Below are 72,089 nucleotides of genomic sequence, written 5' to 3'. Positions count from 1 at the left end.
CACTGGTATTCACTTCGGCACGTTGTCCTCAGGACTGTGGTCTTCACGATTCCTTCCCAGGGATGTTGGAGTCTCTTAATCCTGTCAATGTATCTGACCGTCTATGTGCTACTCAGTCGGTACCTCAGGAGTATGCCAGATACCTCAAGGTGTTCTCCAAGCCAGAGGACATTCCTTTACCGCCTCATCGACACTTTCACTGCTCCATCGATATCCTGCCTGATGCTGTCATCCCCCACGGCAAGATCTATTCATTAACCCAACTCGAAAAGGGAGTCCTACAGGATTACATCAAGGATTGCCTCAACAAGGGCTACATCGTGCCGTCCAAGTCTCCCGCAGGATTCCCGCTTTTCTTTGTCAAGAAGAAAGAGGGTACTTTGCGCCCTTGTATCGACTATCGCCAATTAAACGAGATCACAAGGAAAGACATATACCCACTGCCACTCATCCGGGACATCATCGAATCGCTGAAATCCGCGCAGGTCTTCACCAAGTTGGATCTTAGAGGGGCCTATCACCTGGTGCGGATTAAGAAGGGGAATGAGTGGAAGGCGGCCTTCAAGACACCTTTTGGTCACTACGAGTACAGAGTAATGCCGTTTGGGCTCAGCAATGCCCCGGCCATCTTCCAGCGGTTCATGGATGATATCTTTTCGGACCATATTGGTATATCAGTATGGGTATACCTTGATGACATCCTGGTTTTTTCTGACACTCGCACTGCGCACGTTGCGCACGTTCAGGAAGTACTCCATAGGTTAACTGCCAATCACCTGTATGCCAAGGCTGAGAAGTGTCAATTCCATCTGGAGAGTATGGAATTTCTGGGCTATGTAGTCAGCAGCACAGGAGTGCGGATGGACCCTGCGAAACTGCAAGCCATACAGGAATGGAAACAGCCACACAGGGTTAAGTCTTTACAAAGGTTCCTGGGCTTCGCCTATTTTTATCGACGCTTCATACCACGTTTTTCTCACCTTGCCAACATGTTAACCCGCCTGACCAGCACCAAAGTACCATTTCTCTGGGACTCACAGGCTGAGGTGGCATTTCGGGAATTGAAGAAATCCTTCATGTCGGCTCCTGTTTTGATACATTCGGATGATGAAAGGCCGTTTTTTGTAGTTGAAACCGACGCCTCGGACTACGCAATTGGTGCGGTCTTACTACAGCAAGATCCAGTTACGAAAACAGAACACCCGGTGGCCTACTATTCTCGGAAATTGTCTGTGAGTGAAAGAAACTACGCTGTGATTGAAAAGGAATTACTGGCTATAAAAGCGGCATTCGAGGAATGGCGTCATCACTTGCTGGGTGGGAGGTATCCGGTGGAAGTTCGCACGGATCACTGTAATCTTCAATTTTTACGGTTTTTGCAATGCAGAACATCCCGGCATGCTCGTTGGGCCTTCTTCTTTTCGCAGTTTGATTTCACAGTCACGTACATCCCTAGTTCCCAGAATGTGAAGGCCGATGCCCTTTCTCGGTCCCTGGAAAACAACGTTGAAGGGGCCCAGGACCCAGAACCTCTGATTACTTCGAAGCATTTCCTGTCGATGGTGACTCCCCAGCTTCAACAGTTGTTAGAAGCCACACTGACGGATCCCTCCAGGTCACAGATACTGCAACGCTTTGACATCAAAGAACGTGACGGCTTGTTGTTCTTCGGGGATCGTCTGTACGTTCCCACCTTAGAGCTACAGAGGATCGTTCTGCAAAATTGTCACGATTCCGTAGTTTGTGGTCACCGAGGAGTTCGCACAACTCAAGAACTGGTCTCACGGCAATTCTGGTGGCCTGGATGGGCCACGCTGGTGAAGCTCTACGTGGATTCCTGTCCAGTATGTGCCCAGACCAAGATTCCTCACAAGAAACCCATTGGTCTCCTGAAACCCACGCCAAGCCCCCATACCCTTGGCATACCATTGCTACGGACTTCATTGTTGGCTTGCCGCTTTCTGGTGGTTACACGTGTATCATGGTGGTAGTGGACTGCTTCACCAAAATGGCTCACTTCTTGCCCTTTCCTAAACTGCCCACCGCTTCCCAGATGGCACAACGTTTCCTTCACGAGGTGTATCGTCTCCATGGTCTTCCTGAGAAGATTCTGTCGGATCGTGGGTCTCAATTCATCTCTTCATTTTGGGACCAACTGTGTCAGCATTTGGACATTCAGCGTGCTCTGAGTTCTGGTTATCATCCCCAGACCAATGGCCAGACAGAGCGTACCAACCAAACTCTTGAGCAGTATCTACGTTGTTACGGCAATGCCACTGAAGACAACTGGTCAGAGTGGTTGGACACCGCAGAGGTGGCTTACAACAATGCTGTTCATTCCGCTACCGGATTCAGCCCCTTTTTCTGTTCTGCCGGACTACATCCCAAGCTACTACCTGCTCGTCCTACTTCTACCAGTGCTGTACCATCCTCAGATGCCTTGGTGACTCAGATACGCGATCAACATCGCCTGGTGGCCGGTACCTTAGCAGTGGCACTAGCACGTATGAAGGAACAGGCTGACAAGAAACGGAGTTCTGAGCCTGACCTTCAAGTTGGTGACAAGATATGGCTGTCCTCTAGGAATCTGCCGGTACGCAATTTACCTGTGAAACTGGCTCCCCGCTTTTTTGGTCCCTTCCGCACCATTGGACGGGTTTCCTCTGTTGCCTTTCGGTTGTCCCTGCCTCGTTCTTGGAGGATCCATCCCGTTTTTCACGTCTCTCTTTTGAAGCCCTATGTACCTGATGTTCTGGGGCGTTCCAGCTCCCGTCCTGCCCCGGTCTTGGTTCAGGGGGTTCCTGAGTTTGAGGTGCAGGAGATTTGCGATTCGCGGATTAGGCGTGGTGCGCTGCAGTTCCTGGTCAGCTGGAAGGGTTATCCGGCTTGTGACCGCACATGGGAACCGCGCTCCTTCGTGCATGCACCGCGCCTGGTTCGGGACTTCTATCTCCGCTATCCCTGGAAACCTGGTGTCCCGGGGTTGTACGAGAGGGGGTATGGTGTCACGCCGCACGCTCGCTCGCGTGCGCCACTTACCTGCTATGGGGATCCGGGTCCTCGGCCTCGGCAGTCTCCTCCTTCATGGAGACTCTATCCGCGGTGGCGTCTTTCCCCACGCCGTTCCGCGGTTCGTGGGCGCAGCCATCTTGCGTGTTCTGCGCATGCGCGGATCGTCATTATTCGACGTTCGCGCATGCGCAGTAACACGAACTTGCGTCCCGGGCCTCGCTTTGGCCCCGGACCTTAAAAGGGCTTCGCATACACGGAGACAACGCATCTCAACGTGGTTGTTGTCGTGTATGCGCTGCTGGAGCCTGGTTTATTGTGCTACAGTCTCTCCAGTTACCCTTGCTAGTCTTGCCCTGCCTTGTCCTGCCCTCCTACCTTCCTCTCCTTCCTGCCCCCTGGTACTTTCAGTTCCTTGTTTCCCAGCCCTGTCCTGACCTTACCTACTTTCTGGTTTTGGGGTTTGGAGGGATCTTCTCTGGGTTGCCTGTCTAGCCTTCTCCCTTCCTTGTCTCCTGTCCCGTGGGATTCCCTGGTCAGTCCTCCCTGTCCTTGCTGCCTGACCTTTTCCCTTCCTCCGACTTGTGCCCTGCCGGTACCCGTGCCTTACTGCCTTCCTGGAAGTCCGGAAGAACAGCTCATCCATCTACTGGTGTTTTAAGGACTCATTCCCCTTCTCTGCCAGTGGAAACACTGTCCCGACGTCACGTTAATGCAGAGAAGTGCCAACGGTGGCGTTGGGAGTTGGTTCAGTGCTATCCTGCCATTTATTGTCAGGAGGGTGTTGGGTTAATTTCCCACGTTACTGCTTCATCGGCATTGTCGCTCCGACAGACTGGCTGCCTCGACTCCACGAACCCTGTGAAGAAAAGGTAACCAGCGATCCCGTGAAACCTCTTTTAACAAGGTGAAACATCAACATTAAAAGAAGATAAGAAGATTAAAAAGAACACAGACCAGTGAGTATAATGTATTATTTCATTGCAGCAGGAAATCACAAACATGAAAAGTAATCAGTTAAAATAAAAAATAAAACTGACAATTCAATACATGTCGTCCCGAGGGGCAACCCCTTCCCACGAAGTCAGTGAGGTCAGTTTGCTACCTGATACTCCCTGAGGGGGTGGTATAATGAGGAAGGATCATATGGTGAGGGACTCCCCCCTAGGAAGAAAGACAACCTTGTAAGGTGTAGCCCGTATAGGAACATCTCACTCCCACACAATCTAGCCTCTTCTTCACCTGCTAATCTGTTTTTAGAGATTCGGCCTACAGGTTGATGTACAGTAGACTACTTCAGGGTCCTGGAAAGTACTGAGACAAAGAAGAACATCAGGAACATAGTTACCTCAAGTACTGGGATGAGGTGGAACACAGAATCATTAAAGAACATTGCTAACAAGGAACTGCAGTGGTATAGACTTCTGTGGATGTGTGGTCCTGCTTACGCAATAAGGACCAAAGAAGCAATGCCTGTCAGAGAGATGCAGCAAACCAAGATGTGAGACATTGAAGCCCGGGAAGCACGAAAGAGACAGGAGAGAAAGCCAGGAACAAGCCCAGAGCAGTCTGCTCCAGGAGTCAAGAGGACCACGGGACTCCTTCACCCAGCACCATCCAAAGTGTAGCAGTAGTCAGTGACAGGAAGGCAAGAAGCAGCGTCCCTGATGTAACTCTAAGGGCCGGGCAGGAGATCCTCAAGGCAAAGTAACTGAGACACAGCGAACCCTGCGTAACACACTGGGCAGGAAAAAGACAGCAGGATGAACTGGCCATGCATCCCGGGTGCAAACAAGTTATCAGGAGCTGAATGGGGACCTTTGGGGACAAAAGGTGTGAGAGGCACAAACCATGTGCCGAGATTATGAGCAGGTCTATCTTCCTTGTCAGTACATCGCAAGCAAGGAAGACCAGGAGAAATAACATGAGGGGGAGAGAAACACAGACCAAGGACCCAACCCAAGAGAGTGATTTGAGTCATCTTCCTCATGGCAGTACTTGGCAGGAAGTGAACCAAGTAGATCAAGTCAAAGAGGTAGAGCTTAGGACTCAACCCAAAAGAGTGATACAAGTCATATTCCCAATGGCATTACTTGGCTGGGAAGTGAACCAAGTGCACCAAAGAAGAAGAGAAACAAAGGTGGTGAACCCAACCCAAGAGAGTGATATGAGTAATCTTCCTCGTGGTAGTACTTGGCAGGGAAGTGAACCAAGTGGGCCAAATCAAAGAAGAAGAGAAACGAAGGTTGAGGACCCCAACCGAAAGTGCACCACGTGTCATCTTCCACGTGGCAGTACTTGGCAGGGAAGTCGACCATGTGGGCCAAATCAAAGAAGAAGAAAGAAACCAGGGTTTCAGACCCTTACTTCACTCAGAGTTGGGTGTTGTAATTCCCACTGGTAGTAGGAGACTGTGGCATAACGAGGAGAAGGTCCAACAAGCTTGAGGAAGGGAGTGATTCCCCAGGGCTAATTTGAAACTGAGACCAAGGGGGTAATTCATGGAATTCAGCGCACAAGTGGCGCACGCGGCTGGCGCACAGTGTGCGCGTGCGAATCCCTGCGCCAGCCGTGTGCGCCGAAATACATTTCTGCGCACAGCGTATTCATGGATTCCAGCCACCAAAACCAGCCGTGGCGCACGGTGGCGCAGCGACCCTGCAGCAGCGCCAGTTACGCCCCCAAGAACGCCCCTTGCGCAGGGAAAAGCCATCAAAATCCCCAATCCAGCGCAAAGGGCTGCGCTAACCCTGTACAAGCACGGCAAGCGGGGTACGTGTATCACTGGGGTGCGCGGGAAGTTCCTCACGTTATTTCAGCTGGGTACGTGTATTTCAGGGGTGCGCGGAAAGTTCCACACGCGATTCCATCAGGGTACGTGTACATCAGGGGTGCGCGGGAAGTTGCACACGTGAATTCAGCAGGGTACGTGTATTTCAGGGGTGCGCGGGAAGTTTCACACGCGATTTCAGCTGGGTATGTGTATATCAGGGGTGCGTTGGAAGTTCCACATGCAAATGTCCCGGGTACGTGTATTTCGGGGTGCCGGAAGTTACACACGTGAATTCAGCAGGGTATGTGTATTTCAGGGGTGCGCAGAAAGTTCTACACGCGATTCCATCAGGGTACGTGTATATCAGGGGTGCGCTGGAAGTTCCACACGCGAATGTCCTGGGTACGTGTATTTCGGGGTGCGCGGAAAGTTACACACATGAATTCAGCAGGGTACGTGTATTACTGGGGTGCGTGGGAAGTTTCACACGTGATTTCAGCAGGGTACGTGTATTTCAGGGGTGCGCAGGAAGTTTCACACGCGACTTCAGCTGGGTACGTGTATATCAGGGGTGCGCTGGAAGTTCCACACGCGAATGTCCTGGGTATGTGTATTTCGGGGTGCGCGGGAAGTTACCCACGCGATTCCATCAGGGTACGTGTATATCAGGGGTGCGCTGGAAGTTCCACACGCAAATGTCCTGGGTGCGTGTATTTTGCAGTGCGGGGGAAGTTTCACACGCGATATCAGCAGGGTACATGTATTTCAGGGGTTCCGTGGAGTACTACACGTGAATTGGCCGTGTCGGTCCTCCCAGGTGTTCGCTCCACAACCTCCACGGCCCCTGCAGGCAGCCCACACCATGGGGGACTACCCTGCACCCCCACTCATGTCCCCCAGCACCCCCACCCCCCAGCACTGTGGGGCACCCTCCACCAGGCCCCCACACATGTCCCCCTGCACCCCGCCCCAGCAGTGCAGGGCACCCTCCACCAGGCCCCCAACTCACGTCCCCCTGCACCTCCACCCCCCAGCAGTGCAGGGCACCCTCCACCAGGCCCCCAACTCATGTCCCCCTGCACCCCCACCCCCCAGCACTGTGGGGCACCCTCCACCAGGCCCCCACACATGTCCCCCAGCCAACATGTCATCATTATCTTGATCCCTGGCCCTTATGGTCAGCATCCATATGCCAAACACCCACCCAAGTATTGCATCCACCCACTCAGAATTGCCAATTACATGATACAACCCCAATGGCAAGTATGCAAATGAACACATGTCCCTCACATACACACAATGGGTGTAAGTGAATGTCAAAACCCATATTATGACATGCATGAAACCAATGATATGATACTACACATTGAAGTTTAATGAAAAAAATGTATTAAAAGCAACATAAATGGCATTAAAAATAAACAAACGACAATGGGAATTAAAATCAAAAAAGCAGCATGTCTGTAAAATAATGAAAAACCACAAATCATAATCCAAAGGAAAGGTGTCCAAAGTCACAGTTCAAAAAAGTACATCCAAGGGAAAAACAAAACCAAAAACCATTGCTCCATGGGTAAATCAAAAAAAAAAACATAATCCAACAGTCAACTATATACAGATAAACAATCCAGGGTCCATGATCCCAACTGAAGAAATGAAACCTATGTAAAAATACTACGTAATAAAAAAACTATATACAAAAATGTTGGCCTTTGTCCAAAAGGTCCAAAATCAAGAAAAAAGCAAAGGAAACCTAACACTAACTACATAACTATTTACAAGGGCAGTGGGCTAGTCCAACGGCTCACTTGATGTTGTCATGGGCCAGGGCATCATCGAACTCCTGTTCAATGGCTTGGAGGCGGGCATGTTCCCTGGCCCCGAGGACTCGCAGGGATAAAGCAGTGTCCAGCTCCAACTCCCTGCGAAGACCCTCGAGGCACTCAGCCCACCTCAGCGCCCTCCGCATGGAGTTCTCCGCCCTGACCATTGTGAGCTGTTCCTCCTCTGCCCACTGCCGCTCCGCACCTATCTGCTGGCCCAACCGCTCCCACACGGAAGCCACTCCCATTCCATGGTTCTCCTGCCCTCCGGCCGATGCCTGCACCCCTGATGTTGATGGCCCCGAGCCATGATGCCTCCCACGTCGATCCTGCCGCTGCCTCTGACGCAACTGCCTGTGCCAGCACAACGGCATCCAGGCTGATGGAATCCACCGACGTCATCGTGCACGTGCCCTGCCCGATGATGCCGTCACATCCTCCATCTGCTGGGGTCCAGTTGCTGGTGTGTCTACCCCTGCTGGACCTCCGACTCCCGACTGTGGCAGGGATGGGATCCCCACCAAGCTGGCTGCATTGGTCGGGGCAGGTCCACAGGGGGCCCTGGTGGCATCTGGGCCGGAAGACGGCATGGAGAACGACTGGTGCATAGTCTCCACAGAGGAGGAGAGGGTCGCCAGATTGGCCGACACATGTAGGAAACCCCCGACCATGGCCGATCCCAACTGGGCCACGTCGGCACGGTGCTCTCCGTGATGACGTGCATGCTCCTCCCGGGAATCATGCACCTCATCACGAATTGCACCTGTGCGCAACGCAACACCAATCAGGACCTTCTCCATACGGCCAGGGGTCCCCTCGTCCGCAGGTGGAGGGGAGTCAGATGACATGGACATCCCCCCCTACCTGCGGATGGGCCTGGGATGGGGCATCCCTGCTGGTGCATGGTGGTGCAGTCACAGTGTCAGGGACAGTGACATGCACAGGCCCCTCCACGGCGACCTGTGCTGCCTCCTGCCCCTGCCCCTGGACTGCAACACTTGCACCAGCAGGGATGCCCCCACCAGGCCCCATGTGCGCCTCAATAGCGGCCTCCTCCTCCTCTGTGGAAACCACCAACCTGGATGGCTCCATACCGTCTTCCGCCATTGCAAGCCACTGTGGGGGCTCACCCAACCCTTCCGCTACAGCCATGGGGGCATCCCCGCCGCTTTGCTCCACAGCGCTGTCTCCGCCCTCTTCTTCACTTGGCGCTGTTTAGAGGGAGACATAGAACACAAGCATCAGGGTACTGTACAATGGTCCCCTAGACAGGAAGCAATAGCAGATGAGCGGCACTGTCAAAGATCACTTCCATCATGTCCCTCCACAACACATGGGTCAGTGCAGGCAAAACACATGCAGTAACAGGCATGGCGCATGCTATGGACATTAGCATACATGTCCAAGGGATTCTTGAAACATACAATGTTGTTTTGGAACTCACATGCATCATGGGCCATGCCTATCACATGCACACACTTCACCCTAGTTTCATCCATCTGGCCTCGTACACCACAGACACAGTGGATACAAGGATTACTAGGCTGCATCAGTGAACCTGAACATTGCGACAGACATGTGTCATGCATACCTGGCATTCACAAGTCACAGACACGCAGGTCAGACACACAGACATGGACAGCATACATGTACATGGCATCAGCACCCAACCCTCACCCCCACCCATGTCCAGGAACAGAGACTGGCATGCTCTCATGTGGCCATTCCGTATAGGGCACCCCATGTTGCATTTGAACACATGCACCAACCGTGTGGTTCACACATTACTGGTCTCACATGCATGACGTCCCTGCACACACACATGCATACATGGCCTATGTCACACATACAGGCAAGTATCAGACAACCAGCACACTGCGACATGCCCTGTCTCACACAGCAATGCTTGGCCACTTACCGCTCAACTCCAGACGGGTCTGCCTCTCAAGGATCTGGGCATGGAACGCTGGGCCTACGCGTTCCAGGACCCTCATCTGGATGGTACTTATGCGGCCCCGGCCCCCCTCCACGAGGCGCCGGGCCTTCAAGAGGGTCGTGGACCTGCAGTCATCCCAGCGCTTCTTGACATGTTGGTAGTCGCGGACTGCCACCCCCTCCGCGTTGATGGCAGTCACGATGTCCGTCCAGATCCGAGTCCGTCCTTCCTTGTTGGCGCGCTTACTTCGAGGAAAGGCCCTTAGCGCGTAAGCGCGTCAGCACGCATACGCGATTTCATTGGACCAAAGGCCCTTAGTGCATAAGCGCGTCAGCACGCATACGCGATTTCATTGGACCAAAGGCCCTTAGCGAGTAAGGGCGTCTGTGATGTTTCACGCACGGGCGGTTCCCTGGCAGCGCTTGTAGATCCCACGTGCCTTTACATTGCTCTGTACGTGCTTTTCGTGGGGTGCGGTGCGTGTGTTTTCCAGCCGTTGGTGTTCACACGCTATTACTTCACAGCGGGTGTTGGCTACGCGTTCTTCTACACGCAATACACGTAGCCCGCTCCCCCAGGCCCGATTGCGTGAAAAACTTCATGCGAACCCCTGAAATACACGTAGCCCGCTCCCCCAGGCCCGATTGCGTGAAAAACTTCACGCGAACCCCTGAAATACACGTAGCCCGCTCCCCCAGGCCCGATCGCGTGAAAAACTTCACGCAAACCCCTTAAATACACGTAGCCCGCTCGCACAGGCACAATAGCAGTATGGGACATTCATCATTGCTGTATATTGGCGCTTTTGTGATGCGCAGGGACGCTACCGCCTGCCTTCGTGTGGCGGACGTGTTTAGGCCTGTGCGTGTCTTTGGCCGTGCGCGGCTTTGCCCTATTCGATCCCATGAATACGTGTGGTTCGCGTGCGTGTGGGCGTTCCGTCTGCTTCCCAGCAGTACATCCCAGTTACTCCCCTATTTTCGCGCATTGTTCCCCATTCCGCGCGTTACGCCCCGTGTTCCGCCCCTTTTTTGGTGTGTGCGCCGAGGTTGTGCGCTTTCACTGTGTGCGTCGCGCACGCCGTTCGGGATGTTTCAGTGACGTGTGCGCTATGCACGGGTTTGGCGCACATCTGAGGAAAACACGCGCAGGGACTTCCATGAATCACACGCGTGCGCCTGTTTTTTCACGCTTCGCCTGCTTGCGCTACTTTTTCGGCGCACTTTGGTTCCATGAATCGACCCCCAAATGTCAGGGAGTCATTATAAAGTAACCATTATTTCGGAACTCTGTGACCTGGGGACAGGAGCCATTCAAGTAGACTGAATGCTAGGAGAAGGGAGGCATTTTCCTGGCCCAACAAAGAGATATGTTGTGGAACTTAGACAATAACCCCGGAGAAGGGAGGCATTCTACTGGGATGAGCAGACTGCTTCATTATTTATTAGTTTATAGTGTAAAGACCAGAAGTAGTGTTTTCTTGACACAGGACGGTGAACACTTTTACTTTAACAGACATCCTGACAGTCACCTCAGATCTTTAGTTGAGGCAGGGAAACACCTCTTAGAAAAGTGAAAAGGTAGGTTTTCTCTTGCTTTCCTTTTACTAATAAAAGTCTATATCCCCAAATATGCCACCTTTATTTCAGAGTCCTTAGTCAACACCCTTACAAAACAAGAACAAAAACAAAAAACATTCCTCAAAAAAAGAATACAAAAAAAGAACATACAATCACACATGTACACATTCCTACTGATGACATTACAACTCTACCGACTATTGATAATATCACAGAAGGAGTAGTCAAAAAAGTAACTTACAATTCAAACAACATTTATTGCACCGTTTGTCATCTTACCATCTGTATCCATAAATCATCTAAAGATTTTAAAAGAATGCACAGAAAATAGTAATATACTTTTTAATAATCCCAATGTTACCATTGAGGCTACCTGTACCATATTGCATAAAATAAATTCACCATGTAGCACACCTAAGGTTAACAAATTAAAATGACTAAAACACACTAAAAATAAATGAAAATATATTCCCACAGTTCAAACTTTGCCTATACAAATACTACCTTCAAAAAACAACATTGAACCACTTTGACATCTTCGATTTTTATAAATCGTCGAGTACTAAAAAGAAAACCTCTTATATAACTCACAGTAAAACAATGAATCTTCCAACATCAACTTGTATATCATCAGCAAAAAAGCACTTTAAACACATTCACTTTTAAATAGTAGTATTTTAAAAAGCAAAACTAGATTGACCCACAAAACAAAAAAAGATAATTTACCTATTACCACTACTCCTTTAGCATATACTTCAGAAATGTCAATAACTAACCAAATAGCACAACCACATGTTGGTGCACTGACAGTCGTCAAAACCTTTCAAGTGCTAGAATGAGGGGAAAAAAGCAACATCCCAAAAATATAACTAGCTCTGGAACAAGAACATTCTATTTGGCAAATTAAGATCTTGGATTTGGAACTTGCTCCATCTGCAAATCAAAATTTCAAAAAGGGTAACCCTCACATATATAATTTGGGAAATTCAACAAATGTTAGCAAATATGTGAGATAAACATGAGCAGATGCATTTTAGAAAGGTTCATAAAAATCAAATTACCGAACAAACTTCAATTTAAAGAATAAAGAGTTCAAATGTAGCTAGTACAACTAAACAAAAGAATACTAAAAGAAAAAATATTAAAACTGTAACTGTAGGAAAAGGAAGTTAGCCTGTACCTTCTTACGTTCCAAAAATATATCATGTTGAATATTGTGTCTTACTTCCAAATTGACCAAGTATTGATCCAGGTGATGCTTATTCTTTTTTAGGCTTCTTAAAATGTGGAATAACAAACACAGTAGTAGAAACAAAAGCATCTGCAAACATCAAAATATCATCAATTAGGACATGCTTTTAAAAAGTAAATATGTATTCAAACATAATATTTGTTAAAAAATAGTATACATATTAAAATAATGATTTACAATTTAAATTTGTATTCTAGTGTATATTTATGAATTTGGGCCATTGCTATTTAATAATAAATGTATTACACTAAGATATGAGCATATTAACAATAATATATTTTGTAGAAAAACATATTTGTATATTTTCAAAGCAAAACTGATTTTTTCAAAATAATTTAAATCCCACCACAAAATAACACACCACCAATGTTTTACGATTTGCAATAATCAAGGCAATAATATAGAAAATACACACAGTATATAATAACATATTTAAAAAAAAGAGTTTTTACTAATTAAAATCATTTAAAAATAACAACATAAATAAAACAAAATAAAAGTCAAGCAAATACTTTTTTTATATGAATAACATGTAAGTCTACGTTTACATACTTCCTCAATTTCTGTTGAATTTGAACAAGTATTTACAAGTGTTCTTATTATAACCTTTAATTGCTATATTTCTAAAAGCTGTAATGGATAAATAAAATGTAATTAGAAGTTTGGTATTTTGAATTGGACTCTTTTTCAAAGCTTCTTATTAAAATGATAGGTAAGGGATGGGGTGATGTGAAGGCAATCACAACAATAATAAACAATTTAAATTGTACACACTACCTTAAATAACACAATTACAACACACATTCACATTCATAATTTCAATTCAATATGCAGTATATAATACAATATAAACATATTTTACAAATAATTAGATAACCTTAAAAATCAAAGGACTTTATTTAAAAAATAAATTACAAAATAATTAAGGGTAAACCAACAAGAACTTAAAGTCTACTAACAAAAGAATCCATATTGTTAAGTTAACAGCATGAAAATATATTATTAATACATTTAAAAATATATTATATTTAAAGCAAATATCATGGTAACCTTAAAAAACCCATAAACATAAACACATGGCATATAATTATATAATACACACAATAATATGCACACAAACACATCATACATTCATAAAGTAAAAGTATTACAAACTTAATTAATGTTTCACTGTAAATACATCAAACTATAACATGTTTTATAATACAAAAATACTCCATAACTAAACAAATATATATTTAATTCATATACAACACTTCTATTTAATTACATTTCATTTTGTCATTTGTATCCGCCTTTCACCGTGGCTATAGTCCCAATTGCCTGTAGGTTGAAAGCCCTTTGAGGGACCGTAGTACGAAGTATTGGAACGTTAGGAGGAGCTAGTATGCGTGTGTGCATAATGGCCATTAAAGGGTATGAGGGTTTGGCTAAGTCCATGCAAGCCACCAATTTCTATGCGTGATCATATCGGAATACAAAACGCTCTAATTGCAAAATATAGAGGCCCACTTGTCCGCATTTTGCTATTCAAAATTCAAGCTTTTTGTTTTTTATTTGTCGCCTACTTTTTTTCCTGTATACAGGGGTCACCCCCCTCAACCTCAGAATCCCAAAATAGCGAACTAGGGGAGCGAGGGACACCCCTGCAACCCTGCTTGCTTTATTCAGTATTTCTGGGTTTGGTCTTTTCTAGCTATACCAAAAGCGGGCTAACCATCTGTTCATTCTTTTTTTTCTCTGTCTTTTGGTGCAATCCCATTTGTTGAAAGATGTACACTAGGGAAATAAGCTGGAGGATGTGTGTGAGAGGGTACTCAGTTATGGATGTAGCTACAATTCACATTTTTGTCGTGAAAGGTAGCTACATTCTTATGGCAGAAGTGTTGTGCAAACTGTCATTAGAGTTGTATGTGAAAGCAGATGCATGCAGGAGTGTGGCTGCGCCTTTGGCTAATTCCAGATGCATGGAATGTGAGAGGAAAAATGCATTGGTTATAATCAGATGAAAGCCTAGAATTGGTAAATTCATAAAAAATTCTAAAAAATCTAAGTTGATACATTATGGTGGATATATTCTACATGCCTCCAGCTATCATTAAGTGGATCCATTCAATACCCCATATAAACATGAAATCAGCATTATGCCAGCACCTACTTTCCCTGTAGGGGAACATATTGTACAATCGCCTTAAATGACGTTCACGCACTACAACTGTCTCTAACTGCACCTAGACAGTCAAATACTACTGTCCTTCATTATGGGATCTTATTACTTCATTAGGAACATTTACTCTTCGCATCAATCTCCTTCACATTAACGTCCTTCAATATCTTAACTTTATGTGCATGACTGACAACATTTGCATGGATGCAGAGGTTGAAAGGCAGAATGAAATGCATATTAATATAGCTCTCAATATTGCTACCCTGATCACTGACCATCTTGCCAATAAAGATCATCGTCCCACCAACATGCAAACACAAAGTGATAGTTTGCATTTTCTAAGTAACCTGTCAATCCTACCCCTTACTGGCTGCATCCAAAACACAAATCTCCACCAGCTATACCTTTTCTCCTGTTCCTGCAACTGCAATATCTAATCATAGAATAGCATAGTTGCTTAAGCAAGCCATCACAAACTATACAGATCAGTAATGTGCAAAGCAAGAAAAATTCACTGCATGGATAGGACCACTAAAACTCACCATATGAGTTATGTGATATGGTACTTATATAGTGCCTACTGCCATTGGTATGGCCGTGAAGCGCTGTGGGTTGAACGCCTTTCGGAAGACCATAGTCAGATGTGAGCGTTGAAGAGAGGATAGCTAAAGAGTGTGTGTGCATTTGTAGCCAGCACAAAGGTGGGTAGGGAGTGGCTAGGTCCCCAGCAGCAGCCCATTGTATTGGGTGAGAGGAAGGGTGCAGTGACAAATTGTCAGGGGAGTGGGAGAGTCTGAAGGGTTGAATTATGTAAACGGCTAGTCTGAATTTTGTTTGGGTCTAAGCTGTACTCTCTTGGAGACGGTGATGTGTGTTTTGGGGGGTTATAATTGAGCAGTGTTTATTGAGTTGTATGTAGGTAAGTGGGCTGTGACCGTGCAGTATATGTTAGGTTTCGTTGTGGTGGCGTGCTTGACATTCCATTCAGGAGAAACTGACACCTCATCATAAAGGCTCTGCTGGGATGCATTCAGAGGGGTGAACTCTTCAAATTAATGTATGAATTTAACGTCCACTCCTCTTCAGCCTAACACATAAACCCTATGCGACTCCCTCAGACTTCTCCAACAAAAGCCTTCCAAGGTGCATAACTCCATCCTTTCAAAGTGCCTATTCACCCATTCCCTCCATCAATCCACCCAGACTCAACCTTTCCCCAAATAATTGGTTCAACATTAATTTAGAAGTCTCCTACCAAACACTGTCTACTCTTACTACCCTGAAGATGGACACAAAGAATATGTTTGACATTCTAAAGGTGGCCACCCTCTCATTTAATATGTGTTCTCTCTATACTCAACCTTAGCTGGCAGTGCCATCACTTGGTAATATACCCTCAACACATCTCGGTCACTGCCCCACACCCAGGTTTGGTTGCCAATGGATGCTTAGCATGGACCAATTAAACACCACTGATCAATTCAGAATTAGTTTTCACTTTGTGGCGTGGAGTAAACAAGGAGACAAAGTCAGGAGCCATGATGTGCCTCCCATGATTGCTGCAATCTACCCTTTAACATCGTAGCAGTATACCAGGTGAGATGCCACTAATAAAAGACCTGCAGAGCTACAAGTCAGATCTCATCAATTTGAATCCTGACTACTGCTCACTTTTCTAATTTTAAAATCACTACACTTAAACCATACACCATGGGCCTCATTACGATTCCGGCGGTAACCGCTGCCGTAAAACCGCCTGGTTACCGCTGGACTCGTATTACCATTCCGCCTCCATGACTCCCGGAATTACCAGGGCATTAAGGCCATGGTGTCCCGGGAATTCCGGAGGCAGAATTCGGTAAATCCCCATTCCCATTGAGTCCTGTAGGACTCAATGGGAATGGGGAAGTGGAAACACCAGCACCATTTTGTGATGGTGCTGGTGTTTCCACATCCACCTGCAGGCGGGAGGTGTTCAAACCGCCAGGTCAGACCTGGTGGGAAGATCACCTCCCGCCTGCAGGGGTCGGGATCGGGCGGTCCGGAAATAACAGTGGCGGCGGGTTTACCGCCACTGTTAATTCCAGACCGCCCGACCCGTAATGAGGCCCAATATCTCCATGCGACACTACAGTTTCCTCAGAACAGGACCCTAATTTGACTCTACCTTGGAATAGACCGGTGTGATGGATTGCCATTTGGAGACATGTTTTTATTTTTTTATTTTATAGATTTAATAAACTGATGCGGTCAATTCCATCTCTGAAAGGGTAATATGCTAATCAGATTCCACGTTCATAAACTCCATGCCAAAAACATAGTAGGTACTTGTTCCCTGCTCTATCTGAAGCCTGATCTGCAGCACCTGTACTACCAGTGGCACAGAGCAGGTTCAGAGGTCACAGCTGCCATGTTATAGCTGCAGTGACAGCCAAAACTCTTCAACGCAAGGGATATGCACCTCTGTTCCAAACCCCTATAATTATGAGTCAACCTCCTGGTGGCAGAATAACCTTTAATATATCAAACATACCTGAGTTATGGTATGGTGGATGGTAGTCTAATAATTCATAATAAAACACTCAGTAGATAAACTTTGCATTAAAAAGTAACTTTAACATCTAAATAAAAAACACTATATATACATAAACATTTCAATGTCATAATTTCCATTTAAAAAATAACCAAATAACATTTAATAACTATACATATGTAATTCAATAACAATAAACGTAACGTACAATACAACATACTGTACATATAAACATAAACATACAGTAAACAACAACACAACAAACAATTACCATAAAATACACTTTTTTTTTTACAAACGTAGTTATATTTAAATGATAATGCTCTTACTTTACATAAACACAAATAAAAACATTTGCTTACTAATAAAAAATAATTGCTATATAATGCAAAAAGTACATAGTTACAAAAGCAGCCCAAATTGTATACATATTAAATATATAAATAATACAAATGGTTTCACATTTTTATCAAGCACAAACACATATTTATAAAACAAATTACATCACCTCCATTGTAAAAATGTGTACAACCCAAGCTAAATATTACACATCAAAAACAGTGTGAGTAAAGTGTACCATACTATTTGATTTAAATATCATAAATACTTAAGTGTATTGCTAATATTTTTTTTTATATTGTTACCATAAGTTTATGATTTCTTTTGTTTGTAGACTTTACATGGTTGTTGGTTTTCCCTTAATTGATTTTTCATTTTCAAATAATATAGTACGATAGATAGATAGATTAGATAGATAGATAGATAGATAGATAGATAGATAGATAGATAGATAGATAGATAGATATCTAGATAGATAGATAGATAGATAGATCGAGAAACAAAAGACCTATTCACATTCTGAAAATTCTATTTCTATTAACTTGTGACTCTTCATGCATCTGACTAGAATTTTCCATCAATCATTTCTGGCCTCGTCCTTCAGTATTTGTAAAGTTTGGTGCATGGTTTAAAAGTGACTAATCATGAAAGTGATGTTATTTAACTTTTGCATTAGTGTTAGTGTTCCCACAGGGAAAATGTGCATTCATAGAACAGGCACACAGCCTAAACCGCTAATTGGATTGTCTTCAAATTTGCTTTACATGTGGCCGGAAGCAATACCGATTTTTCTGTCCTGATTTGAAGGTACCAACATTTTTGTTGTATCTCTCTTGGTGCTTTGTAGCAACTGAGGCTTTTCAGAAATGAAGTCAGCGTTGTTTTTCCACTGGGTGTTCCCGTGAGTATTCCTAAGAGTACAGTAAATGAAAACATAATTAAAAGGATATTAGGAAGGGTTGAAAGGGACATATACTTTTAGGGTCAAAGTGAGGAGGGTGAAACCGTAGAAATTGGGAAATGTTAGAGTTTGCAGTAGGTTAGGGAACATTATTTCTTTTAATTTAATGTTTTGTCTGTACACAAGAAAAGTCATGTTCTTGAAAAGTTATTACACGAAAAAAAGTCACATTCTCCCTGGAAATCAATCCACTTTTTGAAGTGAGTCATTGGAATAAAAACATGGGTAACATCATTTGGAGGGGCGAGGGCAGTTTGCATTCAAGGTGGATGTGGGGAGACACAAAGAGTAGAATTTGAACACATAAAGTTTAGGGGTGGCTTGGGAGATTTCTTTTCAATTGCGCTTTCCTAGGACAGACTAGCAAGAATCATGCATGTAAGTAGTGCGCCATTCCCAACGGCTATTTCTCATGATAGAGGTATCCTGTCATTCATAGAGGAAAATCTCACAAGAATGGGCCAGACAACAAAAACCCTTTTCCAAATGTTTGCCAAGTCAAAACATGGTGCATAGCTTACAAGAACACTATAAATACTGAACATGATGATGAAAAGTACAAAATGTAGGTGATGTAAGAAATAACAGAACAACATGAGGTGAATGAGCTCAAAGCAATAAAGACATTGAAATGTAGTCAAAATAAATTAAAGTGACCTTAAGGAGATGGTTTAATAGAACAAAGCCTTTGAAATGCGGCAGGCGTTGAACGTTAAACCACCTTAACTCTGGGCGACATCACAGTTTGTCAAGTAACTTCAACTAGAGCTTTTTCACTGACGAAAATGTTCCCAAACTGTTTTAAAATTCAAAGTAAAGCCAATGCCATAGTTATAGGAAGTACAACCTGTTAAGGCGGGATCTGTAATATTATCTCGTTTTCATGGTGAGCAGTGCAATACAAACTGCTATATTGCATTATTCAAAAGCAGTATCAGCAACCATGAAAAGACAGTGGACATGCAGTAGATGGGAGATGTGCTCACAGTTGCTAGGATATATATCACAATCATCCCATGAGAGGTCATAAATTACAGTGGGTGCACTTCTTCAAGCGCCATTTCATTCCATCTGCAAGAAGACGGTCACAAACTCATTCTCTTTAAATAGTGGCTGAAAAATGTTCTGAAGTTATAGCCCGTATTTCAGCAACAGCTGAAGGAACAAACACTCTGCTCAATTCACGCTGTGCAGCTAATGGACACGTAATGGGCAGGAGAACATGCTGATGCACCGAGAACACATTATCTTTCATTTCACCGAATTTAACTCACCTAACTGTAATCTTAATTGACCTTAATTTAACCTATCAAAATGACAAAATAATAATAATACTTTAAGGGAAAAGAAAGTACTTAGATTAAAACATTATCCTGCCAGAGTTAGGACAAAGATATGCATTCAGAGGCCTCTAATAGAGTTGGGTGTATACAAATCTGTGACACATTGTGGTCAATTATAGATTGCGTATTATTTTTTTTAATTATCATTATTATTATTATTATTATAGATATGCAATACATTAAGAAAATTAGCCCATTATACTATTGATTTTAGGTATGCTTTTTGAGGGTTACTGCATGCCAGGTGATTAGCATAATTGACCTTCATAGCAATACTATTGAATTTGCTGATGGGAAAATATTCATGTTTGAATGTAGGGTTTTGAGAAACAACTGACCAACCCCCTGCTAAAGCCATCATATAGACCCCAGTAGGACAGTTTGAAAAATTGAAAAACATAGAATCCCATTCCTCAATGAGGGCTGAATATAGCAACTGACCAACTGTCAGTACCAACTGAAAGCTACACTGGAAACCTGGCTCAACTTTTCCCTGTGCTGTAATGGAGCAAAAGACAAAGGGGTTGTGGGGAACATTGCACTCATGGTCTGACACATCCATATGAATGAGTATGCAGTAGCAAAATAATTGCTACTTTTTTATGTGAGTGAATCCTGTTCATTGCACAAAAAAGTCGCGAAAAAACAGTTGAGTTGTTTGGAAGGAATGCTCTGTTGAAACAACACTATCAGGATCTACAACATTCTGTCAATGATTTGAGGCAGAGAGTGCTCTTACAAATAAACACGTACACACTACATCCAACTTTGGGCATAGATATATTTAGCTGAATATACGTCCACCTATGAGGATGGGACACTTTTCAATCTAAAGATGTACCCATCGACTATGCTGTGTAAACAGGGGGCCTCATTACGAGTTGGCTGGTAAAAACGGGTCCATTACCGGCATGCCGGTAAGAGCGGGTCCGTGCTCGTATGAACCCGCTAATAGCGGGTGATTACGAGTGCACGAGCACGCGCGAGCCCCCATGCCGGTAATGGTAATACCGGCATGCCGCTAAAGGCCCTCCGACCCCCCTATACCGGCATCGCGGGACCCACCCATAGGGATACCGCCTCATACCAACCCCTAAATACTGGCATGGTAATACCGGCATGGTAATACCGTGTTCGCAAAAAACTGACCTGGAAATTACATCATCGCACAGGAACGGGAAATGGGCCGCGGCCATCTTTAAAAACACAATCCATTGCCATACTCCCCAACCACCAGTTCTTTTGTGTTGTGCTGTGGCAGAATAGAAGCGGGATGTCCAAGGCTACCAGGAAGGCGACCCCCAGGAAGCGCAAACAGCATTTTTCAGACGCTGAGCTAAGTATGCTCGCTGACACCCTGGCCCAGCATGCGGACACCATCAGGAGCACCGACATGAAGCATGCGGCACAGACCTAAAAGAAGGAGTTGTGGCAGGAGGTTGCAAAGAGGGTGTCGGCAGTGGGAACCACCCCAAGGAGTGTGTGGGACTGTCGGAAGCGGTGGGATGACCTCCGCCTCAGGGTGAGGAAGATCCTGTCGGAGAACAGGAGGGCCGCAATGGGGACAGGTGGAGGCCCACACTCCCCAGTGAAGTTGAATGCATCGGAGGAGACAGCCAGTACCTTTATAGATCCTGAATCCATAGAGGGAATCGGAGACCAGGAGGTGGGCGCCGCATCGTCCATAGAAGAAGGTGAATGACCCATCACATCCGTGTAGGCTAAACCATGATGTGGCACAAGTGACGTGGAAGTGAGACTAGCCAAGGCAATGCATGTCCCAGGCCCACATCAACATATCCAGTCAAGAATGTGTGCCACACCCTGCTACACACACATGCTGAGTGCCAATCCCAATCCCAACACAAGTGCAATATGACCCAACCGTGCCCATGGAACTCACCACACATCCACCATACCAATGCCATGCCACCAGCCATGCATTAATTGCCCACATGCCCCCTCAGAACACCAACTGCCACACCCCTAAAATAATTTAATGCATGAATGTATGAACATATCACAGCGCAATGGATTATCGCTGCCATGTGACACCATCACTGATGACCTGCATCTCTTCTATCCCCCAGGCACCGATGAGGAAGATGGCATGCAGGACAGGGGTGCAAGTTCATCCACTGCACAGCAAGGGACCAGGGCCACCACCACCACCCAGCCAAGAAACTGCCCAGAGCAACAGGCAGTGTGCCACAGCGGGCAGTAACCCTGCAGGAAACACCTGCACCCACTGTCCAGCAGCAGCCACCCACAACAGTGGGAGGTGTTTCTATTCATGCTCCGCCAACCACTGCGGACGTTGTGGATGCAGAGGTGGAAAGGGTGACATCATGTCCGGCACACCCACCCCAAGCCCCATTACCAGCATCCCTACCCCTACAGAGGCAGAGAGCATGTACGATCCCTGACTCCACGACTTGGACCTTGATGATTCAGACATATGCCTCTTTGAGGAGTGTGCCCTGGATGTGGGCACCACACAAGTGCCATCCACCACCCTGCCTACCATCACCCTGCCTACCACCACCCCCGTCACCAGCACTCCTGCAGCCAACGACTCCTTCGAGGCTCGCCTGTCAAGGGTTGAGGCACAACAGGAGTCGATGCTTGAACTGATGCAGCAACAAATATCAGATGGAAATGACTCCATGAGGGCCATTGCCACAGCCATCACAGCCAACATTGCTGCTGTTGAGGCATCCACAAGTGCCATGAGGGAGTGTCTGGGGGCACTTACGCAGGCCCTGCTTGCAAACCTGCCTCATATGCAGCGCCCACACCTTGGGGCAGGCATGGGACTGACCATCGACACCTCCACTGCCCCAACCCCTTCTACCTCGGCCCAATCGAGCCCCGTGCAGATGACGCGGAGGAGTGCACGGCGCTTGACCATGGCACTCCAAAAAACCAAAGAAATAGAGTGGGCAGACAATGACATTTGAAAAATGTACATTGGTCAAGGGACCAGTGTTTGTTGTGCAAATGGGGACATTTGGGGGGTTTTTAGGGTGGGTGAGGGAGTTTACTTGGGTATTTTTGGGGTTTGTAGGGTAGGTGAGGGAGTTCACTGGGGGTTGTGAGGGGATTATGTTCACATTATCACGTGTCTGGAAAATACACCCGTTGTGTGCAAGAAAATCATTGGCTGGACATACTTCTTTTTGTGCATGTACATTTAATGTGTGATGGTGTACAGTGGGGCACTTCTGACAAAACAAGTGTCCATGTCCACATGCAGCCAGTGGGTCACAGGCACATTACTTTCATGGTCATGGTCCCTGCGTTTCAAAAGTATTCGTCAATTAGTGCTTGGCGTACAGCATGGCCATCCCATGCATCACGTACTGGCAGGGGGGCTCCTTCGCCTCCGTCTCCATCCCCTTCATCCTCACCCGGCCCATGCATGTCAATGTCAGGTGGCAGTGGTACATTCCTTTGGACGCACATGTTGTGCAGCATGACACAGGCCATGGTGATCTTTGCCACCTTCTCAGGCCTATGTAGGAGTGCCCCACCAGACCTGCTAGGCAGCGGAACCGCGCCTTCAACAGGCCAATGGTCTGCTCATTCACAACAGGGGTATGAGTGTGCACACGATTGTACTCCTCTTCATGGCTGTTCTGCAGGTTCCACACAGGGGTAAGTAGCCACGGCCTCAAGGGATATCCTCCATCACCTGCAAGCAGATACAAATAGGTGTGTGTCACTCTGAACTGCCACCTTCAGGGAGCACAGTCATGGCAGCAGCTATTTGGTGTGGGCATGCACATGTCCCAGTACATGTACAAAATAGTCACCTATATGCAATATATACTGTAAAGAGGTGCGGTACACTGGATGGGGTTCAATAGATGATGCAGGGTGTAATCATGCATGCTCTGGCAGATGTGCAGTGGTAGTGCAACAATGTTTAGCCTCCGATTCATGATAGTTATTCTTTACTATGCATGGTCACACTAGCCGCATTGCCACAGTTGCCCTCCTATTCAGTCATGCATTGCTTGCCATCACCATGGTGCCCTGGTTGTGCCACTTACTTGTAGTCATCCATATGCATTATTTCGGATATGTGGCCCAGTAATGTGTCATGTTCCGTTTGGCTAGTGCAGGTGAGGTGTGTTTAGATCTGCATGCATTCTCCATCACCGGCTATTGCCACCCAGGTGCACTATTCCCCCCCTTTCCCACCCTGGTGAACTATCCCCCCCTTTCCCCCCCGGGTACAGTAGGCCCCCCCTTCTGCATACGCACACATCAGTACCCCACAGCATGGCCATGGGCCTGTTGTGCAACTCACCGAGCAGCCAGGCACGTGGTCCAGCATGCGTGAGAATGGTTGTGAAATGCCATGCAGCTGGCCCACTGTGTGTTGGTAGGTGCCTGTGGCCAGGAAGTGTAGCACATACACCACCTTAAGTAGTGGGGGGGTGGCAGTGTGTATTTCTATGTGGCTGGCAATGTTGTTCTGTATCATGTCCACTATGGTGGTGATGGTGTCATGGTCCAACCGGTACAGGGTGTGGATCTGCCCAGGGGTTAGGTTGAATGGGCTGGGTCTGGTGCGAGGGATTGTTGGCTACGCTGGTGGTAATTGCTGGGCCTGTCTCACCCTCCTTCTCCTCCTGCGTCTCATCTGTGCTGCCTGTTGTTGCTGCTGTAGTTGTTGTTGTTGCAGTTGTTGCTGTAGTTGTAGCAGTATAGGCATGTCCTCCAGCGCCATGATTGCAACTGCTAGTGGTAGCATTTTGGTGTAGGAAGGGGGGTGGTGTGTAGGTGTGCTCCTTTTGTTCTGGGCCACTCAACATTGCCTACACCTATGGGGGGGGTTGTGGTGTGTGGGTGTGCTCAGTTTATACTGGCACAGCCTCCATTGACTCCACCTGTGGGGATTATGTGCACCTGTGGCAGCCGCCTTGTATCCTGCTTGCTGTTTGCGGGTGGTCCGCGATGCCTGTATGGCCGGCATCGTGCAGCCCGTGATTACCGGCTTTGTGATGCTGGTATTTGCATGTATGCATGGGTTGGAATTACCCCCAATTACCGGCATGCCGGTATTTGCTCTCTGAAGGTGCGCGTGTACACGCCTATGCCGCTATTACCGGCACCGTTGTTTAGTGTGCTGCTAATACCGGGTCTGCGGGTCAGAATGCGACGGGACGGTAAACGATGCCGGTATTACCATACCGGCATCGTTTTTGCTTTACCGGCATACCTCGTAATGAGGCCCAGGGTCATCAGTGGGAGATATCACCCACACCTGCTAAATAATGCAGATAGGTGTTATTAATAATAACTCTGTGAATGTAGGCGTCTGGTGTATCATGTAGTTTTATAATGAGGTGACATCCCACTGGGCATTGATGGCAGTATGGCATGTATTACGTCAGGGTCGTATAACCACTGCACACCATATGTGGCCTTGGCAGCATTTATACATTGTTTCTCACCAGTATATATAAGCATGAGCCCATGGTCATCTCGGGACATATGTCTGAAACTTTCTACCCCACATGGGGTATGGATCCTCCCCATTCTCATTTCGTGTGACTATATCACAGTTTTGGTGAAACAAGGGGGGTTGTCCTACCCTCTATGGATCTTAGGGGTGCGCAGGGTAGGTTCAGTGCACACTGGTTTTAGACCCTTATGGGTGGCCATGCAGTTTGGGCAACCGTTGAAATAAAACAGCATGCTTGCTGCTGTCAAACAGATATCTTTAAAACAATATTCATGTACAAAATTCCAATTCATTTATGCAAATTGCAGCTTTTTATTAATTAGCTGATGCTTATTTTCTTTGTGCAAAGCATTTTAGTACACTTTTATATATGACAATCTATAATGTCCATTATAGATAATGTCCATTATAGATTCTGCACCGCAGAAGTACCGAAAAAGTACTGTTTGCTGACTTGCTGCCATTCTGCCCACGCTGCGCTACGCGGCGGCAGCGCTTTCAGGATTTGAGAGCCGTGTGTGCTCTCGACTACTTTTGGACTCGTGGAGGACGTCTGGATCTGTTGCACTGAACGTGCCTGACTTCCTTTCCACTGAGGTGACTGCTATTTCTGGCCCGCCTTTTTCTCTCTAATCAATCGCATCGCCCAGTCACACTTGTTGTGCTGGAGTTCTTTCCGGACTTTGGCTTGGTGTGCCCAATGCTGTGTGCCCAATGCTGTGTGCCCACCATCATATAGTGTGCCCGTGGGAGTTGTAAATTACTTCAAATATAAAAAAAAAAAAAAACACACAAAGTTGTAGATTCCTCGTGAATTGTAAAGATTGAATCTACTATCACACGAATTACTCGATCTTATTTTTTTCTGCTTTTCTGTCATAGGTCACTTCCTCTGGCTGGAGCTCCTCCCTTCCTAACTGACGTGCTCCCTCTGGCCTATAACTGTCCTGCTGAACGCGCACCGCGCGCGCACCGCAGAAGTACCGAAAAAGTACTGTTTGCTGTTCGCGGTGCGCGCTCGGTGGGTAAGTTTAAAACAGCTTTTTTACTTCCCTGGCTTGTGCTTATGTCAATCTATGTCTCTCTAAGCCTATAAGTATATTTACAGCAGGGTAATGGTTAGTGGTCTTCGTAGTGGAGCTACGCTATACTCTCCCGCTCCAGCTAAACGCTCCAAGAGAAATCGCTCATTAATAACTAACGCCAAAAGGGGCATTCCCATAGTGACTACGGATATGGAAGAGCCTGATACTATGATTCAAATTAAACCCGTTACTGGGGTCACCCTACTGAATGAGATGGAATTTGGCTCCAGTACTGATTTGGTAACTTCAGAGATATGGTGCTTTGTAGCAACTGAGGCTTTTCAGAAATGAAGTCAGCGTTGTTTTTCCACTGGGTGTTCCCGTGAGTATTCCTAAGAGTACAGTAAATGAAAACATAATTAAAAGGATATTAGGAAGGGTTGAAAGGGACATATACTTTTAGGGTCAAAGTGAGGAGGGTGAAACCGTAGAAATTGGGAAATGTTAGAGTTTGCAGTAGGTTAGGGAACATTATTTCTTTTAATTTAATGTTTTGTCTGTACACAAGAAAAGTCATGTTCTTGAAAAGTTATTACACGAAAAAAAGTCACATTCTCCCTGGAAATCAATCCACTTTTTGAAGTGAGTCATTGGAATAAAAACATGGGTAACATCATTTGGAGGGGCGAGGGCAGTTTGCATTCAAGGTGGATGTGGGGAGACACAAAGAGTAGAATTTGAACACATAAAGTTTAGGGGTGGCTTGGGAGATTTCTTTTCAATTGCGCTTTCGTAGGACAGACTAGCAAGAATCATGCATGTAAGTAGTGCGCCATTCCCAACGGCTATTTCTCATGATAGAGGTATCCTGTCATTCATAGAGGAAAATCTCACAAGAATGGGCCAGACAACAAAAACCCTTTTCCAAATGTTTGCCAAGTCAAAACATGGTGCATAGCTTACAAGAACACTATAAATACTGAACATGATGATGAAAAGTACAAAATGTAGGTGATGTAAGAAATAACAGAACAACATGAGGTGAATGAGCTCAAAGCAATAAAGACATTGAAATGTAGTCAAAATAAATTAAAGTGACCTTAAGGAGATGGTTTAATAGAACAAAGCCTTTGAAATGCGGCAGGCGTTGAACGTTAAACCACCTTAACTCTGGGCGACATCACAGTTTGTCAAGTAACTTCAACTAGAGCTTTTTCACTGACGAAAATGTTCCCAAACTGTTTTAAAATTCAAAGTAAAGCCAATGCCATAGTTATAGGAAGTACAACCTGTTAAGGCGGGATCTGTAATATTATCTCGTTTTCATGGTGAGCAGTGCAATACAAACTGCTATATTGCATTATTCAAAAGCAGTATCAGCAACCATGAAAAGACAGTGGACATGCAGTAGATGGGAGATGTGCTCACAGTTGCTAGGATATATATCACAATCATCCCATGAGAGGTCATAAATTACAGTGGGTGCACTTCTTCAAGCGCCATTTCATTCCATCTGCAAGAAGACGGTCACAAACTCATTCTCTTTAAATAGTGGCTGAAAAATGTTCTGAAGTTATAGCCCGTATTTCAGCAACAGCTGAAGGAACAAACACTCTGCTCAATTCACGCTGTGCAGCTAATGGACACGTAATGGGCAGGAGAACATGCTGATGCACCGAGAACACATTATCTTTCATTTCACCGAATTTAACTCACCTAACTGTAATCTTAATTGACCTTAATTTAACCTATCAAAATGACAAAATAATAATAATACTTTAAGGGAAAAGAAAGTACTTAGATTAAAACATTATCCTGCCAGAGTTAGGACAAAGATATGCATTCAGAGGCCTCTAATAGAGTTGGGTGTATACAAATCTGTGACACATTGTGGTCAATTATAGATTGCGTATTATTTTTTTTAATTATCATTATTATTATTATTATTATAGATATGCAATACATTAAGAAAATTAGCCCATTATACTATTGATTTTAGGTATGCTTTTTGAGGGTTACTGCATGCCAGGTGATTAGCATAATTGACCTTCATAGCAATACTATTGAATTTGCTGATGGGAAAATATTCATGTTTGAATGTAGGGTTTTGAGAAACAACTGACCAACCCCCTGCTAAAGCCATCATATAGACCCCAGTAGGACAGTTTGAAAAATTTAAAAACATAGAATCCCATTCCTCAATGAGGGCTGAATATAGCAACTGACCAACTGTCAGTACCAACTGAAAGCTACACTGGAAACCTGGCTCAACTTTTCCCTGTGCTGTAATGGAGCAAAAGACAAAGGGGTTGTGGGGAACATTGCACTCATGGTCTGACACATCCATATGAATGAGTATGCAGTAGCAAAATAATTGCTACTTTTTTATGTGAGTGAATCCTGTTCATTGCACAAAAAAGTCGCGAAAAAACAGTTGAGTTGTTTGGAAGGAATGCTCTGTTGAAACAACACTATCAGGATCTACAACATTCTGTCAATGATTTGAGGCAGAGAGTGCTCTTACAAATAAACACGTACACACTACATCCAACTTTGGGCATAGATATATTTAGCTGAATATACGTCCACCTATGAGGATGGGACACTTTTCAATCTAAAGATGTACCCATCGACTATGCTGTGTAAACAGGGGGCCTCATTACGAGTTGGCTGGTAAAAACGGGTCCATTACCGGCATGCCGGTAAGAGCGGGTCCGTGCTCGTATGAACCCGCTAATAGCGGGTGATTACGAGTGCACGAGCACGCGCGAGCCCCCATGCCGGTAATGGTAATACCGGCATGCCGCTAAAGGCCCTCCGACCCCCCTATACCGGCATCGCGGGACCCACCCATAGGGATACCGCCTCATACCAACCCCTAAATACTGGCATGGTAATACCGGCATGGTAATACCGTGTTCGCAAAAAACTGACCTGGAAATTACATCATCGCACAGGAACGGGAAATGGGCCGCGGCCATCTTTAAAAACACAATCCATTGCCATACTCCCCAACCACCAGTTCTTTTGTGTTGTGCTGTGGCAGAATAGAAGCGGGATGTCCAAGGCTACCAGGAAGGCGACCCCCAGGAAGCGCAAACAGCATTTTTCAGACGCTGAGCTAAGTATGCTCGCTGACACCCTGGCCCAGCATGCGGACACCATCAGGAGCACCGACATGAAGCATGCGGCACAGACCTAAAAGAAGGAGTTGTGGCAGGAGGTTGCAAAGAGGGTGTTGGCAGTGGGAACCACCCCAAGGAGTGTGTGGGACTGTCGGAAGCGGTGGGATGACCTCCGCCTCAGGGTGAGGAAGATCCTGTCGGAGAACAGGAGGGCCGCAATGGGGACAGGTGGAGGCCCACACTCCCCAGTGAAGTTGAATGCATCGGAGGAGACAGCCAGTACCTTTATAGATCCTGAATCCAGAGAGGGAATCGGAGACCAGGAGGTGGGCGCCGCTTCGTCCATAGAAGAAGGTGAATGACCCATCACATCCGTGTAGGCTAAACCATGATGTGGCACAAGTGACGTGGAAGTGAGACTAGCCAAGGCAATGCATGTCCCAGGCCCACATCAACATATCCAGTCAAGAATGTGTGCCACACCCTGCTACACACACATGCTGAGTGCCAATCCCAATCCCAACACAAGTGCAATATGACCCAACCGTGCCCATGGAACTCACCACACATCCACCATACCAATGCCATGCCACCAGCCATGCATTAATTGCCCACATGCCCCCTCAGAACACCAACTGCCACACCCCTAAAATAATTTAATGCATGAATGTATGAACATATCACAGCGCAATGGATTATCGCTGCCATGTGACACCATCACTCATGACCTGCATCTCTTCTATCCCCCAGGCACCGATGAGGAAGATGGCATGCAGGACAGGGGTGCAAGTTCATCCACTGCACGGCAAGGGACCAGGGCCACCACCACCACCCAGCCAAGAAACTGCCCAGAGCAACAGGCAGTGTGCCACAGCGGGCAGTAACCCTGCAGGAAACACCTGCACCCACTGTCCAGCAGCAGCCACCCACAACAGTGGGAGGTGTTTCTATTCATGCTCCGCCAACCACTGCGGACGTTGTGGATGCAGAGGTGGAAAGGGTGACATCATGTCCGGCACACCCACCCCAAGCCCCATTACCAGCATCCCTACCCCTACAGAGGCAGAGAGCATGTACGATCCCTGCCTCCACGACTTGGACCTTGATGATTCAGACATATGCCTCTTTGAGGAGTGTGCCCTGGATGTGGGCACCACACAAGTGCCATCCACCACCCTGCCTACCATCACCCTGCCTACCACCACCCCCGTCACCAGCACTCCTGCAGCCAACGACTCCTTCGAGGCTCGCCTGTCAAGGGTTGAGGCACAACAGGAGTCGATGCTTGAACTGATGCAGCAACAAATATCAGATGGAAATGACTCCATGAGGGCCATTGCCACAGCCATCACAGCCAACATTGCTGCTGTTGAGGCATCCACAAGTGCCATGAGGGAGTGTCTGGGGGCACTTACGCAGGCCCTGCTTGCAAACCTGCCTCATATGCAGCGCCCACACCTTGGGGCAGGCATGGGACTGACCATCGACACCTCCACTGCCCCAACCCCTTCTACCTCGGCCCAATCGAGCCCCGTGCAGATGACGCGGAGGAGTGCATGGCGCTTGACCATGGCACTCCAAAAAACCAAAGAAATAGAGTGGGCAGACAATGACATTTGAAAAATGTACATTGGTCAAGGGACCAGTGTTTGTTGTGCAAATGGGGACATTTGGGGGGTTTTTAGGGTGGGTGAGGGAGTTTACTTGGGTATTTTTGGGGTTTGTAGGGTAGGTGAGGGAGTTCACTGGGGGTTGTGAGGGGATTATGTTCACATTATCACGTGTCTGGAAAATACACCCGTTGTGTGCAAGAAAATCATTGGCTGGACATACTTCTTTTTGTGCATGTACATTTAATGTGTGATGGTGTACAGTGGGGCACTTCTGACAAAACAAGTGTCCATGTCCACATGCAGCCAGTGGGTCACAGGCACATTACTTTCATGGTCATGGTCCCTGCGTTTCAAAAGTATTCGTCAATTAGTGCTTGGCGTACAGCATGGCCATCCCATGCATCACGTACTGGCAGGGGGGCTCCTTCGCCTTCGTCTCCATCCCCTTCATCCTCACCCGGCCCATGCATGTCAATGTCAGGTGGCAGTGGTACATTCCTTTGGACGCACATGTTGTGCAGCATGACACAGGCCATGGTGATCTTTGCCACCTTCTCAGGCCTATATAGGAGTGCCCCACCAGACCTGCTAGGCAGCGGAACCGCGCCTTCAACAGGCCAATGGTCTGCTCATTCACAACAGGGGTATGAGTGTGCACACGATTGTACTCCTCTTCATGGCTGTTCTGCGGGTTCCACACAGGGGTAAGTAGCCACGGCCTCAAGGGATATCCTCCATCACCTGCAAGCAGATACAAATAGGTGTGTGTCACTCTGAACTGCCACCTTCAGGGAGCACAGTCATGGCAGCAGCTATTTGGTGTGGGCATGCACATGTCCCAGTACATGTACAAAATAGTCACCTATATGCAATATATACTGTAAAGAGGTGCGGTACACTGGATGGGGTTCAATAGATGATGCAGGGTGTAATCATGCATGCTCTGGCAGATGTGCAGTGGTAGTGCAACAATGTTTAGCCTCCGATTCATGATGGTTATTCTTTACTATGCATGGTCACACTAGCCGCATTGCCACAGTTGCCCTCCTATTCAGTCATGCATTGCTTGCCATCACCATGGTGCCCTGGTTGTGCCACTTACTTGTAGTCATCCATATGCATTATTTCGGATATGTGGCCCAGTAATGTGTCATGTTCCGTTTGGCTAGTGCAGGTGAGGTGTGTTTAGATCTGCATGCATTCTCCATCACCGGCTATTGCCACCCAGGTGCACTATTCCCCCCCTTTCCCACCCTGGTGAACTATCCCCCCCTTTCCCCCCCGGGTACAGTAGGCCCCCCCTTCTGCATACGCACACATCAGTACCCCACAGCATGGCCATGGGCCTGTTGTGCAACTCACCGAGCAGCCAGGCACGTGGTCCAGCATGCGTGAGAATGGTTGTGAAATGCCATGCAGCTGGCCCACTGTGTGTTGGTAGGTGCCTGTGGCCAGGAAGTGTAGCACATACACCACCTTAAGTAGTGGGGGGGTGGCAGTGTGTATTTCTATGTGGCTGGCAATGTTGTTCTGTATCATGTCCACTATGGTGGTGATGGTGTCATGGTCCAACCGGTACAGGGTGTGGATCTGCCCAGGGGTTAGGTTGAATGGGCTGGGTCTGGTGCGAGGGATTGTTGGCTACGCTGGTGGTAATTGCTGGGCCTGTCTCACCCTCCTTCTCCTCCTGCGTCTCATCTGTGCTGCCTGTTGTTGCTGCTGTAGTTGTTGTTGTTGCAGTTGTTGCTGTAGTTGTAGCAGTATAGGCATGTCCTCCAGCGCCATGATTGCAACTGCTAGTGGTAGCATTTTGGTGTAGGAAGGGGGGTGGTGTGTAGGTGTGCTCCTTTTGTTCTGGGCCACTCAACATTGCCTACACCTATGGGGGGGGTTGTGGTGTGTGGGTGTGCTCAGTTTATACTGGCACAGCCTCCATTGACTCCACCTGTGGGGATTATGTGCACCTGTGGCAGCTGCCTTGTATCCTGCTTGCTGTTTGCGGGTGGTCCGCGATGCCTGTATGGCCGGCATCGTGCAGCCCGTGATTACCGGCTTTGTGATGCTGGTATTTGCATGTATGCATGGGTTGGAATTACCCCCAATTACCGGCATGCCGGTATTTGCTCTCTGAAGGTGCGCGTGTACACGCCTATGCCGCTATTACCGGCACCGTTGTTTAGTGTGCTGCTAATACCGGGTCTGCGGGTCAGAATGCGACGGGACGGTAAACGATGCCGGTATTACCATACCGGCATCGTTTTTGCTTTACCGGCATACCTCGTAATGAGGCCCAGGGTCATCAGTGGGAGATATCACCCACACCTGCTAAATAATGCAGATAGGTGTTATTAATAATAACTCTGTGAATGTAGGCGTCTGGTGTATCATGTAGTTTTATAATGAGGTGACATCCCACTGGGCATTGATGGCAGTATGGCATGTATTACGTCAGGGTCGTATAACCACTGCACACCATATGTGGCCTTGGCAGCATTTATACATTGTTTCTCACCAGTATATATACGCATGAGCCCATGGTCATCTCGGGACATATGTCTGAAACTTTCTACCCCACATGGGGTATGGATCCTCCCCATTCTCATTTCGTGTGACTATATCACAGTTTTGGTGAAACAAGGGGGGTTGTCCTACCCTCTATGGATCTTAGGGGTGCGCAGGGTAGGTTCAGTGCACACTGGTTTTAGACCCTTATGGGTGGCCATGCAGTTTGGGCAACCGTTGAAATAAAACAGCATGCTTGCTGCTGTCAAACAGATATCTTTAAAACAATATTCATGTACAAAATTCCAATTCATTTATGCAAAATTGCAGCTTTTTATTAATTAGCTGATGCTTATTTTCTTTGTGCAAAGCATTTTAGTACACTTTTATATATGACAATCTATAATGTCCATTATAGATAATGTCCATTATAGATTCTGCACCGCAGAAGTACCGAAAAAGTACTGTTTGCTGACTTGCTGCCATTCTGCCCACGCTGCGCTACGCGGCGGCAGCGCTTTCAGGATTTGAGAGCCGTGTGTGCTCTCGACTGCTTTTGGACTCGTGGAGGACGTCTGGATCTGTTGCACTGAACGTGCCTGACTTCCTTTCCACTGAGGTGACTGCTATTTCTGGCCCGCCTTTTTCTCTCTAATCAATCGCATCGCCCAGTCACACTTGTTGTGCTGGAGTTCTTTCCGGACTTTGGCTTGGTGTGCCCAATGCTGTGTGCCCAATGCTGTGTGCCCACCATCATATAGTGTGCCCGTGGGAGTTGTAAATTACTTCAAATATAAAAAAAAAAAAAAACACACACAAAGTTGTAGATTCCTCGTGAATTGTAAAGATTGAATCTACTATCACACGAATTACTCGATCTTATTTTTTTCTGCTTTTCTGTCATAGGTCACTTCCTCTGGCTGGAGCTCCTCCCTTCCTAACTGACGTGCTCCCTCTGGCCTATAACTGTCCTGCTGAACGCGCACCGCGCGCGCACCGCAGAAGTACCGAAAAAGTACTGTTTGCTGTTCGCGGTGCGCGCTCGGTGGGTAAGTTTAAAACAGCTTTTTTACTTCCCTGGCTTGTGCTTATGTCAATCTATGTCTCTCTAAGCCTATAAGTATATTTACAGCAGGGTAATGGTTAGTGGTCTTCGTAGTGGAGCTACGCTATACTCTCCCGCTCCAGCTAAACACTCCAAGAGAAATCGCTCATTAATAACTAACGCCAAAAGGGGCATTCCCATAGTGACTACGGATATGGAAGAGCCTGATACTATGATTCAAATTAAACCCGTTACTGGGGTCACCCTACTGAATGAGATGGAATTTGGCTCCAGTACTGATTTGGTAACTTCAGAGATATGTAATAATGCACCCAATGTCTCGGCTAGCATGCTGTCTTCTGATTTATGCATAACACTTCCTAATTCAATGTCTATTGCTGAATTAAATTGTTCAGGTGTTATTTATCCTAAATTGACTAGCCAAACACACAACCATGATACTAGTCCCCAGTTAGAACATGGGGAAACTATACTCTTTAATAAAAATCGGGAGACTGCGCTTTCGCTGGCCCCATCAGAATCTGGGGTAATCACGAGTTCGGAGTCTTTGACTCCTCTGATGATCGTGCCTACTAGCACCACTGAGATAAATTCCAGCTCACCCAAAGGGTGGATGGACGATAGTCCTAACCTGGAGGATAGCATTGTGAGAGCAGCCATTAAAAGGGAAATGGGAAATTAGAGTTTTAACCTTCATCTGGCTGACTTCTCTACTCTTCCCCCAATGATTGAATCTGATTTGGGTAGACGTATTAGGCTATCTTACGAACCCTCCTCCCCAATCGCACAGAGAAAATGTAAAGCAGACATACCCACTTTGCCTACTTATGAACCATCCTTCCCTTACTCTGCTACAACCCAAGTATCTACATCTCATGGAAAAGCTACAATTGGTGGCTCTTCCAAGCTATATTGTCCAGAACAACGGACCAATTCGCCTGTGGCTACAAAACAGCAAACTGTAATTCCCAATGTTACATCTCATCGTGACTGTTTTCATCCACATCCAATAGATGATACTAATCTTATCCATGACTCCATTCATACACTGAATTCTCAACCTCAAATGGAATTACCATTCAATCCAGAAGCGTTTCCTATCATTACGCGCATTTTGAATTTACTTGATAAAGGTCATGAACGCACGCATGAAGAAGTCAGGTTCTTGCAATTGCAAAATACGGAAATATTTTCCAAAATAAATAGTATAGAAGGTCTGCTATTCGCATGCAATACAATCTCTCTTCTGAGTTCTAATCACACTACTCCTAACACCTGCAGTGACAAAGGCACTCAGACAAAAACATATGCGGAAATAGCAGCTGATCCCCCAAGGCCTTTGCAATCCCCTTCAGGGTCTCAGAAATGTAAGATGGAACAATTAGTGGAAACAAATGCGGCTAACATTGAGAAATTATTGTTGGCCCTCGGGGAAATTCAGTCAACTTTACTACTATTTACCAAATCAAACAACGACGTGGGCCAAAATTCAGTTGAATGTCCTAAGCTCTCTTTTCCTGATAGTCCTTCTGCACTTACTGATCTACTTGCGCTATCGGAAAATGTGATCGATTTAGATTTGGCATGTGACAAATCAATTGCATCATTATCATCCGATGAAGTTCCCCCAATGGTTCTTACTAGAAAACAAAAAAGAGCACAACAGAGAGCTGAAAAAAGAAAAGGGGTTGATAAAAGACTCAAACAAAAGGAAGAAAAAAAAAAACCAAGAATCAGAGTGCTCCTAAACTAGATCGTCATAATACAAACATAAAAGAAATATGCAATCTGTCAGGCGGGGAGGGTACTATTGACTTGAATCAGCTAAATGCGGAATCTAAAGCGATGCTCAACCTTTCTATACCACAGCCACTTACTCCTAATTTACATGATGCATGTGTAAAAGAGGCTCGCCTAAAATGCAACAAACAAATGTGCAAACAATCGCCGAAACAAAAAAATTGCAATTGAAAAGCAACTCATGTGAGGAAATAGAAATGCCTTCCTCGATGTTTACACTCGAAGAGCCGCATTTGATTGCAAAACAAGCTACGCTCTCTAACTTTTATCCTCTGCTAGCCATAAAAAAAACTGATAGAGTTATTCAAGGTGCATGCAATGATGCAATGTCGAAAAACCAGCAAAACTCCCTGACACAAATGCCAAAAGTGGCTGTGTCTAACCCAGTTGAAAATCGAAGCAGTATTATTGAAAGCTTGGGGAATAAAAAAGAGATTGATTCACTGATTGTAAACTCAAGTCGGGAAAGGCAAGGTGAGAAATTAACACCCATCCCTCCAATTGCGAACGGTTCCCCATCACCTGAGAGCAAAAAGGTAACAGCCATGATAAACACAGCTGATGAACTAAAAGGGACTGTCGTTATGGGATGGGAGAGTAATGTTGAATTTCATGGTAAGGCAAGGCTTAACCGCTCTTACTTTATCTCAACCTTGCAAGCTGTTCCCGCCTTGAGATTGATCAGATCCAATGATATTGACTGGATCACACTTGCAACTGTAAACAATAATAGAATGATTTGTAGATACAATTCTCCACTAATCTTAAAATTGATCTGGGACCAAAAGGCGGATCTACTTTCCATAGGTCTAGTACCTACATTATTTTCCAACATCGACGACGCAGAAAGCTTTGTCAACACTCCGGTTCCTGTAATTCAAACTCCGGCTGTATTAAAAGATCAAGGGGTAGCTTTAGACCTTGATGCGAGTACCCTTACACAATTGATGGCAATTGTATCTGCCCTCAAGGGAATACAATCTGCAGGTACTACCGTAGTCGCACCCAGCTCCAACTCTGGAGCACTAGGACGATCCTAGCTTGGGGGATCTCTTGATTGTGTCCTGGAACTCCTGCGGTCTTAACAATTTCCGGTCATGGATTAATAAAAAGAATCGTCCTCACCCAGATGTTGTCTTTTTACAGGAAACAATGTGCTGCTATTCATTCCTAATTGAGGGTTTTTATGTTTTCTCACATGCGGCCTCGCAGGGTCCTATGGGCCGGCCATCAGGAGGAATTGCTATTCTAATTAATACTTTAACCAAATGTGTCGCGAAATATATATGTTGCACTCAAAGCATCATGGCTGTTGAATTAACAGCCATAAATTTGTCTAAAGATGCCCTTCTGTTGGTTTGCATTTATTGGAATAAATTGTCTTCTCCTCTTGATATTATCATTGATGAATTGAATTCACTATTAGTAGCAGCTTTTGCACGAAACGCAGATCTCAAAATAATTGTTGGTGGTGATTTTAATGCATTATGCTATGATTTATCATTAAGTAAAAGGAATCTGGTTCCCAGCCATTCTCTTAATTCTGTACGAAATGGACAAACTTGGCTTGATTTTTTTTTGGAATGGGACATTCAACCAGCTCCTGTATTACTAAATCCATTTAATTTTTCTTGGCACAGGGGTAACTCTAAATCTTTGATTGATTTTTTCTCTGTATCAACATGTTTATATTCCTCTATCAAACCGGTTATTATTTCTGACCCTGAACTTGGGGATCATATGTTAATTTCCCTATCTATTCGATTATCTACTGCTCGTTTTGACGCTATGCCTAGTTTAACTTTACTTGAATCTGATCGACATCTATTATCTATACGATGGAATACAAAAGTGTTTTGTAAACTGTTGCAAATGATTGCGGCGGATCCGCTCATCTCTACTGACCTCCGTGATTGTAATTTCTCCTTATGTAAAGTTGAAGAGCTTAATACGAAACGTATTCAATTCCACTTATCAAAAATTGCCTTGATTAAAGGCTTCACAACCGAATCTAATCCAAATCATATACACAAATTCAATAAGTTGGTTGCTGACTCAAAAAAAGAGAAGTACAAAAAAATCAGGGAGATCATGAGATCTATGTCTCCCTCTCTTTGCAGGTCAATTGCGCTAAATCGAATAAAACAAGTCTACAAAAACAGAATTAAATCTTTGAAAATTTCAATGTACATTACTGATAATCAAAACATGATGTATCACCTATTAAAATATAATACAAGGCAATCTTGGTCATTACTACGCTCTTTAAAATCGGGCCAACAACCAGATCCGCAATGTGTAATTTCTGCTAATGCATGGATTAACTTTATAACACAAAAATTTAAACTGCCCGATCGTTTTTCTTTTGTCAAAAACTATTATCCAATGCTCATTCGTAATACAAGATCTGGATGGACGGTTAATGACATCATTGGTGTAATCAACAAACTCAATAACTCAAAAGCTCCAGGTCCAGATGGGATCCCTCCGTGTGTGTATAAATCGGATCCCCTGTTTTGGGCATACATCTTAAAGATCCGATTTGATTTGATTTTACAAACCGGAGAAATTCCCGCAACATGGCACTCAGCACATATAATACCTATTTATAAAAAAGGCCCCCCTGAATTGCCATGTAACTATCGCCCCATTGCGCTTACTGATGCTTCATCCAAAATCTTCTCTTTTTTACTCTTGCAGGAGCTTCAAACGTATATCACACGTAATAATTTGCTTTCAATATATCAGTTAGGTTTTAGAAAGCTCATTGGCTGTCCCTTGAATGCAACAATTCTGGCACATCTCTATGCACAGACGAAAAATGCACACATGGGGCCCGTGTATATGGCCAACCTGGATCTGACAGCTGCATTTGATAGTGTAATTCGAGAACTCCTCTGGGCCAAACTGATCGAAATCGGTATCCCTTATTCGTTGGTTGCACTGATCGCCATGTTGCACTGCAAGACCTCTTATCGAATTCGTTTAAATCGTAATGGTGCCTTAACTAATCCAATCAGCACCGAAATTGGTGTAAAGCAAGGATGCAATATGGCGGCAGTCCTATTCAATTTATATCTTTATGGGATTGACTCTCTTTGGAAAGATCAGCATGTATTTCCAGCTAAGTTGGGTGCACTTAGGCTTGATTGGATCGGTTTTGCAGATGATCTTCTCTTTTTTGATCGCACCCCGTTTGGCCTTCAGAACAAACTTGATCTATTTGCAAAATTTGCTCACAAACTGAATCTTATAGTTAATCCAACTAAATCTTCAATTCTTACCTTCTATGATGGGCGATGCAAGGTAAATAAATTTTCATGGCTCTTGCAAGGAGTCGAACTTTGCTACACTTCATCCATCCGCTATTTGGGCTACCCATTGACAGACTCTTATTCTTTAAGTATGTGGCAAACATTTCTTAACAATAAAGCCAAAATTTTAGCCGCTCAGATGAAAATCATATTCCATAAATATTGTTTGTTCTCTTTATTACCTCTTATTCATTTTTACTTACTCAAAGTTGAACCCTGCTTATTAAAACCTTTGGATATATGTTTATATGAAATCGATTCTTTTCTTGATACAATACAGGGAAAAATGTGGAAATCTGCCCTGGGTTTAGCCCAGTCCATACCAAATGTTTTTATATGCCATGAAATCAATCTGCTGCCTCTGTCTGTAAAAAGAAATTGGCGTAATATAAAAACTATATTAAAATGCTGGACCCTCCGGCAAACTCCTTATATGTTAACTTGAATAAATTACTTGAGAATTCAAGTATTTACTCACTCAAAGTATTCACAAACAAATTAAATGCAATATTAAATGCTATTAATGAAACCCCTGAAAGTATGACCTTGCTGCTTCCTGCTCAAAAAAAAAAATATGAACTCTACTTTTGGTGTAAGCTTACAGATAAAATGGGAACTTACCCATCGTATTCTGAATACAACCAATTTCGCAGAAAGTGGGGTGATCGTGCATTTTATTTGACTCAATTTCCCTCTGCGGTGGGTAGAAATCTTCTAATCCGCTTTCGTTTGAATCAATTTCGAACTCTATCCAAAACAAAAAATTGGAACACATCATTTCAGGCCGGCTTTTCTACGGTATGTCGATTTTGTGACGCTCCGGAAACAGATGAAACACTTAAACATGTGGTCACTGCTTGTCCCTTTTTCTCACCATTCCGTAAAAAAAACTTCAATTTAAACGCTCAATTCCAAACAGACATTAGTATGGAAGCACTTTGGAACCGTTGTATGTGTAGTAATAGTTTGTCATTCAATTTGAAATTGATAGAATTATTGTCGATTATTGAAGTTAAACTAAATGAATTTTCTACACTTTCAATATGAGAATTCGAATTTGATATATTAAGCATAAACTGTGGTATGGAAATATTATCCTTACAAATGTTATGTATGTTTTTAACTCATTGTTAAATTGTTATTGTGCTGGATGTTTTAATCTTTATTTTTTTTACTCTAATGATTGTAAAGGTTTGTATAAACCAAACACAATAAAAAAAAAAAAAAAAAAGTCCATTGTGGAACACAAAAGCATAGTTAAACATTCACTATGACATAAATGTAAAGGTCAAAGGCATGGTAAATGAATCATTCATTTGTACATTTTAACTGGCAGTTTGTTTGTAAGAAAAAATGTTCCATGCCAATGAATGTAGAAAACACAGGATGAAAGTGCAGATGAAGGAGATGTTGGAAATCGGTCTCCTATGCCCGGCTAAAGTCAGACCTCATATTTGGTCTACGTCTGGGTGTGATGTTAGGAAATGAAAATGCAGCACAGGATGAGAGCCCGATAGTATTTTGGGGAAGTGTGCTGCTGACATTTCGGCAGAAATGGATGGTAGCCTTCTTCTGGGGCCAAATAAAGTCAGGAGACTCACTGGTCGTGCGTCCAGTTGGAGCGGATGAATGCGAGGAGTTTCATCATAGGGCAGTTGGAGAGGCGGAAGTAGCCTGTGTGGGCGTAGGTGGAGTGGATGGCCGGGATGCGGGCAGACGGCCTGTGGACAAACAATGCCGGACCCTCGGGGTGGATGGCAGGGTCGGTAGTAGGTCTGCAAGAGTAGAATCTGAAACTGATGGGTGGGGTCCCACCAGGATGGAGCGGGGGACCGTCTCACGAGCAGTCCGGGAGCGAAGTCATCGGGGCTGGATGGCTCTGAGGAGAAAAAGCGTCTGGTGTGCCCTGCAGTCAGTCGAGGCGAGCAGAACTTGGACTGGCGTCTCGAAATGGCGCTGAGTATCACAGTTTTGAGCAGGCATGTGTTAAAATGCATAGGGAATGCGTCCATATACATACATCAGCAGTTGCATTAATGCATACTTATATTCACACGGAAAATATGCAAATGAAAAATATAAAACTAAAAATATTCCGCAGGGGCTTGTCCAAGTCTAACATGCAATTACATCTTCCAAAGGCACGACATCCCAATATGTATTATATGTCAACTTTAACAAAACCAGCTCTCATTTCAGGGTGCCGAACATTTACTCCCAATTAGATGTGAGACGACCGATCCACATAGCACATTGATTCACGTGACGCCTTCCATCTATATCGATTCGTCTTCATTCCATGGTTGCATTCAGATCAAACGGGATCTCCCTGAACAGTTATGAAGCCCCACATATCCGAGATAAGCACAGAGGAAAATATTTACACTGACAGCTTCAAATAACTGCTTGTTAGTTCAGACAATGGCTCCCTGATAAGTGTAATTTTTGGTATCATTTCATATGCACAGATGAACGGAATCTGCATCAACTAGACGCGTTAGTGTGACCACGGGAAAGAAGAAGGGATCCTTTAAGGAGGACGAACTCAGTACGATGGGGAGGAGCAGGAAGTGGGGGGAAGGAGAGGGGTGGGAGCAAGAGCAGACATTATCGTAAGAGGAGTAATAAAGAGATGGTCGAGAGTAAGTTGGCTCCCGTGTCGTACATGTGCCGTGCATGCAGTGGCCTAGTTGAGGTCAAACAATTAGGAAATCAGACACAGAGATGAAGGAGAGCTTGCACTCATTAGAATCGAGACTTCATTTACAATGTAACAACCTTTCTATTCCCGTCTATATAGATGCAGGGGAGTTGCTAGGTCTGGAAAACTGTTGGGACTGGGGGCTAGCTAGTCCTTTGGCTGTAGTTCCTGAGATTCTATCCGGGGCTACAAACAAAAGATCAGGGGCTATAGCCCCTAGCCCCCCCCTAGCAACGGCCCTGTATAGATGCATGTTTAGGCTACCTTAGTATGATTAATACATTAGAACTCAATATGTGTGCATATCTTTATGTTTTTTTTAATTTGATTAACATAAAGGTATAGTATTCTCCACCGCCATATGAGCATCAAGCGTGATATTTTGATTATTAAATTTTACAAATCCAACGAGATGAATGACACGCCTACACTCTCTCCTTTTTCGTATTAAGAGTTCAAGGTTAGTTTTTGTAATGCACTATGGAGCATGTGGCATATTCTCTCTTCTCTGTTTCAGGAAGACTCTGGTGATTTTAGAGTAATGTGCATCCCTTTTCCACACATGGAACTTATAGATGGTAAGGGTGCATGAACATTCTTTGATATTTGGATCAATTACAACCAGCCATCCTCCTCAGAGTAAGTTAAGCTTGCATGTGTACACCATTAAATAAAGGTATCTCAATTTTTATAAACCCTAGATGGGTTCAACTAAACATTATGTGAAATAAGCCCCTCATTCTTGTTTTGGTGAGATACTTAAAATAATATGAAAGAATACATATATGGAAGATTCATCTTCCAATATGCTTCCAGCTTAAAATTATTTTTTTAATAAAACGAGTATACAGAATAAAAGAAGCTGGATGGGAATGTGTGGGAGGAAGGGGGCGGGTGAAGCGGTTTGTTTATGATTGAAGTGTGTAACATTTATTAAAATCAATAAAAACATCTTTAAAAAAAGAAGTTAGACGAGCATGGTGGTCACACCTACGCACAAGGGCAGAGCGTGCCTTCACTCCCCTGAATTCTCCAGAGCAAAGATCACTCCCAAGGAGAAGTTCAAAGTCCTAATTGACAGCAGACCACTGAGGTGGTGATGGATGATTATGCTAATTTGTGGGAAGCTATGGTTAAGACTAGCTCACCAGCACCTGGACTCTCAGCCTGTGTGCTGCTAAACATAGGTGGGACGATACTGACAGAGGTTAAAAGCAAACCAATGATAGAGGCACGCATGATTAAGGGTCCTATAGTTTTAAAGCCAATACAACATTGTATAATTAGTGACGTTCATAGTGACATGTTAAAGGCGAAGGTCTTAGTTGCCCCACCTGATGTTAGGAAACCTATCACCTTCCTTCACTTCCCTATACAAGTATGGATCGTATACTTAGATGATCCTTTTAGACCCTATCACATTCAACATTAGGTTTTTGTAGTTTGCCATGTAGGATGACATTAGTAATACGTGGGTTAACATCATCTATGATGGTTTTCTGTTATATAAGCAAGCTTTTTTTCAAAATGCATTGAGAGTTCTTACACTGAGACGTCTGTTGATGTCCATTGTACTCCCTGTTTTAGATAATTGATAGTAAAACAGTTATCCTTTGCCAACTACCTGAGTTGTTTCGATTATTAATGTTTGAATAATTTCTGCATCCCCGTCCATCTCAAGGATATAGCTATCCCATCTTAATGGGCTGGGAAACCCCCAGTTCACTGTTACTGGAGGAGGCCTTGGAAATGGAGTTGTCCGCAGAGATTTCCTCAGGAGCACCCTTCTTTTTGAAGAGGTAGGGTCTGTTCCGGGGACCTTGGGTGGACTGATACAACAGTAACAACAAGAATGACATCCTCCGCACGCTGCCCAGAAAGGTGAAAAGCCCAAAGGCACACAAAATCCCTGTTCACTGTTCTGGAAGGTTGAGGGATTTCAAGAGAAGCTGTGAGTGTCTGAGAAAAATGGCAATGAGTCCGGTAGGAAGGGAGTCCAGCAAATTGAGAATAGTGGCTTGAAATCAGAAGGCAAAACAGTAGTCCAGACATATTCCGGGAGTGAACAATTGTCCAGATGTATTACAGGAGTGACTAGAAATCCAAAGGCACAACAATGGTCCAGATGAACTGCAGGTACTGATCAAAAGAGACTAGGCCAAAGGAGCGCTATGAAAAATGGATACTGGAATGAACTTGGTAGGCAGCAAAAGAAGACAAGGAGAGTCCAAAGGAAAACATGGAAAAGGAGGGTGAAAGCAACAGAGGAAATCAATTCTCAAGGTAAGGGAAGAAACTGACAGACCGAAAGGTTAGTCGAAAGAGAGAGAGAGTGAGAGAGAGAGAGACAGGGAGAGCTCCGTAGGCATCCAAATGAACACAGTTAAATGAATGCAAAGGAACACACAGTCAGCTGGACCCTGCCTTAAAGTAAAAAGGCACAAGGAAGCAAAGGAAAGAGGAGGAGAGGGGAAAAAGAGAGAGCGGAACCATGCAAAAAGATGAGCACAGAAACTGTGGAGACTTACCCACAACGAAAGGAGAATGTGTCAAAAGCCAAAGAGCAAGTGAGCGCCGGATAGTGGAGAGGAGCGAGGCAGGACTCACATCAGGCAATGAAGGAAGTAAACAAGCTGTGCAAAACAGATGAAAAATGGAAATGAAAAAAAAAAACAGGAATCCACAGGTAGCCACACAAAAGCGACCAGGAAGGAAGAACTAGGTCAAGGAGAAATGGCTATAGTACGGGCGTACTACAGAGGACTGTAAACACTGCTAATATTGAAACGCAACGATGGCCGTGGCTAAGGGGTATTTATGAGAAGTAACTACAAAGGACTAGAACGCTGCAAGGAAGACGTGGTGGAAGGTCAATGGCGGATCCTCCATGCAGACCACAGCTTCCAGGCGTTCCTCATGACAAGCAGCCGTAATATCTGTTTTCTAATTTATGATTTATTCTATTGGAATTGTATATGGAGTATATATGTGGCTTATGTATAGTCTTGTCTTTTTCAAATGTTTGTTTAAGTGGGATTGTTTTGATGTGTATATTGAGCATTTTTGGCACACAAGTCACTTGGTGAAGGTTTAGTGGTGAGTGTTTTTCATTTTTTCATTTACAGGTAGGTTTTTTCTGTATGTACGGGGCATTGTTGTGGCCATTTGTATATGAGAGACATCACGCACATCAACTTTGTTTATAGTGATGATGCTCTCTAACGTTTATAATGAAGTGTTTACACATGTTTGTGAATAAAGTTTATATATTTATGTACAAAAATAAAAAACTTTTTTCTTTCTGTGACTGGAAGTATATAATTTGTTATAAGTTTGCAAGCATAACACATTATAGGAAAAGGTGTTTGATGTTATGTAAGTAATGTTCAAAACCTTAACTAGTAATATTCAATTGTAATACCTTTAAAGCAAGTAGATGGTTAGCGCTTAATACATCTAAAATAAATACAGATGCAAAAGACAGTAACACCTGCACAGCCTTGCAGCACATCTGGTGAATGTTAAAAATAAAGTATGTAGTAGAACTAAATCTCCTGTTTTTCATTCTCGTACCAAATTCTGGGATGCAAATATATAATATAAGGGAATTCTGCACATGCTCATGTATCATGACAAAAAGTCCCCTCGGATAAGCCATGCAGAACTGCTGAGGTCATGGCTGTCTATAGAGCTTTACCATGCAGCTTTTCTCATATCTCGGGAACCATTTTGCATGTTTGTAATATACCATACTCTATGAACTACTGCCAAAAGTGCTGCTTTCCCCAACAATGTGATTATGAATCTTGACTTTTAAGCCATGATCCTATGATTCAACACACACCCACACAGCGTCCTCCATCTTGAAGTACACACACTGACCCCCTGGGCTGTCCAAATAGAACATTGGATACATTCCTGATATCAACACTGCCAATGAATAGACTAGCATCCTGATTGTCCAAATAGGAACAACATAGGTCATCATCAGTGTGTGAATCAAACACGGGGCTCCTAACTATGCTTGTCTAGAACTTCGATTCACAAGTGAGAAACACATCTATGCAGTATCTTCCTACGTAAGGATACGAGTCCACAAAACCCAGAGTCAAAGCCATACCAAATCATAAACTGATAAATCCCAGATGCACAGAAATCCCATAAATAGAAAGATGAATCCTTTGATCACCGACAACATCATGTGACCATGGCCATGTGAGCCTATGTGCACAGAGAGTCAAGGAATTTAGCAAATAATGGCCTCTGTGTTGTTCTGGGATGATCCATACAAATATACCACTCTCATTTGAACATGTTATTACCAGCATAAATGATTGAGTCTTAAAGGAGCAGTTTAACATATGTATAAGACAAACAAGATCTTTTGCATACTGAGGATTTAGGGTGTCTCTACTTTATGAGATGCACATTGACTTCCCTGCTGATAGATATTTTAAAATGTATTAAGGGACATTGTGATGAGGAATTTGGATTATTGCTAAATTATTCAGCTGCTGGTGTAAGGAGACAACAAGCTGTAAAGGTGCAGCTCCAACAAAGCAATCCAAGGAAATAGCATGGAAGTATTCAAAAATGGTGTGCACAACTTTCAAGAAAAAAACATCCCTTTATTCATTAAAATATGGGCGGCAGCATGTGAGACATCTCCTTAGAACTGCCCATTCCAGGCTACAATATTTCTTGCGGAAAATCTCAGCATTTGAAAGACTAAGAAAGTGAGGCTCAAACCAATATTAATTATCCAGTGAACAACAAATATGAGTGAAGCGAGAACTTTAATTAAAATTACTGAATCTATTCAGGAATTGTGTACAATAACAAACTATATTTATAGCGTTTGGGATGTTAGAACCTTATTTTGTAAAAGATAAATTAACTGAATTGTCTAATATTAACTATTGTGCAATGCTGCTAATCAATGAAGATTGTACAACTATTTATGAGATGTTTTATCGTCAGAAATGTAATGTGTAGCTTGATGCTGATTTTTCTGTGTAACTGTTATTTATATGATGTTAAGTTGTTTTGTATTTGCACTTCCATGGCAAAATAGTTGAATAAAGTTAGATGATGATGATGATATGACAATTTTGCACTGAAACAACCCTTGAACGTGATAAGTATGGCAATGACTAACAATTCCCCATGTATACATTAATGTGTGCTATGCAGTAAGCCCAGCATGTGTGACATCCTAGTATATCTGTTTGATACATATTAAAAAGTAAATTTCAAACTGTGCAACAGCCCAGTAGCTTATTCATTAATGGAAAATGGAAACTACACATATCGACATCATTAAGAGTTTGCCGCTGCAGAAAAACATGCTGTTAATTCTGTTTACCGCCATGTTTCTGCATTGGCAACCTCAAGGTTTTCTGGTGTGGTGGCCATAATTACCTCCAGCCAATAGCTGGGGGTAATTCTGCCACCCTACCAGCAAAAATAGCTGGTATACCGGGTATACCAGCAAATCCCTCCATGGAGTAAATCCCTCCATGGAATAACTGGCAGGATGCCACCAAACCTGAAATGATACCTATAGTCTCTAAGGAAGCAGAGCAGCAGGACATTCTGAATGATGTACACTAACAATTCACAGATATTCAGGCCAATATTTAGAACCTACGCGCTCAGTATGGGACCCTCCATTATTTCGCTCTATGATGTAGCAATTGCAATGGCCTCATTAGAAATAGTAGGCCTACATAATTCTTGTTGTGGCTGTAGCAAGCATCTGATTTGAGAAAATGTGTACTGCCTTGTCATGCTGGGCATTTGCATGAACATTCCAAATGCATGCACATCAATATTCACAACACCATACAGTGTGCATACAACCCTGCCAACATACATGTGTACATATATTACCCAGCCACAGTAGTGGCTGTGTAGTTATGGTTAAGTTGCTGTTTCCATAGGAAGAGCACTTTTTGGGTGGGTTATAACTCAGCTCCCCTGGGACGAATCATCACCAAACTTTGCAGAAAAAGTATATGGGCCACTCAAAGTTTGGAGATGTTTGGTCCAGGGGGTCAAAAGTTATAGGGGGGGTCCCAAAACATCTTTTTTCCCATAGACTGAATGGGGGAAAAACTTTGCACATGGCTACAGGTCAAACCGGTGGACGGATTGTCACGAAATTTGCGGCAGGTACAGGGGCTTGGTCCAGAAAGCGTGCTTTTGTAAATTTGGTGACCTTCCGTGCGGTACTTTTGATTAAAACGACCAAAAAGTAGGTCTGAAAAAATTAGTGATATCTATGTCCGCTTCGCGCTCACACTTCCCGTCATGACCCCAGACACGTGTCTTCTCTGCCGATTTGCTGATCCGAGACGTGTTCTGCGTCAGATTGTTTGGATGCGCCCGACATCTTGGATCCGCGGATAGCGAAGCAACAACCAGCGTACACATGCTATATTTATAAAACTATTTTGCTGTGTCCCAGAGCGTTGGGAAAGGTTCAGACAGTAAGACATGGGTGATCAATGCATTTGTTCTGGGGGTCGGTCTTCATGATGTATTTTCTATGGCCACCATGTACACACAGAAAATGAGGGGTGTAATAACGGTAGCATTTCAGTCCATGCAGTGCACAGGAAACTTGTAACTGTTGTAAGGACATGCCTAGTGGTAGCGAACATTGAAATAAACATGCCGTAATTGCACTACTTTTTCCTATGGGTATTATTATATTCATTAGTACGCCGCCATGGGTGTCACATGCTACAGTGGATGTGGCCAGGGCCTAGACCTTGATGCATGGCCGGCGGCCGAAGGCCTTACTTTCAAGACTGTATGCCCTGGCCACAACCACTGCAGCATGTCACACCCATGGATACACCCGTAGTATTGCGTATCGATTGCCAAGTTTTGGGGAGTGTGTGCAGTCTTGGATGCATGGCCGACCCAAGTACAAAGTTATAAGTACTGGTCGTGCAAGCCACTGCACACCCATCCCATGTAATATCTATGGACATACAGCTAGGAGTGAAGCCTCTGGCCAGAAGCACTGAAAGATACCACACCTATAGAAAAACCCCCACTACCACGGATCACTGAGGAGGTTGCGGGGAGACCATGCACCCAATAACAAAGTTATAACCTCTTCATGATGTATTTTCTAAGGCCACCTTGTACGCAAAGAAAATGAGGGGTCAATATTTCAGTCCGTGCAGTGCACACGGAACTTGTAACTGTTGTAAGGACACGTGTGGTGTTAGGGAACATTGAAATTGACAACATGCCGTAATTGCATTACTTTTTCCTATGGGTATTATCATATTCATTAGTATGCCGCCATAGGTGTCACATGCTACAGTGGTTGTGGCCAGGGCCTACAGTCTTGGATGCATGGCCGTTGGCCGAAGGCCGAAGGCCTTACTTCCAAAACTCTAGGCCCTGGCCACAAACACTGCAGCATGTCACACCCATGGATACACCCATAGAAATGCGTATCGATTGCCTGGTTGTGGGGAGTGTGCACCAAACAACAAAGATATACAGGCCGATTCATGGAATAATTAGCGCGGCGCAAGTGGCCAAAAACGTGCGAATCGCAGTGGAATAGCGAAAATCGCAGTGCAAGTGCGAAAATCGCACGAAAAGCAGCGCACATCGATTCATGGAAGGCCGTGCGCGAGAAAACCATCGGATGTGCGATAATAAAGTGCGCGGCGCACGTTAGCGCACAGGCCATCTAACTGCGTGCGCCAGGTCACAGCGAAAATCGCACACGCCACAGCGAAAATCGCACATAGCGCGGCGCACGCAACAAAAGTAGGCGGAACACGGGGCGTAAAACTCGGAATGGGGAACAACTTGCCAAAATGTGGGCGTCACGGGGGAAGTACAGGGTACAAGTGCGCGGAACGCCCACACGCTCGCCTACAACACGTATTCATGGAATAGAATAGGGCAAAAAAGCGCACGCTCAAACCAACACGACCGCCACAAGAAAGCAGGCGGTAGCGTCTCTGCGCCTGTAAGAAATGTGCGGCAAAAGGTGCGGCAAAAAATAGCACCTATATACTGCCATGATGAATGTCCCATACTGTGGCCCTCCAGGACAAATGACGTGCAAAGGGGTACCCACAAACACGGATACCCGCTGACAAAAAATACGTGTGCGTGTATACCGGGGTGCGCGGGAAGTCTCACACGCAAATTGGCAGGGCATGTGAATTCCAGGGGTTTGCGGGAAGTTCCACACACGATTTGTCAGGGTACGTGGATTACAGGGGTGCGCGGGAAGTTCCACACGCGATTTGGCCGTGTACGTGGATTCCAGGGGTGCGCGGGAAGTTCCACACGCGATTTGGCCGGGTACGTGGATTTCAGGGGTGCGCGGGAAGTTCCACACGCGATTTGTCAGGGTACGTGGATTTCAGTGGTGCACGGGAAGTTCCACACGCGATTTGGCCGTGTACATGGATTTCAGGGGTGCGCGGGAAATTCTACACGCGATTTGGCTGTGTGCTCCCAGGTATTCCCTGTACACCCTCCACGGCCCCTGCAGGCAGCACACACCACAGGGGACTACCCTGCACACCTGCTCATGTCACCCAGCACCCCCACCCCCCAGCATCCAGAGGCACCCTCCACCAGGCCCCCACTCATGTCTCCCACCACCCCCACCCTCCAGCCACCATGGGCAGCCCCCACCAGGCCCCCACTCATGTCTCCCACCCACCCCCACCCCCCAGCCACCATGGGCAGCCCCCACCAGGCCCCCACTCATGTCTCCCACCCACCCCCACCCCCCAGCCACCATGGGCAGCCCCCACCAGGCCCCCACTCATGTCCCCTATCACCCCCACCCCCCAGCAGTGCAGGGGCACCCTCCACCAGGCCCCCACCCATGTCCACCTGCACCCCCACCCCCCAGCAGTGCAGGGGCACCCTCCACCAGGCCCCCTATCATGTCCCCCTGCACCCCCACCCCCCAGCATCCAGGGGCACCCTCCACCAGGCCTCCACTCATGGCCCCTATCACCCCCACCCCCCCGCCACCAGGGGCAGCCTCCACCAGGCCCCCACCATGTCTCCCACCACCCCCACCCCCCATCCACCATGGGCAGCCCCCACCAGGCCCCCACTCATGTCTCCCACCCACCCCCACCCCCCAGCCACCATGGGCAGCCCCCACCAGGCCCCCACTCATGTCCCCTATCACCCCGACCCCCCAGCAGTGCAGGGGCACCCTCCACCAGGCCCCCACTCATGTCCCCCTGCACCCCCACCCCCCAGCATCCAGGGGTACCCTCCACCAGGCCCCCACTCATGGGCCCTATCACCCCCACCCCCCCGCCACCAGGGGCAGCCTCCACCAGGCCCCCACTCATGTCGAACCACCACCCCCACCCCCCAGCAGTGCAGGGGCACCCTCCACCAGGCCCCCACTCATGTCTCCCACCACCCCCACCCCCCATCAGTGCAGGGGCAGCCTCCACCAGGCCCCCACTCATGTCTACCACCACCCCCACCCCCCAGGCACCAGGGGCAGCCCCCACCAGGCCCCCACTCATGTCTCCCACCCACCCCCACCCCCCAGCCACCATGGGCAGCACCCACCAGGCCCCCACTCATGTTCCCTATCACCCCCACCCCCCAGCCACCAGGGGCACCCTCCACCAGGCCCCCACTCATGTCTACCACCACCCCCACCCCCCAGCCACCAGGGGCAGCCCCCACCAGGCCCCCACTCATGTCTCCCACCCACCCCCAACCCCCAGCCACCATGGGCAGCCCCCACCAGGCCCCCACTCATGTCTCCCACCCACCCCCACCCCCCAGCCACCATGGGCAGCCCCCACCAGGCCCCCACTCATGTCCCCTATCACCCCCACCCTCCAGCCACCAGGGGCACCCTCCACCAGGCCCCCACTCATGTCTCCCACCACCCCCACCTCCCAGCAGTGCAGGGGCAGCCTCCACCAGGCCCCCACTCATGTCTCCCACCACCCCCACCCCCCAGCAGTGCAGGGGCAGCCTCCACCAGGCCCCCACTCATGTCCCCTATCACCCCCACCCCCCAGCAGTGCAGGGGCATCCTCCACCAGTCCCCACCCATTTCTACCACCACCCCCACCCCCCAGCCACCATGGGCAGCCCCCACCAGGCCCCCGCTCATGTCTCCCACCACCCCCACCCCCCAGCAGTGCAGGGGCAGCCTCCACCAGGCCCCCACTCATGTCTCCCACCACCCCCACCCCCAGCAGTGCAGGGGCAGCCTCCACCAGGCCCCCACTCATGTCCCCTATCTCCCCCACCCCCCAGCAGTGCAGGGGCACCCTCCACCAGGCCCCCACTCATGGCCCCTATCACCCCCACCCCCCCGCCACCAGGGGCAGCCTCCACCAGGCCCCCACCCATGTCTCCCACCACCCCCACCCCCCAGCCACCATGGGCAGCCCCCACCAGGCCCCCACTCATGTCTCCCACCCACCCCCACCCCCCAGCCACCATGGGCAGCCCCCACCAGGCCCCCACTCATGTCCCGTATCACCCCCACCTCCAGCAGTGCAGGGGCACCCTCCACCAGGCCCCCACTCATGTCTCCCACCACCCCCACCCCCCAGCAGTGCAGGAGCAGCCTCCACCAGGCCCCCACTCATGTCTCCCACCACCCCCACCCCCAGCAGTGCAGGGGCAGCCTCCACCAGGCCCCCACTCATGTCCCCTATCTCCCCCACCCCCCAGCAGTGCAGGGGCACCCTCCACCAGGCCCCCACTCATGGCCCCTATCACCCCCACCCCCCCGCCACCAGGGGCAGCCTCCACCAGGCCCCCACCCATGTCTCCCACCACCCCCACCCCCCAGCCACCATGGGCAGCCCCCACCAGGCCCCCACTCATGTCTCCCACCCACCCCCACCCCCCAGCCACCATGGGCAGCCCCCACCAGGCCCCCACTCATGGCTCCTATCACCCCCACCCCCCAGCATCCAGGGGCACCCTCCACCAGGCCCCCACTCATGTCTCCCACCCACCCCCAACCCCCAGCCACCATGGGCAGCCCCCACCAGGCCCCCACTCATGTCTCCCACCCACCCCCACCCCCCAGCCACCATGGGCAGCCCCCACCAGGCCCCCACTCATGTCCCCTATCACCCCCACCCTCCAGCCACCAGGGGCACCCTCCACCAGGCCCCCACTCATGTCTCCCACCACCCCCACCTCCCAGCAGTGCAGGGGCAGCCTCCACCAGGCCCCCACTCATGTCTCCCACCACCCCCACCCCCCAGCAGTGCAGGGGCAGCCTCCACCAGGCCCCCACTCATGTCCCCTATCACCCCCACCCCCCAGCAGTGCAGGGGCATCCTCCACCAGTCCCCACCCATTTCTACCACCACCCCCACCCCCCAGCCACCATGGGCAGCCCCCACCAGGCCCCCGCTCATGTCTCCCACCACCCCCACCCCCCAGCAGTGCAGGGGCAGCCTCCACCAGGCCCCCACTCATGTCTCCCACCACCCCCACCCCCAGCAGTGCAGGGGCAGCCTCCACCAGGCCCCCACTCATGTCCCCTATCTCCCCCACCCCCCAGCAGTGCAGGGGCACCCTCCACCAGGCCCCCACTCATGGCCCCTATCACCCCCACCCCCCCGCCACCAGGGGCAGCCTCCACCAGGCCCCCACCCATGTCTCCCACCACCCCCACCCCCCAGCCACCATGGGCAGCCCCCACCAGGCCCCCACTCATGTCTCCCACCCACCCCCACCCCCCAGCCACCATGGGCAGCCCCCACCAGGCCCCCACTCATGTCCCGTATCACCCCCACCTCCAGCAGTGCAGGGGCACCCTCCACCAGGCCCCCACTCATGTCTCCCACCACCCCCACCCCCCAGCAGTGCAGGGGCAGCCTCCACCAGGCCCCCACTCATGTCTCCCACCACCCCCACCCCCAGCAGTGCAGGGGCAGCCTCCACCAGGCCCCCACTCATGTCCCCTATCTCCCCCACCCCCCAGCAGTGCAGGGGCACCCTCCACCAGGCCCCCACTCATGGCCCCTATCACCCCCACCCCCCCGCCACCAGGGGCAGCCTCCACCAGGCCCCCACCCATGTCTCCCACCACCCCCACCCCCCAGCCACCATGGGCAGCCCCCACCAGGCCCCCACTCATGTCTCCCACCCACCCCCACCCCCCAGCCACCATGGGCAGCCCCCACCAGGCCCCCACTCATGGCTCCTATCACCCCCACCCCCCAGCATCCAGGGGCACCCTCCACCAGGCCCCCACTCATGGCCCCTATCACCCCCACCCCCCCGCCACCAGGGACAGCCTCCACCAGTCCCCCACTCATGTCTCCCACCACCCCCACTCCCCAGCAGTGCAGGGGCAGCCTCCACCAGGCCCATCCCCCAGCCACCAGGGGCACCCTCCACCAGGCCCCCACTCATGTCTCCCACCACCCCCACCCCCCAGCCACCAGGGGCACCCTCCACCAGGCCCCCACTCATGTCTCCCACCACCCCCACCCCCCAGCAGTGCAGGGGCAGCCTCCACCAGGCCCCCACTCATGTCTACCACCACCCCCACCCCCAGCCACCAGGGGCACCCTCCACCAGGCCCCCACTCATGTCTACCACCACCCCCACCCCCCAGCCACAAGGGGCAGCCCCCACCAGGCCCCCACTCATGTCTCCCACCCACCCCCACCCCCCAGCCACCATGGGCAGCCCCCACCAGGCCCCCACTCATGTCCCCTATCACCCCCACCCCCCAGCCACCAGGGGCACCCTCCACCAGGCCCCCACTCATGTCTACCACCACCCCCACCCCCCAGCCACCAGGGGCAGCCCCCACCAGGCCCCCACTCATGTCTCCCACCCACCCCCACCCCCCAGCCACCATGGGCAGCCCCCAACAGGCCCCCACTCATGTCTCCCGGGCAAGTCCAGCGGCTCACTCCGTAGTGTTCCGGGCCAGGGCATCATCAAACTCCTCGTCTATGTCCCAGAGGCGGTCCTGTTCCGTGGCCCCGAGGGTCCGCAGGGAAGACGCCATCTGCTCCTCCAACCCCCTGCGGATTGCCGCGAGGCACTCGGCCCGCCTCAGGGCCCTCCGCATGGAGTTCTCCGCCCTGACCATCGTGAGCCGCTCCTCTTCCGCCCGCCGCCGCTCCGCACCTATCTGCTGGCCCAACCGCAGCCACACGGAAGACACTTCCTGTCCTGGGTCCTTCTGCCATCCGGCCGATGCCTGCCCCTCCGATGTTGATGGCCCCGAGCCATGATGCCTCCCACGTTGACTCTGCTGCTGCCTCCGACGCAACTGCCTCTGCCAGCACGACGGCATCCAGGCTGGTGGAATCCACTGACGCCGTCGTGCACGTGCCCTGCCTGATGATGCCGGCACATCCTCCATCTGCTGGGGTACAGTTGCTGTGGTGTCCACCCCTGCTTGACCTCCGACTCCCGACTGTGGCAGGGATGGGATCCCCACCGAGCTGGCTGCATAGGTCAGGGCAGGTCCACAGGGGGCCCTGGTGGCATCTGGGCCGGAAGACGGCAAGGAGAACGACTGGCGTATAGCCTCCACAGAGGAGGAGAGGGCCGCCAGATTGGCCGACACATGCAGGAAACCCCCGAACATGGAAGATCCCAATTGGGCCACGTCGGCATGGTGCTCTTCGTGATGATGTGCGTGCTCCTCCTGGGAAGCATGCACGTCATCACGAATTGCACCCGCGCGCATCGCAACCCCAATCAGGACCTTCTCCATACGGACACGGGTCCCCTCGTCCGCAGGTGGAGGGGAGTCAGGTGACATGGACATCCCCTCTACCTGCGGACGGGCCTGGGACGGGGCAACCCTGCTGGTGCATGGTGGTGCACTCACAGGGTCAGGGACAGCGACATGCACAGGCCCCTCCACGGTGACCTGTGCTGCCTCCTGCCCCTGGCCCTGGACTGCACCACTTGCACCAGCAGGGATGCCCCCACCAGGCCCCATGTGTGCCCCTGTGGCGGCCTCCTCCTCCTCTGTGGAAACCACCAACCTGAATGGCTCCTCACCGTCTTCCACCGTAGCAGGCCCCTGTGGGGGCTCACCCACCCCTTCCGCTGCAGCCGTGGGGGCATCCCCGCCGCCTTGCTCCACAGCGCCGTCTCCGCCCTCTTCTTCACTAGCCGCTGCGTAGAGGGAGACAAAGAACACAAGCATCAGGGTACTGTACAATGGTCCCCTAGACAGGAAGCAATAGCAGATGAGTACCACTGTCAAAGTACACTTCCATCATGTCCCTCCACAACACATGGGTCAGTCCAGGCAACACACACACAGTAACAGGCATGGTGCATGCCATGGACATTTCCATACATGTCCAATGGACTCTTGAAACATACAATGATATGGAACTCACATGCATCATGGGTCATGCCTATCACATGCACACACTTCACCTCAGTCACATCCATCTGGCCCCATACACCCCAAACACAGCGGATACAAGGTTAACTAGGCTCCATCAGTGAATCTGTGCATTGTCACACACATGTGTCATGCATCCATGGCATGCACAAGTCACAGACACGCAGGTCAGGCACACAGACATGGCTACCATATATGTACCTGCCATCAGCACCCATCCCTCACCCCCACCCATGTCCAGGAACAGAGACTGGCATGCTCTCATGTCTAAAATCTGCATAGGGCTCCCCATGTGGCATTTAAACACATGCAACAACCAGGTGGTTCACACATCACTGGTCGCACATGCATTACCATGATGTCCCTGCACACATACATGCATACATGGCCTATGTCACACATACAGGCAAGTATCAGAGAACCAGCACACCGCAACATGCCCTGTCTCCCACAGCAATGCTTGGACACTTACCGCTCAACTCCAGATGGGTCTCCCTCTCAAGGATCTGGGCGTGGAGCGCTGGGCGTATGCGTTCCAGGACCCTCATCTGGATGGAACTCATGCGGCCCCGGCCCCCCTCCACGAGGCGCTGGGCCTTCACGAGGGTCCTGGACCTCAAGTCCTCCCAGCGCTTCTTGATCTTCTGGACGTCGCGGGTTGCCACCCCCTCCGCGTTGATGGCAACCACACAGTCGGCCCAGATCCTCTCCCGTCCTTCCTTGCTGGCGCGGGACGATCCAAAGAGGGCATTATATTGCCCCAGGACATGCTCTACCAGGACACCAACTTCGGTGGCAGTGAAGCTGGTGCCCCTCTGCCCCTCTGGCCTGGGGTTGCAATGGTGCCAGATGTGGAAGTGCCCGACATGGCAACCCCAGAGGCAGGTGTGGGTGGGCAACTGGGTCCTGGGGCTGGGCTGTGGAGCGATGTGATCCCAGTCGGGAGTCTTCAGTTCCAGCAGGGGTGGACACAGCAACTGGACCCCTGCAGATGGCTGATGTGCAGGCACCAAATGGCAGGGCACGGTGGCAGTAGGCAGGCAGGCAGGCAGGCAGCAGCAGAAGATTGCACATGGAAGGCTGCTCGGGGCACTGGGGGGCAGTAATTCGGCCTTCTGGGCAGGAGCGTGGTCTTCCGTGTGTTTTCGCGTGGCCAGCTTGATACGGAGTGATTTGGCACGTGAAAATCCTGCACGTCAGCGTGAAATTCGAGGAAAGGCCCTTAGCGCGTAAGCGCATCAGCACGCATACGCGATTCTATTGGACCAAAGGCCCTCAGCGTGTAAGCGCGTCTGTGACGTGACCCGCACGGGTGTTTCCCACACAGCACGTGATGACAGAGCACACGTGGAAAGACTGCACGTCAGAGTGTCATCGCGTGTAATTGGACAGCACGTCAGAGTGTCATCACGTGTAATTGGACAAAAGTGCGCGTACACGCGATTGGCCTATGTACGTGTATATCAGGGGTGCGCGGGCACTTACACACACAAGTACGTCAGCGCACCTGTATCCCGGGGTGCGTGGGAATTTCCACACGCTATTGGACTGGGTACTGGATTTTCAGGGGTGCGCGGGTCACACGCTCGCCTACAACACGCGCAACGCATAAATTTGTGCGCTAACAAAATAACAAGCTCAGACCCAGGATGAACATACCGTTCCTAGCAGCAGTGGGCGTGGGCTACCAAAGGAGGAGGAGGAGGATAGTCAGGGCCAGAATATTCACACCCAGAACCAGCCTTTTCGGGATGCCTGACGACCAGGTGTATGGGAGGTACAGGTTTCCACCACACATAATACTGGACCTGGTGAGTGAGTGGGAGGATGACCTCACATCACCCACCCTGTGCTCCCAAGCACCCAGCCCCCTGGAGAAGGTCCTCAATGTACTGCACTTCTTAGCCACTGGATCATTTCAGCGGACAAGTGCCATAGTGGGTGGGGTATCACAGGCCACCCAGTCACGCTGCCTACACCAGGTCTTGAACATCATCACTGCTCGCCCATCAGTCCGCAGGCACATATACCTGCCCAGAACACCTGTTGAAAGGCATGCTGCCGCCCTGGATTTTTGCGGTGTGGCACGATTCCCCAAAGTGCTAGGTGCCATCGACTGCACCCATGTGGCTCTACCTCCCCCAGGGCATCAGAGCACATCTATAGGAACCGCAAGCACTGGCATTCCATCAACGTGCAGGTAGTATGTAATGCCAAGGGAATCATCACCTCAGTATATGCCAACTATCCCGGGTCCACCCACGACAGCTTCATTTACCGAATGTCCACTCTAAGGACCTAGAAGCTGGGCGGCATGGCGATACATGGCTGCTTGGTGAGTATGAATGCCACTGTACATGCATGCATGTAAGATACTGAGCAAGGTCACAACCCCACCAATGATACCAATCACCACTTCCACAGGGGACAGTGCCTACCTTCACAGCCCCCACATGATGACGCCATTTCGGAACCCCACCACGCCACCCCAGGTAAGATATAACACAGCCCACATTACAACCCGGGGCATAGTGGAGCGCACATTCGGAGTGCTAAAGTCACGCTTTCGCTCCCTTGACCGTTCTGGCGGGCAGCTGTTGTACGCTCCCCCAGTAGTGTGCAGGATCATAGTGGCAGCATGTGTCCTGCACAACGTTGCAACACGCCGGGGCCTGGCCGTGGACATGGTGGTGGCCCCACATCCCCAACCACATGCACAGCCGCTGCGCATGGGAAGGGAAAGGGCACGGGGGGAGGCAGCCCGTACACAGCTAGTGGCTAATTACTTCACATAGAAATCACACCCCTGTGGAGTGCACACTGCCCTGGCACATTCCATCTGACAATCAATGATGACTCAACCTGACACTGATCCTGAATGTCTGGAGAATCAACCGTGAAAACCATATCAGCCTGAGATTGTTCACCTGGAAGTGTTACAATGTGTGCATCCCTACCCACACAGACACCACCAATGCAGTTTTGTGAAGAAACACATTCAAGCAGCTAAAATGAATACCCACTTGCAAAATGCAACAAGAAGACAGTGCCATGTCAGCCAACCCATCCCCAGCACCGCCACACGACACACCGTGCCATGTCATGCTATTTGCAGGTAAACAAAGTAATCCCCACAACATGACACTAGTGTCACAATGTACAGTGTCCCTAATTGAAACTTGCAACACCTGAAATGCTCACAGTAATGCAGGACCAACAACAAACTTGAGCAGGTACTACCATTAACATGACATCACAAATGTAAAAAATTAGTAGTCTCACCACCTGGAAATGCCTGCACTCCCACCACTACCAACTGTGCAGTGTTGGCGCCATGTAGAGTTGTAGGTGCACTGCTGCCAACATGGACCCCATCTCCAAACTAGAGGGCCTTGTGTAGACATGAGGAAGGGACCTGCAAATTGGGAGGTGGACACAGATGATGAGTTACACATCAATGCAACATGCAGTGTACAACACAACAGCAATATGCACTAGGAATGTATACACAGTATTGACTAGACTACCCACACATGTAGTGGGAGTCCAATGTCACCATGTACGTCAATGTCACTTGGGCACACCCTTTGCAAGCCCATGGAAACGGGAAGCAGGAGGGGTGTGTGTGACTCAAACCCAAGCATCTGAACCAAATACATGACAAGCTTGCATGTGCCCAGCCACAATGCAGCGTATGCCCAAAGGAACCACGGAAGGCAACAAATTGTCCCAAAAAAATTGGGAAAAAAATAATTATAAATAAAAATAAAAATAAAAATAAAAATAAAAAAAAATCAAAAATGGCCATTGATGGGCCCGGGGGTGTTGGGGAGGCCACCCAGGAGGTCCGAGGACAGGGTGCACACCAAAACCCACCTGTGGGGATCCAGGGAAAAAAAACACCTCCATGGGCTCATGGCCCACACGGCTACCCTATTGTGGGAGTATCACTGCTGTCGCTATCATCACCCTCTGCAGCTGCATCTGGAGGCGGTTGCACTATGGGAGGCAGCCCACGCAAGGCCCTAGTCTGCTCCTCCATGGCTGCAAGCATGCGGGTGTGGTAGGTCTCGTTCTGGGGGATGAGTGTGCGGAGGTCCCCATGCAACAACTCACGGGATGCCCGGACTTCCGCCCTCGTTGCCTGCATCTCAGCTGAGAGCGTACGGGTGAGACGCTCCAGCTGCTGTTCTGTCCTTTGGTGTGTTGAAGCCTCAAGCTCAACAAGAGTCGTCCTGAGGTGAAGGAGCTCCTGCCTCAGGGCTTCCCTGTGGCCCTGGGACTCTATGGAGATGGCCTCCTGCAGAGTTGCCAGTGCCGCCCGCCTGTCCCTGTTGGACGCCAACATGTCCTCCCTGTGTGCTGGCAGATGGAGTCGGCTGCCTGCTGTAGTCGCTCCATCAGCCTTTCAGGGGGGACAATGGAAGTGGCCACCATATCCATGGCCTGAGCCATCATCTCGGATGATGCTGCCTGTTGGGTTGCCATACCGTAAATGGATTGCTCCCATGCGGTATTGCCAGGTGGCGTATGGCCACCACGTCGGCGGGCACCACACCTGTCTGGGGCAAGGCGAACTGCGCCTTGCTGTGCCGGCACTGCCTGAGGCTGCAGGACTGCATTCCCCCTCTGATCTGCTGGCCCAGGAACAGGATCAGATGTCGCAGAGTGTGACCCTGCATCCGTAACCACCAAAGGCGTAGCTGCCAACACTGACATCCCCATTGAGGGTCCTGACCCTGGTGCAGGTGGGTGGGACAGAACAGAATCCCTCCCTGGAACACTCACCTGCAACGGCACGTAGGTCTCATCATCCGAATCAACACCTGAGTACAGCTCGGGGGAGGTGCAGCCAGAGACACCCCTTGAGAGCACGACCTGCAGCACTTGTGGGTTCTCACCCACCACCACACCACGTCCCTCACTGGTGGTTGGTCGGCCCTCGGACCCCTCCTGGGTCTGCACCATCTCCACAACCCCAGCAGTATCAGGTGCGTCTTCCCCTGCAAAGACATAAAAACAAAGAAATGGAAACAGGCATTAGCACCATGGCACACAATGAGGGCTGAGAAGCAAGAGAACCAGTACTTGATTGACACATGTCCCACATGACTAAAACCCTCCCATGCATGCACCCTCACTGCGTATGAAGGGGAGGCAAATGGCACACATTGATGACACCAAGATGGAAGATGAACACATTTTCTGCATGCTGCCTGGCAGTGGCATCACACATTGGCCTGTGATTGCCAGGTGAAACACACATGCCATCAAACAGATGGCATGTACCATTGCTATTGAGTGAAGATGGAGAGGAGGGCAGCACCTATTCATTCAGTTCAGTTCCCGCATGTAATAGCTTTTCTAATTCAAACAGGTCAGATTTTTCACCTGGAGCTGCCAGTCCAAAATGGTCCAATTGCACAGGGACATGTGTGAACAAATGATATCCAGGTAACAAAGTCACTCCACTTTACCATAGCCATGTCAGACATGTGACTAGAGGACTGCGAAATGCCTAGTAAAAGTGGTGGAATGCAAACAATCTGACTGAATGAACAGTGAAAAATAAGCAACAATGTTGTGGCAAGGTGACACTTCAAGGGCAACTTGCGTGCAGTTGGGCTAGATGTCTACTGTTGGCAGAAGGGATACTGCTATGGCCAAATGCAGCTGCGCAGGATGTATTGCATGAAGCACATGGCTGACCCATACGACTCAGGCGCACACACTCTCACCTGGCACACAAACAGAAGCCCTCACACACACACCATGCACATGGATGACACACACATGCATGTGCACTCACCGGACAATGCCTCGTAATCAGGCAGATCTCCCACGCCTTGGATCTGTTCCTCCGTGACGTAGGTCCCAGTGACTGACTCATGTGGAGTGAGTTCCATGTCTACTACTGGAGACCCACCTCCAGTCACTAGAGTTGCGGCATGACTTGAGGCCAGCTTACTCTTTGCCCTGCGCTTTAGGTCATTCCAGCGCTTATAGCAATCATTGGCTGTGCGCCTCACGATTCCAAGGGCACTTACGATGTCCGCAACGGTCTGCCAGTGTGCCTGGCGTTGTGCAGGTGTGGTCTTGGATCCTGCAACAATGACCATCTCGTTGTCATGTGGGACACATACTCGACAAGTGCATTCAGTTCGTCATCCGTGAAGCTGGGCTTCCTCGACGGGCCGGACTGTGTAGCCGTGTCTGGGGCATCAGCCTGTGCCGGACGAGCACTCTTCCTCTTCCGCTTGGACGGTGGTGGTGATCCTGAGTGTCCTGCGCCGCTCTGGATACTAGGGGCAGGAGCCCTGGTGGACTCTGTATCAGGAGTGTGGGATTGCACACTCAGCATGGGAGTTGGTGCAGGCATTGGCTCAAGTGTGATGGTGTCAGACGGAATGTCAGCAGGATGGACTAGGACCGACACTGTCCTGGCTGGGTGTGTGAGGGCTGGGGTGGATGGAGCCGCAGCTGCCCCTGGAGCCTCTCCGCCCTGCCTACTTGGGGCAGCAGATGACCTTGCTGCCCCAGATGCACGTGGCATGGTGACATCAACGTGCACCAGCGCACGTGTCATAGGCCTGCTGACCTGGAAGTCAGCCATGGAGTCAGCCAGGTCTGGTGCCACAATGGGCTGGTCCAACAAGGGCTGAGCATGGATGGTGTCAGCCACATCAGCCTCAACGGGAGGGGGGGGATTATGGGTGCCCTTGACTGGTCCTCCACACATGGGGGGACAGGCTCACCCAGCAAGTAACGACCACGTCCCCTACCGGATCCACCACGGCCACCACTTGTGGCTCTTCCACCTTTGCCACCCTTATGGAATCCTCGCCTCCCAGCCATGGCACTGATGTTAATGTGCGTATGGGAGTGGCTGTAAACTATTGTCCTGGGCAATTGGGGTTCAAAGGGGTTGGGTACCAGATGGTAATTTTACCCTAGTGCTCTAGCAAGGCTGAATGTAACCTCTGGGGAAAGATGACGGGTCACGCTACGCACAGGAGCCCCAAAAAAGGGAGATGGCGTGCACGCAACCCCTCCTAGACCACGTGTGCAGAAAGAAAAACCTGCACTACGCTGTGGCACCCAGTAACACAAGAATGAACGTATGCGTGTCACACGCAGCCTAGAATGACCTCTGAAGGGGTAGGCTACACACGGGGCAAGCACAGATGTTAGATACGTGCGTGACTCACCGTCTGCCAGGTAAAAGAGCGTGAAAAAGGAGCGCGTTTGGTTGGCAACACCCCCGCCAAAAGAAGATTTGTACGCTGTCTGAGGAGACAGGACAACAGTAGAAGGGAACACTGAGGGAACAGGCCCAGGTAAACCAGTAAAAGAGAAAAAAGAGAAAAAGCTGTCAGAGGTAACAGGGAATACGAACTTGAAACGCCGTGAAGTAAATCGCGTGTGAAACAACAAGAAGTACAGAATTCACCCACTCGCTCTCCACGAAAAGCACGTACAAGGAAATGGTGTTCTACACGTACCTTTTCTACAGGCCCACACGTCCAGCGTCACTTACGCGGCGTGTACGCGCTAGGGCCATTTCCACCAATTACACGCTTTGTCACTTCTGCGTGTAGGGCCATTTCCACCAATTACACGCTTTGTCACTTCTGCGTGTAGGGCCATTTCCACCAATTACACGCTTTGTCACTGCCGTGTGTACTCGCTAGGCCCATTCCCACCAATTACACGCTTTGACACTCGGACGTGTCTTTCATTTTTTTAACACGCAACATTTTCAAACGTGTGCCCAATTCAACGTGCACGTGACTTCATAGACGCGCATACGCTGGCGACGCGTTTACGCGCTAAGGGCCTTTGGCCCAATAACATCGCATATGCGTTCTGCCGTGCATACGCGCATGGCCCTTTCCTCGTATTACACGCGGATGTGCAGTTTTTCACGCACGCTGAAATGCGCATGCACGTCTGTACGTGTCACGTCACAGGGGCGCTTGCGCTTGAGGGGCCTTCTGTCCAATGAAAATGCGTATGCGTGCAGACGCGCTTACGCGCTAAGGGCCTTTCCTCGAATTACACGCTGACGTGCAGATTTTTCACGTGCCAAATCACTCCGTATCAAGCTGGCCACGCGTATGCACACGGAAGACCACGCTCCTGCCCAGAAGGCCGAACTACTGCCCCCTAGAGCCCCGAGCACGCTCCCACCTGCCATCTGCTGCTGCCTGACTGCCTGCTGCCCACGTGCACTGCCATTTGCTGCCTGCACATCAGCCAGGGGTGCTGTTGCTGTGACCACCCCTGCTGGAACCAAAGACTCCCGACTGGGATTCCATCGCTCCACAGCCCAGCCCCAGGACCCAGTTGCCCACCTACTCCTGCCTCTGGGGTTGTCATGTCGGGGCAAACACCATCTGTGACCACTGACAACCCCCGGCCAGAGAGGCAGAGGGGCACCAGCTTCAGTGCCACCGAAGTTGGTGTCCTGGTGGAGCAAGTCCTGGGGCAGTATGATGCCCTCTTCGGAAGTTCCCGCGCTGACAAGGAAGGACGGACTCGGATCTGGACTGACATCGTGACTGCCATCAACGCGGAGGGGGTGGCAGTCTGCGACTTACAACATGTCAGGAAGCGCTGGGAGGACTTCAGGTCCAGGACCCTGAACAAGGCCCAGCGCCTCTTGAAGGCAGCGGATGCCAAGGGGCACCGGGGCCACTTGTCGGAAGAACAGATGAGGGTCCTGGAACGCCTAGCCCCAGCACTCCACGTCAAGGTCCTAGAGAAGCATACCTGTCTGGAGTCGAGCGGTGAGTGTACATGCATCCTGATTGTGAGCAGTGCGTGTGGTGATTATTCGGTAGTGTGCAGGATGCACATCTGTTTGTATGGGGTCGAGTATGGGTGGGGGTGTACAGGGCCGTGGGGCTGACACATGCGAGGGCTGTAATGTGTGAGACATGGATGGTGCTTGTGTGTGTAGGCTTGCATGCCAAATGCAGTTGTGTGGGCACACATGTTTGTATGAATGTGTATGTAAGTAGACATGTCCGTGATGTCACGCATGTATGTTGTTTTCGGCTGCATGTATCAGCACTGTGTACATGTACATGTGTGTGTATTTGACAAGGGTGCAACAGTGATGCAACATGGATGCATGTGACAGCGGTATGTGGAAGCCTGATTGGCAGATGTGACATGGATGCCGTCTGAACAGTGCGACACTTGGCAGAGGTGTACACATGCATGCAAGTGTGGTGGTGTGTGTACATGTGTGGTGCACTTCCTGTGTTGCATGTGATGTCGGGCTCACCTTTGGCTGCTCATGCTGTTGTATGTGTAGGGATGGTGGTGGCAGTTGCGATATGGCTGTGGTATGGCTCATGTGTGCGAGTTGTAATGACATGTGTGCTGGGGATTGTGATGACATGTCTGAGGTTTGCCAATGCCACTCATGTGCAACTGTCATGTGTGTATGTGTCCATTGTACAGTGCCCTGATGCCTGTGTTTTGTTTCTCCCTGTCTGCAGCATCAACTGATGAAGAGGGCGGAGAAGGTGCTGTGGAGCACAGCAGCGGGGATCCCACCGCCAGCCGGAGAGGCAAGGCCTGGCTCCCCTCCCGTGTTGTCATCTCGCCGGGGAGTGAGGAGTCCGGTGCCGCGTCCCAGGCCGCAGCTGCCGGGGGGAGGTCCAAGAGGCGGAGGTTGGAGTTGGACTCCTCGGCAGCAGAAGGGGCAGCTGGGACCCCACAGGGCCCAACAGGGGAAGATGGCACGGAGTCATCCAGGTTGGTGGGGGGTTTGGTGGAGGAGGAGGCCGTGCAAGCACCAGAGACGGAGTCTGGAGGTGGGGATCCCACTGGTGCTAGTGGTGCAGTGCAGGACCAGGGACAGGAGGCAGCACAGGCCACCGCGGAGGTGCCTGTGTGCAATCCTGTCCCCGATCCTGTCCCTGCATCATCTTGCACCAGCAGGGATGCCTACGTCCAGACCCGTTTTCAGGCAGGGGATGAACTGACGTCAACTGGCCTTCCTCTGCCTGTGGACTTGGCTATCCAGGTCCGGGTTGAGCCTGTCCTGGCTGGTGTGGCGTTGCATCAACGGGCCATGCGAGGTGACCTGCAGTCTTTTCATGGAGAGACTGCACATCATTTCGAATGGCTCATTGACCACGTCAGCCTGCTGGGACAGGTCACCCAGGCTGGATTCCTCCGTCTGATGGGGCTTGCTCCGAACCCCTCCTCAACTGGACCCCCTACGCGCCAGTCGTCCTCTGTGCCATCTTCCCCCCCATCAGTCACCTGGGTGCCCTGTGGAGCTGCCCCTGACGGTGCGGCCAGGCTGGTGGAGGAGGCATCCCTGCCACAGTCGGGAGTCGGACGTCCAGCAGGGGTGGCCACATCTACAACTGCACCCCAGCCGGCGGAGGATGTGCAGGCAGCAGGAGGCAGTGCACGGGCAGAGGCAGAGCAGCAGCAGCAACATGGTGGGAGCCATGAAGGCTCGGGGCCTTCGACATCGGAGGGGCAGGCATCGGCCGGAGGGCAGGAGGACCCAGGACAGAGAGTGTCTTCCGTGTGGCAGTGGTTGGGCCACGCCATAGATGCGGAGCGGCGGCGGGCGGAAGAGGCGCGGCTCACAATGGTCAGGGCGGAGAACTCCATGCGGAGGGCCCTGAGGCGGGCCGAGTGCCTCGAGGCAATCCGCAGGGGGTTGGAGGAGGACACAGCGTCGTCCCTGCGGACCCTCGGGGCCATGGAACAGGACCGCCTCCGGGACATCGAACAGGAGTTTGATGATGCCCTGGCCCGGAACACCACGGAGTGAGCCGCTGGACTTGCCCGCCGCCTTTGTATATAGTTCTTTAGTTTTAGGTTTCCTTTGTTTGTTCTTATGATTTGGAGTCGACGGACACTGCTCCACTTTTTGTATATAGTTGCATTTTAGTTAGGGTTTTTTGTAGGTTTCCTTTGTTCAGTTGGGCTCATGGACCCTTGGAAGTTTTATACATAGTTCTTCATTGGATTTATTTTATTTTTCATTTGACTTTGGACAACATTTTTTTTGGATTAGGATTTGGTGTTTTTATTTTTTTAAACGGACATGCAGCTTATCTTTTTTTCATTGCCATTGTAGTTTGTTTCATTTCTTTTGCATTCTTATTTTTTTAATACAATTTTGTTTTCATACTTCACTGTGTGGTATCATCTCATTGGTTTCATGCATGTCATGTTGGGTGTGTTCCCATTCAATTGCAACCATTGTGTGTGACGGACATGGGTTCATTAGCTTTATGAACATTGGGGGTATAACATGTAATTTCCATTTCCATGTGGGTGAATGGGTTACTTGGTAGGGCTTTTTGTCTGTGGAGGCTGACCATAACGCACATGATTGGGGATTGTGAGGACCTGGTGGAGGCTGCCCATGGTGGCTGGGGGTGGGGGTGCAGGGGGACATGAGTGGGGGCCTGGTGGAGGTTGCCCCTGGATGCTGGGGGGTGGGGGTGGTGGGAGACATGAGTGGGGGCCTGGTGGAGGGTGCCCCTGGTGGCTGGGGGGGGGGGGTGGAGGTGGTGGGAGACATGGGTGGGGGCCTGGTGGAGGGTGCCCCTGGTGGTTGAGGGGTGGGGGTGGTGGGAGACATGAGTGGGGGCCTGGTGGAGGGTGCCCCTGGTGGCTGGGTGGTGGGGGTGGTGGGAGACATGAGTGTGGGCATGGTGGAGGGTGCCCCTGGATGCTGGGGGGTGGGGGTGGTGGGAGACATGAGTGGGGGCCTGGTGGAGGGTGCCCCTGCACTGCTGGGGGGTGGGGGTGGTGGGAGACATGAGTGGGGGCCTGGTGGAGGGTGCCCCTGGATGCTGGGGGGTGGGGGTGGTGGGAGACATGAGTGGGGGCCTGGTGGAGGGTGCCCCTGCACTGCTGGGGGGTGGGGGTGGTGGGAGACATGAGTGGGGGCCTGGTGGGGGCTGCCCATGGTGGCTGGGGGGTGGGGGTGGGTGGGAGACATGAGTGGGGGCCTGGTGGAGGGTGCCCCTGGTGGCTGGGGGGTGGGGGTGGTGGGAGACATGGGTGGGGGCCTGGTGGAGGGTGCCCCTGGTGGCTGGGGGGTGGGGGTGGTGGGAGACATGAGTGGTGGCCTGGTGGAGGGTGCCCCTGGTGGCTGGGTGGTGGGGGTGGTGGGAGACATGAGTGTGGGCCTGGTGGAGGGTGCCCCTGGATGCTGGGAGGTAGGGGTGGTGGGAGACATGAGTGGGGGCCTAGTGGAGGGTGCCTCTGCACTGCTGGGGGGTGGGGGTGGTGGGAGACATGAGTGGGGGCCTGGTGGAGGGTTCCCCTGTACTGCTGGGGGGTGGGAGTGGTGGGAGACATGAGTGGGGGCCTGGTGGAGGGTGCCCCTGGTGGCTGGGGGGTGGGGGTGGTGGGAGACATGAGTGGGGGCCTGGTGGAGGGTGCCCCTGGATGCTGGGGGGTGGGGGTGGTGGGAGACATGAGTGGGGGCCTGGTGGAGGGTGCCCCTGGATGCTGGGGGGTGGGGGTGCAGGGGGACATGAGTGGGGGCCTGGTGGGGGCTGGCCATGGTGGCTGGGGGGTGGGGGTGGGTGGGAGACATGAGTGGGGGCCTGGTGGAGGGTGCCCCTGGTGGCTGGGGGTGGGGGTGGTGGGAGACAAGGGTGGGGGCCTGGTGGAGGGTGCCCCTGGTGGCTGGGGGGTGGGGGTGGTGGGAGACATGAGTGGTGGCCTGGTGGAGGGTGCCCCTGGTGGCTGGGTGGTGGGGGTGGTGGGAGACATGAGTGTGGGCCTGGTGGAGGGTGCCCCTGGATGCTGGGAGGTAGGGGTGGGGGGAGACATGAGTGGGGGCCTAGTGGAGGGTGCCTCTGCACTGCTGGGGGGTGGGGGTGGTGGGAGACATGAGTGGGGGCCTGGTGGAGGGTTCCCCTGTACTGCTGGGGGGTGGGAGTGGTGGGAGACATGAGTGGGGGCCTGGTGGAGGGTGCCCCTGGTGGCTGGGGGGTGGGGGTGGTGGGAGACATGAGTGGGGGCCTGGTGGAGGGTGCCCCTGGATACTGGGGGTGGGGGTGGTGGGAGACATGAGTGGGGGCCTGGTGGAGGGTGCCCCTGGATGCTGGGGGGTGGGGGTGCAGGGGGACATGAGTGGGGGCCTGGTGGGGGCTGGCCATGGTGGCTGGGTGGTGGGGGTGGTGGGAGACATGAGTGTGGGCCTGGTGGAGGGTGCCCCTGCACTGCTGGGGGTGGGGGTGATAGGGGACATGGGTGGGGACCTGGTGGAGGGTGCCCCTGGTGGCTGGGTGGTGGGGGTGGTGGGAGACATGAGTATGGGCCTGGTGGAGGGTGCCCCTGCACTGCAGGGGGTGGGGGTGGTGGGAGACATGAGTGGGGGCCTGGTGGAGGGTGCCCCTGCACTGCTGGGGTGTGGCGGTGGTGGGAGACATGAGTGGGGGCCTGGTGGAGGGTGCCCCTGGATGCTGGGGGTTGGGGGTGGTGGGAGACATGAGTGGGGGCCTGGTGGAGGGTGCCCCTGGATGCTGGGGGTGGGGGTGTAGGGGGACATGAGTGGGGGCCTGGTGGGGGCTGCCCATGGTGGCTGGGGGTGGGGGTGGGCGGGAGACATGAGTGGGGGCCTGGTGGAGGGTGCCCCTGGTGGCTGGGGGGTGGGGGTGGTGGGAGACATGAGTGGGGGCCTGGTGGAGGTTGCCCCTGGTGGCTGGGTGGTGGGGGTGGTGGGAGACATGAGTGTGGGCCTGGTGGAGGGTGCCCCTGCACTGCTGGGGCGTGGGGGTGGTGGGAGACATGAGTGGGGGCTTGGTGGAGGGTGCCCCTGCACTGCTGGGGGGTGGGGGTGGTGGGAGACATGAGTGGGGGCCTGGTGGAGGGTGCCCCTGCACTGCTGGGGGGTGGGGGTGGTGGAAGACATGAGTGTGGGCCTGGTGGAGGGTGCCCCTGGTGGCTGGGGTGTGGGGGTGGTGGGAGACATGAGTGGGGGGGCCTGGTGGAGGGTGCCCCTGGTGGCTGGGTGGTGAGGGTGGTGGGAGACATGAGTGTGGGCCTGGTGGAGGGTGCCCCTGGATGCTGGGGGGTGGGGGTGGTGGGAGACATGAGTGGGGGCCTGGTGGAGGGTGCCCCTGCACTGCTGGGGGGTGGGGGTGGTGGGAGACATGAGTGGGGGCCTGTTGGAGGGTGCCCCTGCACTGCTGGGGGGTGGGGGTGGTGGGAGACATGTGGGGGCCTGGTGGAGGGTGCCCCTGGTGGCTGGGGGGTGGGGGTGGTGGGAGACATGGGTGGGGGCCTGGTGGAGGGTGCCCATGGTGGCTGGGGGGTGGGTGTGTTGGGAGACATGAGTGGGGGCCTGGTGGAGGGTGCCCCTGGATGCTGGGGGGTGGGGGTGGTGGGAGACATGAGTAGGGGCCTAGTGGAGGGTGCCCCTGCACTGCTGGGGGGTGGGGGTGGTGGGAGACATGAGTGGGGGCCTGGTGGAGGGTGCCCCTGGTGGCTGGGGGGTGGGGGTGGTGGGAGACATGGGTGGGGGCCTGGTGGAGGGTGCCCCTGGTGGCTGGGTGGAGGGGTGGTGGGAGACATGAGTGTGGGCCTAGTGGAGAGTGCCTCTGCACTGCTGGGGGGTGGGGGTGGTGGGAGACATGAGTGGGGGCCTGGTGGAGGGTGCCCCTGCACTGCTGGGGGGTGGGAGTGGTGGGAGACATGAGTGGGGGCCTGGTGGAGGGTGCCCCTGGGGGCTGGGGGGTGGGGGTGGTGGGAGACATGAGTGGGGGCCTGGTGGAGGGTGCCCCTGGATGCTGGGGGGTGGGGGTGGTGGGAGACATGAGTGGGGGCCTGGTGGAGGGTGCCCCTGGATGCTGGGGGGTGGGCGTGGTGGGAGACATTAGTGGGGGCCTGGTGGAGGGTGCCCCTGGATGCTGGGGGGTGGGGGTGCAGGGGGACATGAGTGGGGGCCTGTTGGGGGCTGCCCATGGTGGCTGGGGGGTGGGGGTGGGTGGGAGACATGAGTGGGGGCCTGGTGGAGGGTGCCCCTGGTGGCTGGGGGGTGGGGGTGGTGGGAGACATGGGTGGGGGCCTGGTGGAGGGTGCCCCTGCACTGCTGGGGGTGGGGGTGATAGGGGACATGGGTGGGGGCCTGGTGGAGGGTGCCCCTGGTGGCTGGGTGGTGGGGGTGGTGGGAGACATGAGTGGGGGCCTGGTGGAGGGTGCCCCTGCACTGCAGGGGGTGGGGGTGGTGGGAGACATGAGTGGGGGCCTGGTGGAGGGTGCCCCTGCACTGCTGGGGGGTGGGGGTGGTGGGAGACATGAGTGGGGGCCTGGTGGAGGGTGCCCCTGGATGCTGGGGGGTGGGGGTGGTG

Source organism: Ambystoma mexicanum, chromosome 2p (assembly GCF_040938575.1).
Source record: "Ambystoma mexicanum isolate Mex_15411 chromosome 2p, UKY_AmexF1_1, whole genome shotgun sequence".
NCBI classification, from domain to species: domain Eukaryota; kingdom Metazoa; phylum Chordata; class Amphibia; order Caudata; family Ambystomatidae; genus Ambystoma; species Ambystoma mexicanum.
Note: the sequence above shows the minus strand (reverse complement) of the source record.